The sequence below is a fragment of the Fukomys damarensis genome, unplaced genomic scaffold (assembly GCF_012274545.1).
Source record: "Fukomys damarensis isolate Sample0158 unplaced genomic scaffold, DMR_v1.0_HiC HiC_scaffold_19, whole genome shotgun sequence".
NCBI classification, from domain to species: domain Eukaryota; kingdom Metazoa; phylum Chordata; class Mammalia; order Rodentia; family Bathyergidae; genus Fukomys; species Fukomys damarensis.
This window is the reverse complement of record NW_022900931.1, coordinates 36,221,595-36,293,683: the sequence shown is the minus strand read 5'-3', so window position 1 is coordinate 36,293,683 and position 72,089 is coordinate 36,221,595.

Below are 72,089 nucleotides of genomic sequence, written 5' to 3'. Positions count from 1 at the left end.
TGCAGTTTTGAGAACCAAAATTTGCCTGAGTCCTCCCTGTAAAACTAATTACAATGGACGTACTATGGAATCATACCAGACTAGAATTTCAATAAAAAGTGCTTGTCATGACATTTTCTATAATGTCACTGTGACATCTTGCTTTATTTCTATAAATATTAAACAAACAAATAAGGGAAGCACTTTTTAGTGAAGAAAAGAAATAGTACCAGCTCTGTTTCTAAGGCTAAGAAATCAAATAACCTCTCTGTGATGGTATAAGAATGGCATTAAATGTAAATGACAAGTCTGATGTTAATAAATCATGATCATTAGTGATGATCAATACGAAAAAAGAATACTTTCTAAAGACCAGGGGTTGCCAGATCACTGCAGGCAACATAAAGTAAGTGTTTCTAATGACTCATGTGGGGAGGGAGAACTGAGAATTTGGGGAACCTATATTCTGAAATGCATAGCACATAGTACATTATTTCTGATGACAGAGTTGCTGTAGGTTAGGGCAGTTGCAAAGGACTTAGGGAAGGATAGAATGAGGTCCTTGCATTTGAAACTTACATGGAAATTCAGAAAGAAATGGAGAGGCCACTCAGGAAAAGTGCAAGGCTGACTGAGCAGAAAGTGAATACACCATAAGATCTAGCCATTTACTCAGTAATTACATAAATGCCAGCTCCCTTGCAGTAATGAGTTCAGCATACAAGAAAGGAGGACAGTGCTGAGCCATAAGTAGCCCACTCTAGTGGTGAAAAACATTCTATGTGTGGACACAGAAAATGCAAAATAATGTAGAAAACAGAGGTGCTGCTAGGGTGTGAGGGATTTGTAGAAGAAGGGAAGAGTCAGTAAGGTTATTTTAGGCAGTGGGAACCACACTGCACAGGTGTAGATGTGTAAGAGAGCATGATCTTCCTCATGAACTCAAGGTTAGTTCCACCATCCTAATGCACAGGGCAGGTAGGAAAGTGAGCTCATTCTGGCCACTGAGGAACTGGTGCATTGTGCTAAGCACACCTTTTTCAGACAGGGGACGATACACCTAGAGAGGTGTAGGAAGAGAATGTGGTTTGATCATCTGCCACTGCAGTCCCACTGGCAGCAAAATGCAAGGAAGAGGACCTAGTGGTGCTCTCTTCCTCGCAGTAGGAAACTAACAGAAGACTCTGATGGTCAGGTCCATGGAGGTCGCAGAAACAAAGGGACAGACTCAAGAGATGTGTGTAGAAGTTGGAACAGCAACAGACAGGCTTCTATGACTCATCTGACAAGACCTGTGGGCTGATTCTAGTAGGTCTGTTTGCTCCCTGGCTTCAACAAATGAAGACTGGTGACACCACCTAATGAAAAGTGAGCATAAAGCATGGGGAAAAACTGGTTAGAGAGGAAGGTGATGAGCTTGAGAAAGGTCAGGAGCGGGGACACTGAGCACCCACCAGCAGTGTCGAGTGGAGAGGGAAACATACTTGGAACTCGGGGCCGCCTTCTGGGCTGGTGACGTAGCTCACAGAGATAGGCCGTGGGGTGTGAGATGGAGACACAGCCATGGTGGCAGTCACTGGGGAACTGGAGGACAGGATTGCTGAAGACGGAACTGTCAGCATTCGAGGGTGGCACGCAGAAGCAATGTATGAGAAATGGACTGAAAATGCATTGCAAGAGTAGAAGGCAAGCCAGCAGAGAGCACTGGGTGCCAAGGGAAAAGTATTTCCAAGAGGAGACTTTGAGAAGCCAGGGCCTACAGATGAGGGATCCTACCAACCACCAGGCCTCACCCTCTCAGGGTGATTGTTAGGAAGCCCAGGCCAAGGAGAGATGCAGCAGTGGCCAACACTCACACAGCTCTACTGGAAACTGCAGTGGCCAAGAGGCAGAGAAGGGACCTGGATGCTGCTTTCACTTCCTCAGGCTGTGCCTCAGGTCTGGCCGGCCATGAGGTAGCCTCGAAAAGCAAGCCTGGGTATGCTGGGAAGATGTGTGTCTGGGGAACGGGGCCACCCAAAGGGCTACGAGGTAGCAGGGCATCGTCATCCAGGATAGTTGGGAATTTTTATGCAGCAGTTTTCAAATCAGTACCTTGATCAGAACAGGCACAGATTAAACAATTACAATAACAGCCCTCCTCAAGGAATTGTTTTATTGAATACAGTCCCTAATTATATCAAAGTAGTATCCAAGAAGTAAAAGTTTTGGTTAAAAAATAATTTATCTATTGGTTAGGTCCTACCAGAAGTTCCTAAGAAATTTGCAACCACCCCAAACCTTAGGCCTTACCCTGGTGTGGCCAGGTACCCTATCCTGGTCCCTGCCTACTTCTAACTCTGTTACAGTTGGTGAGCTGGGGGGTGGTGAACATCTGTAACCCCAGCATTCTGAGAGGCTGAGACAGGAGGATCGCAAGTTCAATCCTGGCCTACGCAGTTTTGGACTTAGGGAGACCCTGTATCAAAATTAAAAAAAAAAAATAATAGTTGTGGATATAGCTCAATGCAGAGCCCCTGGGTTCAATTTCAGTACAAACAAACAAAGATCAGCAGCCAGCGCTGTGTGCAGATCATCATTCTACACCGTGCTAGCCTCTCCTTGCTTTCCTGTTCACCACGCACCTGATGGGAATCTGGACACTGCTGGAAGAGGTCCTTGAGAATACCCACGGCATGGGGCCAGCCTTGCTGGGACCGCTCTACGGTATGGGTGCCCCAGCAACGTGTTCCCCGCTCTCCTTTCCCAGTTTTGTGGACAACAAGATAATGTTTTGTCTGGCAGGTGATGGCACTCTGATGGGTGGAAACTGGCCTGTATTACCCAAACCCCAAGCTCCTATGATCCCAGAAGTCTGATTAGCAAGTTTGTTGCAAGACTAGCATCAAACTAAGGAACACAGAAAAATGTCACCAACGGTGCTTGAAATTGATTTTAAGGCCACAGCAGGCTGAACTCCTGGCCCTAACTTTGAACCTCCTTGCCTCTCCCCTTCCGTCTCTGCTGTTGTCACGGCTGCACTCACTTGCACCCAGGCAGAATACTACAGCGGCACTGTTGCTGGGCAACGGCAGCTGGACCACTTTGTTTGGGGAGCATTTTGAGAGTGATTACTCTGGCAGGATCAAATTGAGGATATTTTTTTCCCTTTCCTTTCCTATGGCACCAATTCCTGGGTGTCATAAATATTCACCTGCGTTTTGTACGTACGAGGGGAAACATATTTAAATGAATTTGGGAGGGTAATTTGCTTGGGTGTATTACTACCATCTTTTATATTTGGTAGGCAGCATGAGACAAAGAGAAAAAAAAGGATTCTGTGACCATTATTGACACAGATGACAGTGTGATGCAGCCTTGTCTCCGCAGCCTGGAACAATGGGAGAAAAAAAGATGCAGCTGAGGCAAGGAATTTGGTAAACTGTCAGTAGACAGGAGAGAAACAGGGGCCCCAACCAAGTTACCAGGCACGGTTCCTCAGCACTTCCCTCTGCAGCTGAAGGTGCTCCTCTGGCCTCTGCAGTCCCTCCCGGAGAAGCACCCTTCCGATTCGCCTTGCTTAGTGATACCCACTCGCTGAAATACAGCACTTGGCTGAGCCCCAGAGAGCTGACTTTGAACGGTAATGGTAAGAAACATTTCCCTTCTAAAGGCATCTGGCAGCCTGGAAGGGATTGTAGTACACCAACTTCAGATGAGTCAGAGTTGGGGATGAATTGCAAATACTTCAAAACTCATCGGAGTCAATATTGCCTGGAATATTAATATGTACACACACCCACGCAACCCCCTGGAGATATGTTTATCTCACAATTCACAAATGGTAAAGAGACCTTTTCTGAGTTATTTTTCTGAAGGACTTTGAGAGCCAGCATGAAAATCGCTGTCCTTCCAAATGCTTTCCCATATGCCTTAAATGCCCCCTCACTAAAGTCCACTTTTCCGAGCCATATGTGTTCATGGTGTCTCAGTGACCACCTGCCTGCCTCACCGGGGAGACCTTTCCTTGAGCTGCTGTGTCCTCTCCTGGCAATGACTCAGTCAAGAGCCTCTGGTACCATATGGCAAAATCCAGGGCTCTGCCACCAGCCAAACATACCAGTTGTGCTGAGGGCACCGTCTTCACCCTCGGGACACATCGATAGATAGCAAATGTGTCCCTAGGCCTTCTGACAATATGGGCTGGGGGCTTTCAGTCCAAACTGCATTCAAGTAGGTCTCCAGGTACAGGCTTCATAAGCCCGGGGCCCCAGGCTAATCTCTTAGGCTCTGCCACATGTGAGGCAGCCTTTGGCATCGAGTTCAATGAAACTCTTCCTGGTGGCCTGTTTTAGTCAGGAATATGAGTCAGTAATGCAGTTTCATTTGGGGGAAGAAACCACCTAAATATCCAGGATTGGAACAGGAGTCAGAGGCAAACAGCCAGGAGTGTAGGGGTATAACGGGAAGGGGCCCTGAGGCAGTCTTAGTCCTCAGCTTTCATCCTCAGGGCAGTGGAACACTCAGGAGTCTCAGTGTGAACATGCAGGGCCTGGGAGTCCCACATCTGCGGGGCAGTCTCCTGTTTATTGACAACCAGTCATAGCAAGGTGCTCTCACAGGCCCTGCAGAAGGTCCACAGGGGTTCCGTGTAGACCTCTTCTTCACCGTGCCACACAGGGCTTATTTTGGACGCCGGTAGAGAAAGTTGGCTTCAGGCAGGCACACCTGCATGCAGCCAAAGGCCAAACAGCGGCGCCCCAGCTCTGGTGGCAGGGGTCACCTGAGCTCAGAGAGGCTGCCTGCCTCCACCGCAAGCATTCTGCTTGTTTGGCTTTTACTTCCCCTCTGTCTTTGCTTCCAAGTGTACATCCAAGAGCAGCCCCTTTCTTTCGCTATACCTCCAGGCGAGGACCATATGCCACAAATGCCACAGCCATATTCAGAGGCTGTCTGTCGTTCAGAGTCACTGAGCTGCCGCCAAGCTACCTTTCACACGGCAATTACTCACGAAATCAGAACGCTCGGCAAATTAGTGGGAGGCTGCTCTCGTTTCCCAATTAACTGCCCACCTGCTATTACAAGATTCAAGTTAGCCATATCAGTCTTTTCCCCTTCAGGAAAGAGGAAGAAAGGAGGAGGAGGAGGAGGAAAGAGGAGAAGGAGAAAAAGAGGAAGAAGAAGAGGAGGAGGAGGAGGAGGAGAAAGAAGAAGAGGAAGAAACCAACTTCTTTATGCAGAGAATAATTAACGTGTGAAATGGTCCACCAAAGGCAACAATGAGACACACATGCAACTGCAAGTAGATTCAAAGAAGAGCCAGACAAGGGAGAAAAAAAAAATTCCATGATACCAACATTACACAGACAGGTGGATGGCTTGGATGTACCATATGGCCTCCTTCTGCCTGGAAATGTACTGTGAGATTCTATTTTGCAAAAATCCTTTCAAGAACCAAGTCAATTTCTAAACAGTAAATTATGGCCAAGAAAATGCCTGTGATGTGTAGCTATGTCCAGTATTTCCACAGCAATTTTGCGTTTCTGACACGATCGTATACTTTTCAAGACCTAGATCCTACACTTGCTCTACAGTCAATGAGATGGCAGCAGGGAAGGTGGAAAACAGGAGAGAAAAGTTTAGTCTTGCTTGCTTTTCTGCAGAGAAATGGATGTGTGCTTTCCAAACTCCCAGCTGAGGGAAGCACCGGTGCCCCTGTGCAGCCTACAGAACAACCTGTGATTCGAATCCAGTGTATGGAGCTGAAAGACACACACAACGTGCCCTGGTTAATGGAAAACAGCGTCGTTTCTGGAAAACATTAAAGAATATTTCTTTTCCCCTCAGGAAGGCAGAGCATATGATTTGCATTCTCACATTGTGACAGGAATGCTGTGTGCATTGTATACAAAGGATCACAGCCTGAAATTCCGAGAGGCTGTGCGTGCTAGGGACCCACCACCGTGCTTCTGCAAGCCCAGTTTCATTGACACCCTGCTTGACAACACGGTTTTGACAGCATCCCTGCCCTAAAAGGCTTTCTCTTCAAATTTTCCAAAAGGAATTCTTGCTTTTAGGTTGGGAGACAAGAAATCTGCAGCCTCTCAGTATGATCTCGAGACACTTCATGATCTGTGACACTACCCTGGCCTGGGGACACCAGGAGGATCATTCTGATTGTGACAAAGTGGTATTCCTCCATCCGTTCTCCTCTGACCACCCCAAAGCTGCAGAGTGGTCACTCCCCTCAAATCCTCATGTTCCTTTCTGCAGGGCACCAGACAATTTCAAAGATGGTTGAGCCCTCTAAATTACTATGTGGTAACTGTATCATCCTTTTCTTTGACCTCTTAAAGGTACCACTAGATTCTACAGACACAAAAGTTAGCAGCACTCTGGTGATACCTGTCAGTAGCACTGATTCTTGTATCGATGCCTAAAGGTGCTTTCGCCACCATCACGCTTCTGAGTTGGCACCAGAGTCCGCATCGTGGTCAGCAGAAAGGCATCGGACTGGAGCTACCCACAATGCATTGCACCAGCAATGTGGAGGCACAAGAGGGCGCTTCCCCAGAGCTGTTTCATGCCTTATCGATAGCAACCTGAAGTAAGAAAGCACTCACCAGTCATACTGGCGCTGCGCTATCACATAAAGCAGATGGCTACAGGCCCGGGTGTGTTCCATAGGGGGATAGCTCTGTCCTTCGTCACTTAAATCTTTAATGTGGCTTCCTCTTCCTAGAACTGTTGTTTGAGCCCTGGAGTCTTGTGTAAATGAAATTAGCACAGTAGATATGATGAGGCCTCAGCGCTCATTTTCCTTAAGCAAAGCCTCAGCCCTGTTAACGATGCAGCGAGCAGGGGCTCTCAGAACACCACTCCTGTGGGGGGAGCCTGGGACCCTCTGTCATGGCCTTCAGAGGGGAGGACATCACTCTTCTCCAGTCCCTCGAATTTCAGTTGTATATAAAACAATATTAAACAACAAATGAAAAAGTTTACTAGGTGTTTATAGGCTCACACTAAGGCAAAACAAAATTCATGAATCTATAAAGTGGGATTATTTCGCTTTTTCTCTGTTCTCATCTTGTAGTACTTCCCTCCTGAGCTTGGAAAAACCGCATTGTCCTCAACAGAGGGAAAAGCAAGTAAAATCATACTAAAAATGGAAAAAATATAGAGGATAATCTGATAGTCTTTCCATTCTTTTGTCTACTCAGCTCTCCAAACTAATTTGGACTACGGCTACAAGACATCATGACAACCTGTTGGTCAGAAAAAAAAATTAGGCTATCAAACCCATTATTTTGGCTACATAAGGCTAAGCAATTGGTTTGACCCACTTTTCCCCACTAAAATGACTGATTCATAGATTTGCTGGGTTAGCTGGTATTTGGTAAACACACACACACTAAGCATTCACTCTGGAAGGAAGTCCTCCCTAGCCTTAATTTTAAAATATACTCTTTCCTTTTAATGGATCAAATACAAAATATCTGTAGGCACTGCTACATGTTTTCTCCATTTATTTAATCATGTATTCCATATGGCATGAGAAATACAAATGATGCTTATAACCTTTCAATGAAAATGATAGTCTTCCAAGCGCATAAAACACTAATGAGTTAAAATCTGGGTGAAATAAAATGCTTTTCAACTATTTCCCATCGTGGAAATGCTAACAGCACCACCCTTGTTTTATTTTATAGTTCAGTTACTGAGGCTACCCCAAGAAGACTGCAGTCGATATTTGTTAGAAAACCATCTTTCAGATCCTGAAAGCTGTTAAAAGGTGCTATGTCCAATCCTCCAAAAACTATCCTAAGGTATTACACAACCAGGTCTGGTTTGAAGTTAGAAATCTGTGAGTTTCAGAGGGAAACCAGCAACTCTATCAAAGTATCTATAGACTTTTCAACATTTCTCTGTGTCACTTTATGAAACAACTAGAGTCAACCAATACATCCCAGAAAGAATATCAATGCATTGCTTTTTTACATTCTTGTGAATTCTGGGCCATTAAAGATGTAATTAAAACACTTCCATGAAAAGAAAGCCCAAACTGAGGCAGCTTCAATCCTCAGTGGCCTGCCTCCTCGGAACCTATAATTACTCTGTTTTAGCTTTGCATTAAATAAAATTGCCTGTTATTTGGGAACCATACTGTTTGGTGTGTGTACAAAGAAGCACCTGTGTTAAACAATGCCCAGTTGTACAAAGTGGCTGCTCTTCCTCCACTATAAAAAGAGGACAGATCTGCCCACCCCCATATTGTCCCAGGATCGGATGATTCCAGCGATGGAAACACAGAAAGCTCACGTATCTTTACAAACTGTCTCAAGAAACAAGAATGGATTTCATTCTCTTGATATTCTACTTCACGGGCATAAAATCAAAGCTCTTAGGAGACAGAGATAGCTGAGAATAATACAAGTCAAACATTGCACTGGAGGGCGAAAAGTCCCCAAATATTGAGAATTCATAGTACAATTTACTCATCTCAAAGGAATAGCTTTATTTGTTGGATTACACCAAACAGTGGCTTCTCAAATTGTCCATCGTTTATGATTCACCCTGAGACAGGGGCCATTAGAGAAGGTAATACATCTGCCTCTGCCTGGTGACTGATGACGTGCAGAAGTTGTGGGAATGGATTTTTAATGGAAAGACCCCTCTGTGTGCATCCTGATACAGCTAAGGGGTAGGAGAAGAAAGACACTGTACTGAAATACAAGCATTTCCATGTATACTGTTTACTGTTAGCATCCTGATACAGCTAAGGGGTAGGAGAAGAAAGACACTGTACTGAAATACAAGCATTTCCATGTATACTGTTCCCTTGAAATATCCTAAGCCACAACCGGGGTACTTTCGTGGTGCTGTAGACTGATAGGTACTAGAGATGGGAAGCCCTCAAATGTGCGTTACATCCATGGGCTGGCACGTATCCATTATTGGTTGAATCTTTCATTTCTCAGCTACGCTGGGATGCCTAAGTGTGAAAAAGTCAGTATGCTGGAAATGAATTTTTAAATCAATTCATGTCATTGCACATTTGTTTGTTTTCCAAGTCAACAACGAATGCAACACTAAATACTTTGGGTTGCTCAGTTGTGCAGGTCTGTCTGCAGCCTGGCATGGCAAGAGTCGACTTTCTGGTGTTGAGGGAACTCATGGATTGAGTCACTGGCACATGCAGAATCACAACTCAGTGAAATGGACAAAACAAAAAATACACATGCCCTCCAGTCGCTTGCCCTTTTCACTGTGAAAAGCTAAGTACGTTTCCATGTGTACGTGGACAACCATCTCCACATAGCTCAGATAGACAATGAAACAGGAAGGAGGCAGGATGCAAAGACAGATATGCAGGCATGTCCAGGGCAGTGGCCTGGCCAAATGGGGACCCAATGCTTAATTCTGATTTTGAAGTGAGACTGTGGCTTGTACGTTCACAAACTGGAGAGAGCTGTAATACCTCTGAAAAAGCAGTCATGCTAAAGAAGGCTGACTGGATTAAGTATCAGAAATTGTGTTTCCAATTAGTTCCACAAATCCCATGGATATAGACTAGAGTTTAAAAAAAAAAACTAGAAATATGTAAATGTTAAAAGTCCATAACTTAACGAACACAAATCCCATCAGGATTCCTGCAGAGAATCTCTTCCTCACCCAACAGTGAAAGAAGAGCCAGTTGATCCTGATGAGGAGGTGCCAGTATTCCTTGGGCCCCAGAGTGGCACCTTGCTGGGCACCTCCTCTCCCTGCTCTAATGCCCTGGGGAGGACAACACCACAAGAAGCCTCTGCTAATGGCGCGAAGGCAGCAAAGTCCTTCTGCCACTCTCTCACCTGTTCATTCATTCAGATCCTTTTTTCTCAACTATAGATGTCCCCACAGTGCTACTGGTACTACAGATGGTGGCTGGAGGTTTAAATTCTACAGCTGTTCCCTGAAGAAAGTCAAAGAAGGTTACTGCCTGTGGATAGTTGCAGAGTGCAAGAGAAGAAATGCCTCCCACATTACACCAAAATACTCTGTCCTACATGGTTAAAGCCCTAAGGCTTGACCACGGACTCCATCTAAGTTCCAAAAGGAAGGCTGATGAGCAGCTGTCCACTGTGCTTCCTATGGATTGGATGCCACAGACTCCACTCTCAGATAATCTAACCACTGACAGGCTTCTCTGATGATATCTGTCTTCTGGGTCACTTGGCCTTGTTATGTTATGCTTAGACACTCTGACCTCGCCTGGGTCCAATCTTGGCCACAAACATTTAAATTTGATGGGAAAAGACTGCATGGGTGTCATGCTGGATCATCAGTACTTGTCTATTTTAGCATTCTACTTAACTTTAATTTATATCTTGTCTTTTAACCAACCAGCTAAGGTTTTCACCCAAGGACCAGACAACTTGTTAGTCAAAGGTCATTATTGTGTGAGACACTCTAGGGCTTTTTATTTGAACTTATATTCTTTGTTGTCCCAAGCTCTGCACCTTGAAGATACAGTGCCCTATGCAGAGGACAATGGGGCACCTACTATGAGTAGGTCCAGGACAGAGAGGGAGGTAGAGTAAGGCCTGGGTGGTATATTGGTTTTCTATGCTTTCACAAAAAATTGACAGGAATAGGTGACTTAAGACAATAGAATTTTACTGCCTCATAGTTTTGTCTAGAAGTCCGAAATTGATGTATCGGCATGGATGGTTCCTTCTGGAGGCTCTGAGAGAAAGCCCATGCTTCATTTCCAACTCCTGGTGGCTGCTGCAATCTTTGGCATCCCTTTGCCTGTGACTGTTTGGCACCAATCTCTGACTCTTGTCACACACGTGATTTCCCTCTGAATGAAGGTCCAGGTGTCTCTTCTCTCGCTCTTATGTGAACACCTGCCATATTGGATCAAAGGCCCACCCTACTCCAGTCTGACTTCATCTTGACTAATTACATCAGCAGTGACCTCATTTTTAAACAAAGTCACAAACACAGGTATGGCAGATTAGAAATCAAACATCTTTTGGGAGAACATAATTCAACCCACACTTTGTAGCAAGGCTGATTATCAGGAACAATCTCTGTGTACCAAAACTAGATGTAATTTTAATATTATTCTGTATCAGCACAGTGGGACTGAAGGAAGATGTGGATGAGATAGCAAGAGACAGCAAGAGAGGCAGACAGGGGTCGAAGGAGGACCTGGGACATCAGAGGGCAAGAGGCATGGGCTGCAAACGTGGCTTTAGTGAGATGATGGGAGGAGGAATTGAGTCAGTACCCCTCTGTATGTCAGCTATGCAATGAGACATTCCCTCCAGAGGGAATGAACCACCTCAAACCTAGGAGCTTATGTCACTTTCAACACACAGCATTTAAATGTCCTCCACGCTTAGGGAGATAATGTCACGAGCATGGAGCACACATTAAACTGGCACCTGACTGCATGTTTATGATACAGTCTCTTTAAAAGCACGGAAAATAAGAGCAGTAGTGACCCTCACTTGGGAAGAAGAGAGTTTGTGACTGCTCAGGAATACAGTGGGATGCGGGATGGTGTGATGTTATGATTTGGAGCTTAAGTGTCCCCATGAATGCTCATGTGCTCAAGTCTTTATCCCCAATACAGTAGAGGTGAGACTGCTAGGAGGTGATTGAATTTTGAGGCTCTGACTTGATCAATGGATTAGTCCATTGATGGGTTCATAGCACAATGGGTTATTGGGAGATAGAGAACATGTTGGGAGGTGGGGTCTAGCTGGAGAAATGGGTTATTGAAGGAATGTTCTGGAAGAGCATATTCATTTCCCTCTCCCTCTCCCTCTCTCTCTCTCTCTCTTGGCTGCCATGAGGTAACAGCTTTGCTCCATCCCACACTCCCTGCCATGATGTTTTGCCTTGCCACGGGTCCGAGCAAAGGGGCTGAGGGACCACAGACCAAACCCTCTGAAACCACAAGTCAAAATAAACGTTCCTTTCTTTAAGGTGATTTTCTTAGGTATCTTGCCAGAAGGACAGAAAACTGAACATCACACGTGAAGAGAGGGGTCGATCTCGGGAAATCCCTCCATCTGGTCCTGAGAGAGCAGCTACATGGCTGATGTTGGTTAAAGGGGACCCTGAGGCTCAGCTAATGGAGAGTGGCACTTCACCGGAAGACATAGGACACACAACTGGCAGCGAAGTCGGGGGCTGGAAGCAGATCTTCAGCAGGTCTGAGGCAGAAGGGCTCTGCAAGCGAATGTTTTATTCCCAAGGATTCCTGTCTCCTCTGTTATTCTCTAGACCACATTCTGCTCAGCATATGCTTTCCATCAATTTGTGTGGATGGAAACCACCTAAAAAAGACATTTTTAAATGTCAGGAAATTACCCAAGAAGAGAAGATCTCTAGAACTTGGTGCCAGCTCGAATTGTAGCATCCTCCTGGGGTACAATTGTTGGGGACAAGGGCGAGGGAGACATGCTTATTGGATGTGAAGAGCTAAACAGGGCCAAATAGTGAAATTAAGGGCCAGGACACACATACTTCCTCTGCAAATAGTTTCCAGGGGATTCATCCTGCTCTTCCCACCCTCTCCCTTCTTAGCCAGAGCTGGAATCTTCTGTTTCTATTAGTCTCTCACATAAAGTTCATTGCTTTTTTTTTTTTAATTGCGCTAAATTTGATTCAGGTAATAGAACTCTGCAGGCTGCTGACTTGTGAGAAAACTAAGACAACTGTTTCCATGTGTTAAAATGAACTCAGTTCGCCAGTTAACAATCTACCATGAACATTCTCCTCCACCGTGGGTAGATGGGTAAGTATGTTTGGCTGGAGTTGCTAAATCTCTGTCCGCAGGTGCATATTGATTTGCGGCAACCTGCCGAAAACTAATTGTGCACAAAACAGTTTGACAGCTCACCTTCAGCACAGACACTCTTTCCCTGAGTCAGTCACTTATCAAAAGGAAAAATAAGTCTTCGTTTTTCCTCCTATACCAACAGGGACCCCTCCTGTATTCTACTGATGAGACGCTGACAGATCCTGTCTGTGAGTGCTTGGTTAACTGAGCAGGGACTGAGCAGGCGCCATCACCGGTGAGGAGACTCAGAATCCAGTATCTGTGACAGCTGGAGGCTGTGGACCTTCTCCCCACCCAGGGAGGAGGAAGGCAGATGGGATGAAAAGCAGACCTATCCCAGCGAGCCCTGGCAGGGAAGCCTGACCATGTTCTCTGAATTCTCAACGTCCAACAGGAGGGGAAAGCAGAACAATAACTGTAAACTCAAGCAGAAGAGGGAACAATTTCAGCCTGACAAAAAGAGGAAAGTCTGTAATCAAGGGTTCGGCACACCCGAGAAGGGAGCCCCGGTGGTGGCAGCCGTGAGCTGCTTACCAGCATCTGCAACAGTCTCTGTGGAGGCTGCCTGTGCGCCTGGCTCTGGGATGCTCTGCCTTACCTTTTCACAGTGTACAAATATTGAGTAAGTAAATACAAAATCAATGGCGTATGTAACAATGCAATGAAGACGGTGGGATGAGGGTACGGTGTACAGGAGAGTGCTGGTCTGACATCCCTGGGTTCCATCCCCAGCAAGCCCCCAAAACAGTCAACAAAAGGTAATAAATAAGGAAAATATGTACTAGTTATGCAAGGTTTAAACATATCAAAAAAGTTGAAGATCCTCCTAGACAAATACTCCCCAGGATATTTAATTTCCCTTCAAAGAGGGAAATGCTGTCAGGAGGGGTAGCACACACCTATAATCCCAGCTACTCAGGAGGCTGAAGCAGGAGGGTTCTGATTAGCAACTATGAGAGACCTTGTCTCAAAATAAAAATAAAAAAGGGCTGGGGATGTAACTCAGTGGTAGAGCATCTTTGGGTCCAGTCTCCAGTATAGTTGAAACCACACACACACACACACACACACACTCATCACTACAATTATCTGGTGGGTAGATTTCAATTTCTATATGACATACACTCTTGTGAAAATAAACCAATCAGCCTAGGTAACTAGAGATCAAAAACGCCTGCCCCAGCAGCCTCTCCTTGCCTTCCCCTGCCATCACTGTTCTCCTGCTCACTGGCTATTCGGTAAGGCAGGTAAGGCAAGGAAAGCTGACTGGGGCTGGCGTCTTTGTTCTCTGGTTATCAAGGTTGATAGTTTTCCAGGCAGGTCATATTTTCTGGAAAAGAAAGTACTATACATATCATTCTGTATTTATCATTTATCATTCCAAAAATATCCACCTTGGCCATCTCTCTGTGTCAGTATATATGGAGATGTCATTTGTGAAGTACTCTGTGATATAATAATATAGATCTAAAGAGTTTATCCAGCTATTCCCTGATTGTAGATATTCAAGCTGTTTTCCAATGTTTCCTACTACAGATAGTACTGGAAGTATCACCTTACACCTGCATTGTCCCTAGAGGACCCACCTCCTGCCTGCCGGCCAATGCTCGATAGCCTCAGGGCAATCTTTGAGAACAAGGGAGACAACCTCATGGGTCTTGATGGTGTATCACGCAGGTACTGAAAGACCAAAGAAGGAGCAAATTCTCAAAGGGCGTACAGCGACCCTCTGATTCAGCGACCCTCTGATTCAGCGACACTGGGTAAGAGGACTCTACAGGATGTTTTCCAGAAAGATGGCCTCAAATGGGCACGTGTTTAGAAAATCCGCTCTCATTTTCATTTCCATGGACATATTCCCAAGAGGGAAGAAAATCGGCCTCAGGAGTCTGTCCTGCTTCAGTGGCAGGATGGTTAAAATCAGTGCAGGCATCTCTTTTCAGATTATTTTTCTCTGATACAACTCTGAGTGCTATGGGAAGTATTTGGTATTTTTAGGCCTTTTCCATGAATTCGCAATGACAGTGCAGGCCAGGCCAAATGCTGAACTCTGAGGATAGAGATAAAGGAGACCCCGGCTCTCCCTTCCAGGGTCCAGAGTCAGAATCCATTACCTTCCTGAAAAACCACGGAGAGATAAACTACGCCGCTGGTGCAGTCCAACTTCTTAAGGAGTAACAGGGCCTTCCACTGCAAGTTCTGATGCAATTGTAATTATTAAATATCTGGATTTCTTTTTACCATGGACATTGCCAACTGCTTCACCCCCCAGAGGCGCCGATGCCCCGGCTGGGGTAAATGTCCGCGCTGCCAGCCACACACAGATGCTGCACTAGCCATCTCAGAGCTGCAGTCTGAGGGCAGGGCAGCCTGGGAACTGACAGCTGCTGGGGCAGGGCTCCCGCAGCTCCGAGAAGAATGTAATCATTGAAAACGGAGAAGCTGCATTTACCCACAACTCAGTAGAAAGCAGATGGATGCACACAGTGACAGATGACCCCAGGTCGCCGCCCTCCTCTAAACTTTAAGCTAGCCCAGAGTGAGATAGCTTTCTCTTTCTTTCTTTAACTTTGAAAATCAAAAGAAAACCAATCATCTCTCATTGTAAAGCTAAATCACAGGCCCCCAACTCAGTAAATGAGCATATTGCTTAAATCTGTAGCTAGGTACTGACTGAAATTCACAGGTGGTACATATAGGTGGGCAGTACATAATGCAATTTATCTATATATGTTCCCATTTTATGAAAAATAGTACCCTGATCTTCTACAGAGGCTTTTCTCGTGTTACTGTGTAGTTTTTAATTGATTAATTTATTCAGCTAGGTGATATTCTTTCCCTCTCTCAGCCCTCACTCCCATCCCAATCAGAAGGGCACTTGAGGGGAGAGGGGTTTGCTAGGGTATCAGGGGCAGCTGCGAGCTGAATAAGAGGGACACAGCTGTCAGCATAGAGCCGACATAGCCAGCCAGCCACGCCATGGCCACCGTTGCTCCTCTGGCCACAGCAGCACAGTAGGCAGGCATGGGCTCTCCTCCAGGGTCCATAATGAATCTCGGGCAGGTGGAGGTAAAATACACCCTGCATGGATCCCAGTGCTGCCAAGCTCACAGGGCTTGTGTGTGCCAACTGGGACAATACCCATAATAAGTTGGAATTGCCCATTATGGTGGTTCACCCTTGCCAAGGAAGGCTGGCTACAAATCATCCTGGCACTGATGACTTTGAAAAACTCACTCAGGATCCAAACTTGAATTGTAAAAGTGCTCATGGTGTTTGACCCAGTTATTCTTCTCCTAAGATCTTATTCTAAGAAAGTGATCTATTTATCTATGTGTCTCTACAAAACACATGTGCAAACATAAAAGATACATAAATAGAGATTGTGCATGAGGATGATTTATACTAAATAAAAACTAGAACCCCTGAATGATATACAAAGGAATATTGTTAGCATTACTTTGGGACATCCAAAAGATAGTGATCCGTCAGTCTTCAAAAGTCATGCTTGTGATGTATAAACTATGGCAAATGCTCAAGATAAAAATGTTAAATGGAAAGAAGCGGCTATAAATTGTAGAGTTAATATGAACGTGTGTTTCACTGATACCCACCAAAAACCTTTAAAGGTGGTAAGATTACGAATGTGTCTCTGAAAATCTCTGTACCCTTCTCTATTTCCCATTTCCGCAATGAGCACACATTACAGGTAGAAAATAAATGTTCATTTTGAAATTTTTTAGTATTAGAGATTAAAAAATTGCTCTCATCACTAGCATCCCCTACAATTGTTTGCCCAACTCTTAATTGCATTCTTAGAATGGTGCGAACTTCAATTGTCTCTGACTTGCCTGTGCCTTTCATAACTCTATCTGAAGATACTGCCAGATCTGTGGAATTTAAATTTTCTGTTTTCTAATCCTTTCAAACTACCTTCAGAATATTTAGCAGTTTCAAATATCCCTGTACTTAGAAAAGCAGATTAACAATCTGGTTTCCCCAAAGTTCTGATGTTTACTGTAGCAACCTCAGTCGGGGCTACTTTTCAGATATTCCACTTACCCCACTAATTTATATTCCTCACAGAAATACCTGCTAAGCTCACAAGAGGACTATTTTAAAGCATGAAGAATTACGGTAATATAACAAAAGTGGGGGAAATGCATCTGTAGATTTCTACAAATGTACTGATGGACCACCAATTCTATTTACAACCATTAGATACTACTCTATTCAATAAAATAATGCATATTTTAAGACTTTCTCTTTCATATACAACAGTAATAGATTTTTTAATGAATAGGCAAATTCCAGGCCAACTCAGAAAGAAAAATATTTAAAAATTTTTGTAATTTCCAAAGTGAAAAGAAAAGTTTCCAAGTATGTTAACCAAATTGTTTTTTATTTCTTTTTCCCCTTTTTTCCTCCTCTTTCTCCTCCACCTTCTCTTCCTTCTTGTTTTTACCTCTCAAATTTCAGTGTTAAGTTCAATTATGTGCCTAGGAAATGACAGTCAGGAACAAAGCTGACCTGAACAAGATTGGGAAGAGCAAAATGTTCTTCATTTTTTCTGTGTTTTTTTTTCTCCCTGTCATTGACTTGACATTTGCATTAGTCAGCTTTCCCATCACTGAGACACAATATCCAACACCCACCACTTAAAGGAAGAACTTTTTAATTTAGCTCACGGTTTTAGGCGATTCAGTCCATGGTTGGCCGGCTCCAAAACATAAACCTCATGACCGAAGGACATGAACTGGGCAAAGCTGCTGAGTTCTTTATGGCCAGAAAGCAGAGCAGGGGGAGAGAAGCAGAGAACAGGCAAGGGACTACATATAACACCAAAGGCCATACCTCCACGACCCACTCACTCACCCAGGAGCCTGTCCTACCAATCTGTTAGGTTTTCTTAATCCAATAAAGTTGATATATCAGGATTAACAGTCACAAAATCCCTGGGCTGGTCATGTGGCTTTCTAACATCATCAATCAGGTCCTATCAAAACTTTGTTTTATGACTGAGTGGTATTCCATTTTATAGAAAAACCGCATCTTCTTTATCCAGTTTCCAACTGATGGGCAATTAGATTCATTCATAGGAAAATGGGTTCATATTGAGGATATACTCCTAAGTGAAATAAATAAGTCACACATGTGTAAATACCGAATAGTTTCTCTGGTATGAAAAACTATAATAGTACATAAGATCCTAATGAGATAATTGACAATGTGAAATAGGAAGAAAAGGGCTAAAGGTGTAGGGGAAGTGGGAAGGGTAGGGGAAAGGTAATAAGGGAAAAGAAAAAAATATGACAAAATGAAAAAATGGAAATAAAGTGTTTATAAATGGGAGGGGAGGAGGGGGTGAAGGGAGAGCAGGGACAAGGGGAAAAAAATGAGAACCAAGACCTGTCATGTAAAAGTACAAGATCCCAATAATGAATGTAATTATACTGTATACCTAAAATGTACCAATAAACTCAATAAAAGAAAAAAAACTCTGCTTTCAGGGAAGAAAAAAAAAGCAAACAAAACTGTGAAATAAATTCCAATAGGTACAATTGAGGAAAGATGAGTTTAAGAATCAAGAATTGACTCATAGATAAGAATTCTAGGAGGAGTTGAACAGTAAGGACTGTGGGTGGCGGGGGGGGGAGTTATCCTAAACTTGAGGCATGACACGGCCCCAATAGGATCTGAGGATCCTCCAGCTCCAGCACTGTGGGAGACTGAGAGGCTCGGGCTTCCATGGCTTGGAACCCTCACTCGGTTCTCTTGGAACTTCAGACAAACGAAATTATTTGAGCTTCGGTTTCCTCATCTCTAAAATGGGAAGATTAAGTAGGATCCGGACATCAGAGAGACTAGTACATATTTAAACATCAAAATGGCTAGTGTCATGATGTTAATTATAATTGTGTTTACATTTGCAGCAACAAAAGTAAGAAGGAGGAGTTTTTGACTGATAGGAAAAGTGAATTCCAAGCCCAAAGTCTATATTTTGAAGGTTATGAGAAATACTTTTGTAGCTACAAATAATCCTTTCTTGCTACAAAGACTGTGTCTACTAATAAAAATTCTGAATGCATGCATATTGAGGATATACTCAAGTGAAATAAATAAGTCACACATATGTAAATACCAAATAGTTTCTCTGCTGTGAAAAACTGTAATTGTAAATAAGATCCTAATGGTATAATTGACAATGTGAAATAGGAAGAAAAGGGCTAAAGGTACAGGGGAAGTGGGAAGGGTAGGGGAAAGGAAATCAGAGAAAAGGAAAAAATGAGAAAATGAAACAGATGGAAATAAAGTATTTGTAAATAGGGAAGGGAGGATGGGGTAAAGGAAGGGCAGGGGTGAGGGGAAAAAATGAGAACCACGAAGATCTGTCATGTAAAGGTACAAGGTCCCAACGATGAATGTAACTGTACTGTACAACTAAAATGTACCAATAAACCCAATGAGAAAAAAAAAATCCTGCATGCCCACTACCTTTACAGGGAAAGGTGTAAAGAACAGCAATTCCCCAAAATAAAAGATACAAAAATTAAAAACAGTAGAATCTGGCCAAAATATGGTGCTGTGAATTTCAATTCCAGATTACTCAGGGTCTCCCACTGTTAACTAACCTTTGAGCAGGTTGTGCCATCACCTAATTTTTGCATAGCCATTTTTAAACAATCCACAGGAAATGACCTTGTCCTTCTCTGAGGACCATCAGCCTTGTCTTTATACTTGATGATATATAATAGTTATTGTTAACCACTAGGTGGTTATTTCCAGGGACAATTACCTGTGTCTGGTAGGAGTTGGGGGAAAGTTTCCCTTTAAATAACTGTTAATGTCCCTCCAGAGTTTTTCTTGTTTGCTGGTTTGAGATTAAGCCCTCCAGAGAAACTTGAAACCAACCCAAATTGCCAAGTTACTCTTTTTACTTCACTCCTTACTACACTAAATTCTCTACCTCTAGGTTTTTTTCTGTCTGCTGTGTTTTTGAACATGCAACACTTGACTTTGAACTGAGCATGCTCAGGAGAGTGGCTCCCTCTACATGGGATAATGGATCTTTCTCATATGACTGTATGTCTCTTAGTAATGTCCCCTTGCTTCCATTGTTCAGGGAGAACAATGCTGTAGGAGTCATCCTCAATGCAGTCCTTCCTTGCTGCAAGTAATAAACCTTTCTTCACTTTTCATCTGCTGGTTGTGCTTCTTGGTGTTTCTTTCATGAAGGGACGAAGTCATTGCTCCTTGTCACATTTAGGGCCATGCAGTCATGCGGGTGGAGTCTCTGCACTTCATCCTTGACCTCACCACCCCTCAAAGCTGGGACCTCATTGCCTCATCCCATGGTCAAGGATTCGAACCACGTTTGGTCTGCTGAGATTGTTCATATCTAGAGAGGGCTTGGTGCTCAGCAGGAGTAATGAAGAGAAGGAGAGAATAAAGAAAGGAGGAAAAGAGATGCCAGTAACCAACTTAAATATGAAATGCATCTACACTTTCCCATTGTTAGAGTCTAAAAACATCAGGGTTCCTGACAGCCTTGAATTTTATTTACACCAACTGATACCAAAAAATGGAATTATTTCATTCCATTGCTTCCTTTACTCAAAACCTTGATGTAAAGAACTTTTTGCCATGAATGCTCAACAAAAGAAAGAAATGGAAACCACGAATGCCCAACATAAGAAAGAAATGGAATCCATGGAACAGATTTAAACTGATATCCAGAGATTAAAAACTCTATTAAAAGTATAAATAGCAGACTAACCCAATCTAAAAACAGAATATCAGATATAGAAGATAGGATGGTGGTCAGTGACCTTGAAAAGATAGATCTCTTAAAAATAGTAAGGAACCATGAGAAATTAATCCAACAACTCCTAGATGATGCAAAGAAGAATAATATAGGATTTATAGGAGTCCATGGAAAAGCAGGAGAAAGTACAAATGACATAAAAAAAAAACTCATCTCAGAATTCATGATAGAAAATTTCCCAGAGCAAAAGAACTTGACATATAGATAAGTGAGGCATATAGGACTCCAACTAGTTATAATAAAATAAAATCTACACCTAGACATGTAATAATCAAGATTCCAGAAACCCAAAAGCAGTACAAAATACTACATGCAGTTAAAGAAAATAAACAAATCACATGCAAAGGAAGCCCATCAGATTCACAACTGACTTCTCAACACAAACCCTCAAGTCAAGGAGAGCCTGGAGTGCAGTATTTCAAGCTTTAAAAGAAAACAACCTGCAACCTAGGCTGATGTGTCCTGCAAAACTATCTTTCAAAATTGATGGAGAAGTAAGATATTTTTTCATGACAAAGAACACCTTAGGAACTTCATGAATACCAAACCAGCACTCCAAACAATTTTTTTAAATATCCTAGAAAAGACAATGAAGGTCACAACACCATGAGGTACGACAGAACAAATGCAATAGGCAAGAATTTAAAGGGAGAGGGAGAAAAAATTTTTAAAAACAGCCAGCAACAGGAAAATAATATGACAATGATAAGTCAGTACATATCAGTTATAACCATCAATGTCAATGGCATCAATTCACTGATCAAAGGAAACAGACTGGCAGAATGGGTTAAGAAGCAAAATCCAGCAATATGCTGTACACAAGAAACACATCTACTTGAAAAAGATACTCATAGACTGAAGGTAATGAGGCCGTGCTCTTAAGTGACTTTAATAAATTACACATGTGTAAAAATGGAATAGTTTCTCTGGTGTGAAAAAGTAAAAGTAAGGATTAAAATGTATAAAATGTAAAACGTATAATGTATTGTGTAATAGAAAGAAAAGTCTGCAAGAGTAGAGGAAGTAGGAGGGGTAGGGGAATGGTAAAAAGAGAAAAGAAAAAATCTGTGAAAAGGAAAAACATGGAAATCATGTCTTTGTAAATGGAAGGGTGGAGGGGTTGAGGGGAAGGCTGGGGAATGGGGAAAAATAAGAACCAAGATAAGTCTTGTAAAGGTACAAGATCCCAATGATGAATGGAACTGTACTATATACCTAAAATGGCCCGATAAACTTAATAAATATTTTTAAAAAGAATCTTTTTTCTCTACTTTCACACTCAGTGGAGAACGCTTCTGTAGCCAGATGTATGGATATTTTCCCCGTACACCAAGCAGTTTTCCAGGGAACATCAGCGGGGTGTCCTACAATTCAATTTAATTCTGGCACTATCCACGGGTTAATTAATGGATCAGTACCACAAGAATGGGCCCACTTCAGGTGTCATTGGGATACCCACACCCTCCCTTGTTGGATTCAGTATTTTTCAGGGAGAGCTGACTAGCAGAACTCAGGGAAACGCTTTATCTACAGTTACAAAGCATATGATTGAAAGATAGAGTGAATGTTTAAAATTTTTAAAAATTATTATAGTTAAAAGACACATTGCCTTAATCCTCATCAAAATACTCCCCCTCACCTCTACCTTTCTTATCCATCCTTCTTGCCACTTTCTGAAGCAGTTCTGGAAGTCCTCTTTCATAAGCGTCTTTTATTTGAGTGTCTCGGTTGCCTTGATGTCCTGAATTGATTCAAAACATTTACCTTTTGTGGTCATTTTGATTTTAGGGAAGAGCCAGATCTGGTGAGTGCTGTGGATGAGGACATATCAGAATGCTTTCATGAATCTGCCTTTCCATTAGATAGCAGGCATCACTCACTGTGCTTTTTATTATGTCTCATAAAGACATCCACGGCTGCTTCAGACACTGCCAAGAATAATGGGGTAAGCAGGTTCGAAGAGAAGGTGATTAATGTTACTTTTACTGCAATGATTATTTAAAAATCTAAATACACACTGTCCTTTCTGATCAGCCCTTGCACTGAAACATGACAAGAGGCATCCTAAAGGACACGGAGAACCACCAAGGGAGAGATGGAGAGGACACGTTACCGAGGATGTGGGACTTCAGTGCCCTCTCTGGGAAGCCGCTGACGTGGCTCATCCCTGTGTCCAGCAGAGCAGCTGCTCATTCAGTCTTATTCAGAGTCTGTGTAGATCCTGACCTCCAGCCCGCTAACCCCCTCCCAGATATGGGCGAAAGTTCCTACTTTTAAATCACTGGTGTTTCTGGTGAGCCGCCAGCCTGAGTCTACCCAGGGGCCCCTCCAAAGTCACCCCATTAGCATAAGCTGAGATGGGATCACAAGCGGTTTATCTTGGATAACAAAATGCATTTCTGTCACTCTGAAATTACAAGGGTTTTAGGGACACTGAAAGGAGGATCAGGGAAAAGGGCCAAATGTGGTTCACATTCTGTCACACTTCCCTAGCAAAGGAAAGAAGTCTAAGTCCAGAGAGGTCTATCTTTCCTGGTCTTCACTTTTTAAATTATTTTCTTAACACGGATGGATGGTACTTGTTAGAGGGGATCCAGGGTGGTGTTTCCATGCACCCATACAGCGTGCTCTGATCAAATCCAACCTCCACTCCCACCTCCTACACAAACCCCACCTCACCCCACTCCCTTCCCAATCTCTAGTAATCACTGTTCTACTTTCAGGTCAACTTATTTTTAGCTTTCATCAGTGAGAAAGAACATAGAGTACTTGCCTTCATGAGTCTGGCTTATTTCACTCAACATAATGCCCTCCGCCCCATCCATTTTGCTATAAATGGTAGGGTTTCGTTTATCTTTAGGATTAAATAATACTCCACTGTGTGTATATATATATTACATTTTCTGTATCCATTCATCCTTTGATGGGCACCTAGGTTTAGCCCCTATTTCAGCTATCATGAGTAGAACAGCAATAAACAGAGGTTCCCAGGTATCTCATGCCCTGACTTCATTTTCACAGGACATATGTGTAGTGGTGGGACGTCTGGATCCTATGTTGGTTCTGTGTTCAGGTCTTTCAGGCCCTCTCCATTCTCCTCTCTGAAAGCTGTACCAATTTACACACCTGCTGGCAGCGAGTAGGAATTCCTTTTCTCCATTTTCTCGCCAGCAGCAGTTACTTTTGTGTACGAACATGGGCATTCTAACTGGACTCAGGTGCTGTCCCTCCTTGCGCTGGGTGCCTGGGAGTGCCTCTGTCAGCCCATCCTCTCCCGAGTCCATGCCGAGCTTCTGCATCCGAACCCTTCGCCCTGGGTCATCCAGCGTCTGCGGTGACTCAGCACCTGCACTGAGCATGTGCACGAAGCACTTGCCGTTTCTAGCGTTTCGCTGAAAAGAAGTATTTGCAAGCCTATTTTTATTTTATTAACACGTATATTTTCTTCAGTAAGAAAAGGTTATTTACAGATGCTAAATATCACCCCCCAACCTTCTGGGTTTGGAATTCACTTTCCCTGTCAGGAAAGTGAGATAAAGAACATTCCTCCCCTGTGAGGGGTGCAGATAAACTGGCCACTTTGTAGAGTGCTTTTAGCACTTCCAGTCCTTAGCATCTTTGTCTCACCAGAACAAAAAGGGGACAGTCTGACTTTCTGTTCTTCACCTTTTGTCATTATCATGGTTTCCTCCTATAGGATCCAAGGATACCCACGTGCATGGAGTGTCAGGAAGAAATCAAAAGAGATTGCAGCTGAAAAAATAATCTTAAATTGATGCAAAAAAAAAAAGGCAAATCAAAAGGAATCAAAAAGCCATGCATGTTACCATTAAATTAGACTTTTAAATATGGTATTGATATCAGAGGAGTTTTAGTGCAATTGTCTCCTGAAATTTGGCAGGGAAATCATTAATCATTTGATGTTAAATTTATACAGCTTGTTGAATAAATGAGAGGCACTAAGGGCCACATGGCAGTGAACTGAAATGGGGAAAAAAGAGAGTAGAGAGAAAGGAGCAAGAAGGCGAAATTTCTTCTTTGTGAAAACAGCATTCCAGTAGAAATGGTTATTTCAAGCCTTATTCTTTGGATTTTTGCCTACCTAAATGGCAAGTTGTTTTAAGAGTTTGAAAAACCTCTCCAGGCATAAAGATAGAAACTTACTGTACTATCAAGCAGCTTTTAATAGACGGGCACTCGGCACATAGGAGCGTTGCATAACTTCAGGATGATGCATGCACTCAGCTGTCAGGTTACCACTGTCATCGCTGGCAGCAGAAAGCACAGCCCAGGTACAAAATAGAATCCAGAGGAACCCAAGAAAGAGGGACCTAGCTATACCAGAGAAAAACATTCATGGAGCACATTATGATTTTTACAAATCCTTTATTAAACAGCCTTCTTCTGTGATTAAAATTGCCAAGTGTGTTGACCTTTGATACCAAAACTCTCACCCAGTTAACCTGGCCATACTTTGCCCAGCATTCAACTACTCCGATTCTCTATCAAAAATTTTATTGGGCATCTATGCGTTTGGTGTCAAAGCTAGAGAGAGCACAGAAATGCATGATATGTGGTCATTGCCACCAAAGACCATGACTTCACCAACTGAATGGTTGTTCCTCCTCCCAGGTATCCTAAATCAACTCTCCCTCCAGCCAAGGATCATTGCATCATTTTCTCAGGAATTTGAGACTGTTACAGCCATCACAATGAGGATTAAGCCATTACCACCTTCCTTGAAAATCAGCACTTCCTTTATGTAGCCACCACCTACCCTAATAAATGTTTTTCCTTTCTGGATCTCCAAGCCAGGTTTCCATTTGCATATTCATTGCTTCCATGGGGAAGGTCTCAAACGTCTCCAGACGTATAGATCCACCAATAATTTGCTTTGCAAAAGTTCCAACACCATCAAATTCCCCTCCCAGAAGGTCTTCACTGCCCATAAAATTCAAATCCAGATTCCCCATGGGCCCTCAGGTGTAGGATTCCCCATCAAGGTGCTATTGTGAAATTAAGATATGCAGCAAAATAATTCAGTTTGTGGAATTCCCAGCCAGTTGCGAAGGAACGTGTTAAGTGAGAATCGCATTTGAACTGGCCTTACCTGCAGCATTTGGGGCTGCATTAATTTTTGTGAGTGGCAGCCCACCTTTGTGCATATAAATTGGGTAATTACACTAGTCAATTGGAATTTTTGCCTTCCCAATCAGCACCTGTAAATAACAGGAGGACAGGGAGAAGAGGCCAATTGAAACTTTGGCCCTTCAGTCTTTGAAAGCAGCACTTTCTAGCCGACTGGAATTCTGGGAGTTTTGAAGACCCCTAATAGGAAACAAGTGGAGGGAGAGCACCTAGCCATTTTGTTATCATTATTTCCTATTTAAAGATAATAATGTGGTATAAGAAAGTTGAAACACGGAAATTATATATTGGGTCGTTTCATTTCAACTTCCAGCAGGGTAACAATTGTCTCAAAATTACCATACTTGCATTGCGCATAATTTGTTAGAAGTTGATGGCCTGAAAGCTCACATCTCCCCTGAGACAGGAGAAGAACTGGTCGTAGGGTGAACCATGTCCTCTATCATTCCAGAAAGCACAAGGGTGGCAAGTGGAATTTGTTCAAGATTAACTTGATCCAATGAGCTATAGTTTGTAAAATGCTGCCCACTATCTATAGAAATGTCTGAGCGTAGAGCTGCAGTAAATCACTTGGTCTCCCAAGTCTTCATTTCTGGGAGGAGAGGGCCTGAAAGTGAAATTAACCCTGTGGGGATACCTGCAAGGTGCCTTGCACCTATCTGCACTATCGCCTCTAATCTTAGCAGCACGATCTTAAGTGGCCCCTACCTACAGGCTCATGTGTTAAAGGTCTGGAGCATCCCCAGGGTGGCTTTATTTGGAGGTAGTGAACCAATCAGAGATGTCACAGGATCTGAGAAACCACTTCCTTGAAGATGTTTCTCTTACTGATTCTAACACAGTGACTCTCCACATTATTCTCTCCTCTATATTAAGGCAGCATAGACATTTGCTAAAATATAAATTAAATCTGGGAGCTTAACAGGCTTACCCATTTGTGCTCTCCAAGACCTCTGCACTGTGCTATTACACACACACACACACAATCCATGACAACTAAATTTCATTTATCAGATTATTCCTAGCACAGTGCAGAGTCCTAAGGCAAGGCAGCCATCAGACTGATGGGAAAATGAGATCGGAAGAGTTGCAGAATCCAGGGCTGTGCTCATGGGAACCTTTGAGCTCCCGAGAATAGGAAGGGACAGCTTGGTCGGGCTGGTGGCTCATGCACTCTGAGAGGCCGAGGCAGGAGGCTCGCAAGTAGAACCCAGATTGGGCAACTTTGGGACTCAGGAAGACCCTATTTTAAAAATAAAAATAGAAATAAACGTAAAGCGCTGGGATGCAGCTCAGGGTGAAGGCCATGGATTTGATTCCTCAGTACCCCACCCCCCAAAAAAGATGAAGGAGTCAGACCAGAGCCAATGTCTTGAGGGGAGAGAGAAACCTGTACCATCCTCAGCTGCTCTGAGTAAGCCCCGCTCACCAACCCTGTGACTTCACAGTCTTGGCATTTAGAAGCCATCTCTTATACAGTGCATTCTTCCCAAGGAGACTATGTGGTGAAATGGAAACACAGACACATTCTTGGTGGCTTGTGATCCAGTTGTGCAAGAAATTTGACTTGAAGGTTCCCTCAGCTCTCGAAAAGCATCTTCTAACATGTGCGTGGGACTGGGGCTGTGTGTGTTTATGCAAACATCAACCTTCTGACTTAGCCACTGCTTATCAGTAAATCTCATCGATGACATTAAAGAGCAAAATTTGACTATGATAAGGGACACTTGACCAACTGCTTGTTGGAATTGTCAGCACTGTGTATTAACTGTAAATGAGCAGTGGTTTGTGGCCTTTGAAGTTATGTATTTTTCAATAGCAACTTCTATTCTGGTTCTGTCCAACACACTCTCCCACAGACCATAGGCCAGAGAGGTACTCCAGAGGTCCAGAAAGTTACCAAAAGAGGTGGCATAAATATAAATGAGTACTCAAGTGAGACACTAATAACCACAATGACCAGAGTGTCAGCAGCAAACTCCACCAAGAATATTCTATGTTGTACACCTATTGTTTCCTTTAATCCTCCCAACAACCATAGGAAATGGGTTTAATGGTCTCCCCATTTCATGGGTGTAGAAACCCAGGTACAGAAAGACTCCCTCAGTTGTCCACAGTCACACAATGAGTCAGAGGTGGAGCCAAGATTCAGACCCAGGCAACTGGCTGCATGCCCTAGGCCTCCTCGTGAGAGAAGAAACAATGGCACCAGGGCTCGGTCATGCCTGAGGTCCCCCACATCCCCTCTTCCCCAGGTTCACATCAACCGCAGTGGAGGTGGGGACGAAGGTATAAAATTAGAAGGCAATGCAAATGGCCTCATGTCTGCACCATGACATGCAAAAAAAAAAAAAGGGGGGTGCAGAAACTTCTGGAAGATATGGTTTTTCACTTTTCTTCTAATTGTTTGGCATTTTACAACAAAGGGCCCTTAAATTGTAAAACCCTATTTTCCCCAAGTAGCCTAAATAAATAGCAAAAAGACACACAATTAAAGCTAAAATGAATGAAAAGTTGTTGAGCCTCTTCTCTAAAAATTAAACTGCAATGCATGCAAAATTCTTGTTACCAGGTGACTACTTTGTAGTAGTCAAAGGGAGATCTCCTTCCCCCCAGAAGTTGAGGACCGGAAATTCCAGCCATCTTGGAAGAGCATTTCTCTTGTTTTAAGGATTTATTTTCTGATAAAAATAAGTTTATTGTTTCTTAAGGAAGTGGTATTAGGCTTAATACTACTTTTGTCTGTGACAGGCTCTGAGTTGGGCTGGCCCTCTTCCGGTGCCCATCGACCATGTAGAGCTGTAGATCCGGCAGGAACTGGGAGGATGCAAGGAAGCCACTCAGGGAGAGAGGCCTAAATACCTGAAAACTAATTTAAAATAGTGAAAATACCATCTCCTTTGTAATCATGGAGGACTGTTCTCTGAAAAGGTTGGAGGATAATGAGCTTGTCTTTGAATACGTGTATGTTCAAATTTACGTTCAAAAGATGACCATAACATTTAGTTACTGTCTCACTGCTAAATTGAATCCAATTTTGACAATAACCATTATGGGCATCGTGGCCTTTCCGTCAACCATTAACATTGCCCCAGGCTCCTCTGTCCTAAAAGACACCATTTTGGGGGCCGCATCCTGGCACAGAGCCATCTTTTCTCTCTTCAAGCCCCCCATTCACATGAAGCTCTGGCAATAGATTCTGCCTTTTTCTTCTCTGGCCTCTGCATTGAAGGCATCTGTCCCATGGCAAGCTTTTTTTTTTAACTGACTCTCAAATGACCTTTAAGTCACCTTATGTGATGTGATCCTGAGGTTCTACATGTGACTTTTGACTCTTACAACGCTAAGTGAGCTTTTAAACATTTTAAAGGAGAAACACCACGTGTGTGGGGGGGTGTTCCCTGTGCATGCATGTTGACAGCAGAAAACAGCTTCAGCCATCATCCGGGAACAATGTATTCCCAGGCCCCCAGCAGCCTCGGGGTATGTTTCCTATTAGGGATCTATTTCACTCTAAGAGGTGATCTTTATGGCCCCTGAAAGAGGTTCTCTTCCTGTTTAATGCATGTCAGAAGCTCCCTGAGATTGCACCGAGCAGGTGGTCTTCCAATATAGGTTTCAATGCTCATTATTCACATAGGAAATAAGATCAAGTCCAAGAAAATTCAGTTTTCATGATAGCTGAGAAGGAGTCGAGTTGTCACTCATGTTTGACCGTGGGCGATTCACTTAACCTGGGTCTTCACCCCCAGATAATAGGGGGAAATGCCTCTTTCCGCCTTTCACTCTCATTAGAGCATTCTGTGGGCAATTACACGATGCTTTTGGAGTTCTCCTATATACTTGCTTGGAAATGTCAGAATTATTGGTATTAGCGTGACTTGACACTTCCCAATGGCCCTGCCTGAGATGGGCATTCTCTGGCTGACGTGCAAATAATAATGCACTCAGTTTGTTGCAGCTGCACCAGCTCAGTCCATTGATAAATAGAAACCCAGAAGGCATGTTCAGGCTGGCCTCGAGCAGACCACAGATCCCACCCTGGTTTTTATTGGACACTGCTTCGCTGAAATGTGTCACCAAGTGCCAACTTCTTACAAACCCTCTCATCCAGGGCTCAACCCTGAGCACAGGCCATCACAGTACGGAGTATGAAGGTCACACGGGTCAGGCTACGCTATGAAAGAAACAGCAAGCCTGTGTGCTGGACCCGGTAGCCATACAAATCCAAGCACCGCAGCTCCCCTCTGGGTAGTCATCTATCCTACATCTCTGTGCTTCGCTCACCAGGAGGCCCCACAGGCCACTTCAGTTTAGCACAATGAGCTCATCCCCCTCTTCTGCTGCCCCCCACCACAGGTACACGGTTGGAGGCAATTATTGGCAATTTCACTTTCTTCAGCAAATTGTCTCAATTTGGTTGTTTCATCCTTCCTGCTGCAGCCAAGCTGCTGCCTACTGACTCTGATATGTCTCTCACAGAATCTCATTTTCATCCTTGTCACTGGAGTCCAAATGCCAACATACTGATTATTCTTGCTGTGACAAATACAGTAGTTCCTCAGCAATCTCTCAGGGCTCAGGCTCTTGCGAAAACAGCTCCGTCCCGCTCCCAGCTTCTTGGTGACATTGTGTGTTAAGATCACCACCGCCTTCCAGCCCTTCTTAAGCTCACCCTGGACGTTTTTCACATCAGGTCTGAAATGGCATCTTTGCTAGGCTCTGCTTCACCTGTCTCCTGCCTGTCTGTATGTCTCTGGCAGGACCAAGGTCAGCGGGGCAGATCTTTCTGGCCCTGTGGGCAGCCACCAAGCTTAATTTTAGCACTCTATGAATTACAGTAAGTCCTGCTAATCAGATCAAAGCAGTCGTTCCTACATGCTGGCCAGCTGGACTTGGGCTGACTCTTCGTGGCATAGCAAACAACCTCAGAAATTTTTGGTGGGTCAGCTGAGGAGCACTGCTCAAGGAACATCACAAGACAAGTCCACGCATTAAGACCTTCTGACTCTGGCAGGATCATTTAGCATGAAGGTGGAGCTGCTCTCCTGGCGGCCACACCAAGCCAGGTTGAAGGGTAGAATGCTGCAGAAACGCCGGTCTAGGAGTAGTCACCTATGCAAAAAGGACACGCATGCAATGACACAGTAGGGCTGCAAAAGTGCCTTGGACAGTGCCACATTTAGGACATCCTAAAGCACATCCACTTAGGTATAGGTGGCCTTCATTGTATTAACGTGTTTGGCATATGTTTGATAAAGAAAATGAAGCCCAGTATCTGCAAAGCCCCGAATGCCTGGTCAGCCCTGATGTCTCTATAAGAATTTCTTTCTCAGGCTTTTGAACTGAAGAATAGTCAACTAAAATCTCCCCAAGCATTATAACCCTTCTTTTTTCTGCCTTCAATATGCCCACTAAACCCTTTTGTAAGAAAATGATTTCTGATGTATAACATTTCTTTATTGGCCTACTTTGCTGTTAAGAAATAGTTGAGAAGAACTCCTGCATCCCTTCCTGGTAGTGTTGGGAAGAGTGATATGTACACAGTCGATTCCTGTCTGTGCTCTTGGAGTGTCTCTGATATCCCAAGAATTTAAATGTTAGGCATGTTGACAGGAGGGCTGACATTTCCCATCTGAAGTCTGGAAAGAGATCAGTCCTGGGAAATAGACAGGCTGATCTTGAAATAAAGTTCAGTGCACTGTGATTAAGAGCAACTTTCAGAGGCCAACTCCGATCAGATGACAGAGGTGACAGCAAGGTCCATTCTGGGCAGTTAGAACATCAGAGAAGCTGGTTTTTGCTCTCTCTCTCTCCTCAACTTTTGCTTGCTTCTTGTGAAACTTCAAAGAAAGGAGATCACTTATCTGCTTTCCTTCTACCCTATCCTCTATGTGTTATATTTATTCCCTTCCTATATGTTAATATTATGGTAGAAATATCTTACCGATCCAAATTAGTTAACACTCAATGATGGCAATAACAAATGAAGGAATGCCCAAGAACTGTAATATTCCAAAAGTCAAGGGTCTCCTGGCAATTTTACACAGTGCCTGGCACATAGTAGGTGCTACTAAGTATGTGTTTAGGAAATGGAAGAGCAAGGTGGTGATGAAATCTGTTTTCTAAACTTGGGTAAAGCATTAAATGAGGTAACTATTGCTGGCACACAGAAAGTATTCAGTAGCTTCTTCTTTCTTACCCTCTACAGACCGACTATAGAAATATCTCTCTGTTCCAGGCTTAGGATCAGCTTTCACAGATAGCAGGTCAAGAACGCTCAGTTTAATTATTTCACCAACCCACCAAAAATTTCTAGGTCAGTGAATAAGTCCCACAGTGCCCTGAGGCAAGCCTGAACTCAGATTGCAAAATCAGACAGCTTGCAATGGTCTTGGTAAGTATCTCCCAAAGGAAAGTGTGCATCTGAAGAAGTCTCACTCCCTAGATAGTGAGTGATCAAAGCCAACCTTGACTCAGTGCCCCTGACCTTGAATGCCCTTGGTGGTCCCACTGCCTCATGTTCCAGACACATATCTGAAGACTGAAGCACCAGTGCTTGTTTTACTGAGTCAGCAATGAAAATGGCCCAAGAGGCATATTGGGCAAGTCCGGACTTCACTATATTAACTTTAAGTGTAAGACAAGATCTCCTTGAGGTGATTTGAGTATCAACCTTCCTAAATCCATGACAACAAATGTCAGATCTCTTCAATTCTTACCATCCTTGGAAACCTCTGAACAATTTTTAGAAATATTCACCTATTGACTTAAAAATAAGACAAGTTTTTGAAGGGCCTGCTGCATTCTTCCAGTGAGAAGCTTTCTCATTAACCAGGACTGAATTTGTTTTCTCTCATGCATGAAGATGGCAAGGCCAAAGAAAACCATGGTTGAACCTGTCATGAAAAGGTACAAGAGCCCAATGAAGAATGTAACTGTACTGTATACCTAAAATGTACCAATAAACTCAATGAGAAAAAAAAAAAAAAGAAAACCACAGTCAGGCAAATTTTCCACATTTAATTCCTTAAAATAGTTCCTGCCCATCACTCTGTTCTTAAATAATAAGGCAGCCCAAACATAAGTTTATTTAAGTAAATGTATTTAAGTAAATGTTTGGCAATTCATTAAAAATAAACAAGGAAGATCAGAACTTTCTAATGTAAACTTGGGGTCATTATTTGTCTAAAGAATTAAAGGAAAAAAATTAAAAAGGGAAAAAAGAATTAAAGGAAGATGAAACTATTAATGTAACTATTTGAGTTTTTAAGTGAAAATTGCATTAGTGGAATATACATGTAATCTATATTTACATGTTGATGTGTATGTAAATAATTCGTTGTATGTATCAAAGTAGACATTCTTCATAATTGAAACTTTCTTATCAAATCCAAATGTCACTATAAACTACATGTACTAGTCCTCCATAAGCATCTATTCTGAGACCAACTACTGCCTTGCAAGTCAATTCTGGCATTTAACTCAGGACACAGTCGAAGGGCACAGGACACAAGACTGCCTACTTTAGAATGATAAGAGTGTTGTCCCTGGGAACTTCTGTCCAATTTGCTACAAATCCAGGGGGTTTCCACAACCTCCTAATTCACTGGGGCATGAATGATTATAGTTATATGATAAAAGATGCAAATGAGAGCAGGCCGAATGGACAAATGCACGGGACAAAGTTCATCTCCCATCTCAGCGGAATGCGGGTGTGTCACCTTTCTGTAGCATCCATGTGTTCACCAAACAGCTTTACTGACTTTCTGCATCCAGAGTTTTTGCTGGGACTTCATTACATAGCTCGATAGAGAACTCAGTCTCTCTTCTTTCCCCAGAATTCAGGCTGCCCTAAAACTCAGCTGACAGAATTGTCTTGCTGGCCCCCAGCACAGATTCTGCACTGTCTTCTGGGCATAACTCAGCAATAGTTCAAGGGCTTCAGAATAACAAAGATTCTCCCTATCACTGGGAACTTCCATGGGTGTAAGAAGCTCCATGTGAGGAACTCTGGATAAAATCCTTTATTATACAAGAGCACCCAATACCCCAAAATGAAATTCTATACACGACCATCTTATCTTGGCCTAGGCATATACTATTTCTTGTCATCTGGCTTAAAACAAGAGACTTCTATAGTTAAAAGGATGCAATGACCTACATATCTTGCAAGGTGTCCTTCAAAATCATTGATTCCCTTTAGCTATATCTTTAAAATTTGTTTTATCTAATTAAAAGCCATAAAAAGCAACATCTGAGGAGAATCCTGCAAGCTGCCACCATGGCCAAGTGACCCAAGTCACCAATACAGCAGAGAGAACATCACGGGCCTCCCTACGTGCTGTGGGAAAAGGACACTCCTAACACAGATCTATTCATTAGGAAACATCACTCAAACACAGGAGGGGTGTTCTACACGGCACTTTATACTCTTCAAAAATAACAAAATCATAAAAAAGGTGGACTGAGCAACTAAATGGAATTCATTATGAATCTAGGACACAGAAAAAAAGCCCTTTAAAGGACATTACTTGGCCTATTGATGTAATTTGTATATGGATTATTGATGAACAGATATACTATATTCTTCCAATCATATATTTCCTGGTTTTGATCATGATACTGTGTACAGAGGTACACAAATGTAAGACGATATTTTTGTTTTTATAAAATGCACTGCTACGTGCTTAGGGTCACATGGTGTATGAGATTAAAACACGAGAGAAAAAAAATAAGGCACACTGGACAAAACGTAAGAAGTGAACCATATTTATAACTCTTGTTAAGTTCGTTTGTTTGCTTGCTTGCTTGTATTTTAGGTACTGGGGATTGAAGCCAAGACTGTCACACTGAGCTACACCCCCACTTTTTTTGAGACAGGTTTCCCCTAAGTTCTAACTTTACCTGTTTCTCTGGCTGGGCTTAAAGTTGTTATCCTCTTGCCTCAGCCTCTCAGGCTGCTGGAATTAGAGACATGAGCCACCAATCCTGGCTAAGTTTTAAGTTCCTTTATCAAAATAAAAGGCTTTAAAAAGCCATCCATAAAGATAGAGGAAATGTGCAATAATGTGAAGAAAACACACGACTGGTGTAGAAGAAACACAGAGATGCTGTGATTTTCATTCTCTCCTCCTGTGCTAAAGTTGGACACCTTGATAAAGGGATGCTATTGTTTATTGTTATCATTCTTACGATTTCTTGAAATTTTTTTCTTGAGCCGGTTTTCTCTCCTCTTGCTGAATGGGGAAACTTTTTCTTTTCACGATAAGCCCGAGCAGGGCTGTGCACTGACAGAAAGATGGCACTGAACAAGGCACATCTCTGCAGTGAGCTCTGCTTTTCAGGGCAGGTAGACTTTCTTCTCACATTTACCAGTTCACATGTGAGAAGGAAATGAAAAACTGAAAGCAACAGAAACCACTCTACAAGCACGAAGTCTGGTCCCACTGACTTTGAGATGGAGACATTGGGAAGGAGAGAGAAGATAGAAACCACTCCTGGGCATCTGCTCCTCTCTGCCCCACAGGCAGGGGTGCACAACTGGGCTTGCGAACCTGGCTCTGCGCACCTGGGTCTGCGCACCTGTGACACCCACTTGCTCCCTGCCCTACACCAAAGATTCCTCTCAGAGTCTTATGAGACAATGTGAAATAGAAAGGACATTTCCTAATCATTCCCTCTTCTTTTGTTCTTCTGATCTTTCTTCTCCATCCTCTAGTCCTGGCAGGGGTGAATTTCTGTATCATTATTCTGTCCATGTCCATTAGGAAAGAACCAGAATTTTGCTTTGAACTCCGGTGACCCTGAATGAGCTGTTTCAGACTGGCTGAGAATTAAGCAAAGATAAGCAAATCCTGGTACAGGCAAGAATGAAATTTGGTTAATAATCTTTTGATGGAATTGACAGAAAAAAAAAAACTCTTGACTGGTTTGGTTCCAGAAATTTCCACATTCTGAGAGTAAACACCAGCTGCCATCTTCCCTACACACCAAGCCAGAGACACTGGAAATGGACCAAGAAGTTAGAGATGGTCAGAATAATTCTTGATGTACACCTTTTAATGCAATAAAACCTGGATCCCTAGGAAAATGTTGCCCCAAATGTATCATTTAGGCTGGCACTAAGTACATTCCTATAATTTATACTTTACAAATTTATCTTAATCATCACTCCTTCTTTCTTTAGAAACTAAAGAAAAGCAATAAATGTCTGCCCCATATCAAAAGGGCCCTGATTCATCCATTTCTAAAAATGTGAGGTTTCCTATATTTTTCAATAGCAGATGAAACTTTTAGAAATCATGGCTCCCCTATATGATTTTTCAATTCCCACTGAGATAGCTCTGACCAGTTGGAATATATTATTTCAAAAATATGAAAGATTTGGCACCTTTGTTTTTTCAAGTTGGAAGAAATTGGGCTCCTCCTTGGTTTTGGTGCTGTCATGAAACAAAAGAAGTAATTTTATCATACTGCAAAAGATTTCTGTCTGTCTGGAAAGCATTCTTCTCTCCTTTGGACAAAAACATTTGGCATTATTAGAAAAAAATGCTGTGACTGACTATTTCTTGGCCAGAATTTGTATTGGATGTTGGTCCAATGGTTGTAAACAAAAAATAGCTTGATTTAATTTAATGGGTGTGTGTGTGTGTGTGTGTGTGTGTATATGTGTGTGTGTGTGTGTACTTATATATGCACACACATATGTGTATATACATAAATGTGTATATGTATTTATGTGTACACACAAATAGAATGTTCATGTCATTTGAAATATTTTGGGCTTTGCATGTACATGATTATATACTCTCCAATTATATGCTTTGAGCAATTAAAAATGACAATGTCTCACCACAAATACTTACAGAACTCCAGTTCAAGGCACTTGGAAATTATTCATTTATGGCCACCAAACAAAGACCTCTAAAGTTAATATTAGTAGTGTGAGTGTGTTTATTTGCAGTTAGATGGCCAACAACATCAAACGGAGATATACGTTTGCTTTAGTTTCAAGGCGTGGCAGATTCAGTTAGAGCACAGGCAAAGGTTCCAGTGATGAAGCCAGCTCGTGGCAGGCCTGTGTATGTTCCTTTCCTCAGAGATGTCACACCTGTACCCCTGACCCTCCAGCTTGTGACTGGCTTGTGGACGCAAAGCCTGTCCTCACTTTCCCTTCTCCACTGAAAGCCAAATTGAAAGGGGAGATGACAGCGGTTAAGCCTGCTAATCCAGTCTAGAGGCCCTGCAAGCGATGAAAGAAAACATTAAGCAAAAAATAGTTTCCTTAGGTGAATGAGGGGATCCACCAAAATATATCAGTTCCACAAACCAGTATCTCCTGCTCCAGGATTTTGTCTCATGTAAGGGACGTCCATGTCATCATCAGGCGCAGGACTCTCCCGCCTCAAAGACCTAGTTTGGGACATGTGATTCCCACCAGCTCCTAGGTCCTTCCCTCTCACACTTTTAATGAAGCCATAAGTCTCTAACTTTCTTATCATTCTAGACATTGTCTTTTGATCTATTTTGGCTGTCTTCTGCCTCTGGATTAAATGTCTTACCTGCCCTTTTTGTTTTTCTCACCTCTTAGCTTAATCTTTTCATGACCCTGTAGTACTTGACACTTCTCCCCCGACTCCCTTTCAACTCTCGAATTTTTCCTTGCCTTTTTAAAAACTTAGTTTCAGCTCTAATTATTTTCATGTCCATGTTGTTCTGTGATATCTACTTTTCATCTGCTCTGACCTTTAACCCTATAACTACATTGAATTATATAAAACTGTATTAAAAACCATGGTGCATTTGAGATTCAAACTGGATAAAAATTGATGCATTAAAGAATTGCTCTCTACTGTTTGTTCTTCCCAATGAGCTGGTTTCAATGAAGCTTTCATCTCCCATTTTCCTTGACTTGATCAATTCATTGTGAGTCCACTGAGACAAAGGAGATCAGATGCACAACAGAGAAACAAATCTTACGTTATTAGAACTCCTTAAAAACCACATTTATGGTTTTCTTTTTTTAATTACAGAATAATAAAAATTTTGACTATAATCACTTAAGCAGAAGACTAGTGACAAAATAAAAAAACAACTTATGTAATTAGACAAATTGGCAGTTGCTATTCCTATTAAAATAACTCCTTGGGCACCAATTTTAAGCATATTATACGGGACAGCAAAATGGAAGAGACTTCGCTTTTCCTCACTCCAGCTGAGAGCATCAGGAAGACTTTCCTGTTAGTGGTACTTCTTGTAAGTCATTGCCAAAGGCAGAAACTTTGGAGGAGGTTGTCGTAGTAAATCAGTGTGCTTGTCATGGGCTAAAGAATGGCAGAAGATATAAGAAAATCTGAGGCTGATCACTTGGTTACAAATGACTCCCAGATGTTCACATGTGTTTCTCAATAAAACATGAGACACAATGCCAGGCTGCCTGGCAAGAGGTCAAGCACCTGCCCAAAAACAATGGGAATCAAAGCAAACGGCAGCAACCCCTGAAACTTCCTTCCTAAAAGCTTACAACAGCTCCTTCTAGATTCTTTTCTCACACGAAGCACACATTCCTCGACCTACAATTTCTTGCTCAGCACACAGACAATTTACAGCCATGAGGCCACGATCGAGGAGGGCCTGCTGCCCGTAACCTCCTCTATACAGGCTCCAGAACACTCCCTTCCAGGCAGATTCCAATTTTCCTGGCTTCAGCTTGCAAACTACAAGCAGCTGCCCACCGCTCTTCAAGAGAGTCAGGCAAATGTCCACAGTGTGACAAATGGCATTGAAATGGCCCCTCCAGCTCCCTTACTGGTTCCAGGTAAAGATCTACCCTGCAGTTGGATTATTTCTTAAAAATAGGCCAAGCAAATTCCTAGGAGGCCCCTGAGACGAGCTGTGGTGGAGGAGGGTATAGGTCACACACAGGCAAGAAGTTGATTTCTCGGGTCAAGAAGCAAATACCCAATCACCTTCCAGGATGGCACATTTCACTGAGATGTCAGTGGTAATGTATGGATTAGTCAGGGGGATTTTTAGGCTTTTGAAGATATGCAGAAAAGAAAATGGATTATGAAAGCCATGAGGATTAATCAAACATCCCAAACCTCTTACTTTACTGAGGAGTTGAAAAGATGGTTGTGACGTGGTACAAGATGCCCTGTATTTAGGCCATGTGAATATGTAATTTTAACATACAGACGAAAATGAGGAATTCCCTTAAAAAAAATTAGGGTGGGCTGGGAATATAGCTCAGTGGTTCTGCCACCTGCCTCGAAAGCACGAGGTCCTGAGTTCAATCCCCGGTACCAGTTCAATCCCCTGGTGCTGGGGATGCAGTTCAGAGTTAGAGAACTGGCCTGGAACATGCAAGGCCCTGGCTCCAATCCCTAGCATCAAACAATAAAAAACACAAGTTAGCCTTAGGAAAATATCAATGTCGATAAACTAACCAGAGAAAAAGATGACACTTAGGCATTACTGTTTCATTTTTTCTTCTCAAATAATAGGAAATGCTTTTTCATTCATATGCATATATTTTGCTTGTGCTTCAGGACAGTTTAAATTCCTACAAGTAGTTGGTATAGAGACCAGACTTTGGACCTATGTTTATTCTTAAAAGTTTTGTGTTGGTGAAGTATGAGTTAACATCATTTAAACTGATTTAAAAGGTGTAATTAAAATAGACTATTGAGGCTAAACATTTTTAGTGTCTATTGCTTTGGCAATTTAATTTCATGACAAAAAAAAAAAAAAGCCAGCGACAACGAAGCTCTCTCACATGAACACCTGTTCAAAGAATAGCCTTATGGAAAAGATCAGATCTGAAGTCAAATGAATACAAGTCCAAACTATACCATAAGATGGTGCACCATTATTCTTGTTCTGTCTATAAAGAAGTGATGAATATTTATACAGTACAATCATGAAAGAGAATATAGAGAAACGTGATCATTTTAAAATTCCACTCTCAATTCATCACAATGATTTTTATAAAAGCAGTTTGTGGTAAAAATAATAAACACATAAAAACCATTCAAATTAAGATATTCACATTTTCAGAGAGATGTAAATAAATTTATTCACATTTTCACAGGGTGCACAAAGCATTATACAAGTGCACATAAGGAAATTAAACTAGCAACTGATAATGCGTTATAGATTTGTTTCTCTCAAATAATTTTTATTTACTATCTTTCTTACATGCAATTAGAGGGCAGGCTTACTTTTAAATTACCCTTTTTTTCTACTCTTCTTGCATAACATAAGGCTATAAATTACTTAAGACCCATTACTTTTAAGACATCAGGTAAGATCTCACCTTCTCCTTAGGCTCAATGATTAGGTCAACATACTTCAAACATTTCTAAAAATACCATCAAAACTGTTTGGGCCAGGTCCATGAATAAAGATTAGTACTGATTTCAAGACAGAAATTCTTTTCTCCTATAAAGCACGCAAGCAAAATAACCATTCTGTGGCATATATGATTCTTTCTTCTGTTCCTAATTATTAGGAGATTCCTGGGTTGGATCTAATGTTCAGTTCGTGCACATCACATAAAATGCAAAAGCACTGACCAGCATTTTCAGGGATCTTACCAACTGCTATCTAGTAGTACTGGGAAATACGCTCTCAGAGTGTTTCCACCCTTAAGAAGACTCCCACGGTGGTTTGCAGAATCCACATCCCAATTTTACAGAACAGGAAGTTTGATAAGACTTTTGTATTCAAGAAATAAAGAGTAAAACAGACTTTTCCTGTGATTAGCACAATGGAAGCACACGAGAACTTTATTTTTTTTATTTATTGGTTTTTTTTAACAAAAATTTTGTGCGCTTTAATCCCCTTATAGAAACCATGAAAATGATACAAATTTCGGTTAGGCCTTATAAATACTGACATTGACAGAGTGTCTGGCCAAAGGGGTTCAACCTACATTTGCAAGATTCTCATGATCTACAGCTGTGGCCCCAGACGATGAGGAAGCTGAACTACACTTTCACAGGAATATGCTAACCAGAAGAAAGGCAGCTTGATGGCTACAGGCAGTGGCTTCTCAGATAAGCAGTGTCCTTCCTTGTTGCCTGGAAAGAAACAAACCCAGCTAGAGAAGAGACTGGCTCCTGCAAAGTGGAAAAAACTAACAGGGGAAACCCAGAATGAGCCATCAGAAATGTCCTGTCTGGGCCACGGTCTCCACTCCTGGCTTGACCATGTATCTTTTTCCTAGCTACTAGGAACTAACCCTAGTGGGGGAGCTAAGCAAGGCTCAAGCCTTGACAGCTCTCAAACGTTTGAGTAGTGGCCTTTGTGACTCGAATTGTCACCATACCTCACAGAGTTAATAACAATAAGAACTATCAGGGCCACAGACTTTATGTGCTGTCTTGCTTAAACTTCACAATCACTCTACTCTACAGAAACTATTCTCGAATGTTCTGAATTAAGGTTTAGAGAGGCAAGGACTCTGTTGAAGGTCAAACAAGTTGCTGGCACACGTGGGATCTGACACCAAATCCAATGCTTGCTTCATTCCCCACTTAGTGGGGAAGGTTGAGATGCTATGGCAGAGATGCTGGACAAATTTTTAAGTAATGCTCAGCCAGTTTCCATATTGTTTTACCAAGCTCAAGTATACGTGACCTAGACCAGATCCTCTGATAAAAATAACTTCGCAAATCACAGTAGAGTAGCATGGAAGTTTATGTTGTTCAGTCGACTGCAAACTTGGGATTTCTTTCCTGTTTGGGGTGAATGTGGCATGTGGGGAATTGCTGCCTTCCATTTCCTCCAGCCTGTGTAGGGTATGACTAGGAAAGCCATTTATGGCTTGTTCCCATACATACTGTGCATGAGAGACTTCCCAAGAGGTGTGATCATTGTTTCTTTCCGGTTCCTTATGGCTAGTGCATTGCGTGAGCTTTGGTTCCTTTGATTTTTTGATGTTGTCTAATAATTCCACCATAACCTTCATCTTCTGTAGAGTATTTGCTGAGTCTGTAGTGCTTTTCAGAGTTGCTTCCCTGCATTTGTTAATCCATTCAATGAATATTTACTAGGTTCTGACTAAGTACCAGTGTCATTTTAAACACCAGGGACAAAACCAATGGTCATAGTGTAAGGTGAGCCTGTGCCAAAGGGTTCGTCTCGGTTTTTCCTGTGTTGGGCAGCCCTGTTCTTACTCATAACCCAGAGTGATCGGTCCACACTCATCATAGGCATGGATGTGGGTTAGATGTTGATAAAAGGTTAATGGTTCTTTCCAAAGCTGTGAAGTATTACAGAAGTAATAGCTTCCCTGCTGCAAAGAGGTCCACTGTCTCTAAAAGTGTGGTTTCTTCTAAACAACTGTACTTACTTGATTAAAGAAGTTTTCTAAACTTGGTAAATTGCCTTTGGTCCTGGATATTATTCCCACGGACTTGATAACATCTCTTCACTTGGTGGTGGGAAGCGGTGGTGGGGGCTGGTCTTTAGATTCAGAAGCGCTTGCATGCACTTAGTGGAGGATTTTCTCTGAACAACGAAAACAGGTGATCTGCTTGGTTTCCTTTCACGCTCTTGAGCAAGATAAATGATTCTCTGGGGCCCAGTGACTCACATGTGTGGGAGACTCTCCTTTGTAGTTGTTTCTTGCTTCCAACATCTTCTCCTAAATGATGTTTAGCTCACTGTTCCATCTCTGATTCGAAATTCCTTGTTAATGAAGTGAACAAACCCATGCCTCTTGAACAGTATGATCCTCTTGACTTCTTCAATATTGAAATTAAATCTTGGCCAAGATCTCTGAGATGAAAGTCTGCTTTAATTCTGATCACACATGAAATTCTTTTCTTGGCCATTTGCTAATCAAATTACTCCCATTTTTAAAAAATTTGACTCAAGGCAGAAAGAAATGATATAGTGGATATACGAGTTTGATAAGAAGGATTTAAACTAGATAAGTGGTTCTGAAATTTCAACCTTTTTTCCCATGGAGGAAATCTTTCTTTCAATAATATTGGAAATTATTATGTAAGATACATAGCAGAAATGTTTGTTTTTGCAGAGGTTATTTCTGCTTAACTCCTTCTTTGTTTCCTCTGCCTATATTAATACCCCATTGCATGGGGCAAATAGCCACCAGCAGACACCTGCAAATAGACTTTGAAGGTGACAAAATTAGATTATCCCCCTTTACAATCCCTTCTAGCTCCAAAGCTAACATCCTGCTTCCTAGGTCACCCACAGTCTTATTATGGACATGCCTTTCCAATCTTGATATTGCATGATATTTAGAACATTGGTTTTTGTGCCGATCATCATTCCAACTCCCTTCCCAGTGTTATACTTTCTTGACATCGCGGAAGATGTCTTGTCCCTTCACCTTCCCCAGAAAGATTGCATCTTTCACAGAACCGAGCACAGAATAAGCTACCATGTCCATTCCCAGGTTTGGACGTACTTGGCTCTCTGCAACTGAAATGCTTATAAAGTCTATGAGAATAAGAACCATGTGTATCTTCCTGGATTTTCAAGTCTCCATGGCATAGAATAGGTGCTGGATGAATGTCACTGAATGAAAAAAAATAATTAATTCATATCAATTTACTAAAACTGTTAGTTTCATCTAGTTGTTTTGCTAATTAGTGTCACTTTGTGCTTCAATATTTTCATCTACAAGATGGTACCTACCACAGTGAGGTATTGGAGAAATTAAATGTGAAAGGTGTGTAATATTCAGCATAAAGTAGGATTTTAGGAAATGTTTGTCAGTAAGTAAAGAAAATTGCCTTTTTATACCGGCTAAGCATTTGAATTTACAGAATTAATCTTTCGTTTTATTATCTTCATGAGGCAGAGTTGTTTTGTTGTTTAGTTTCCACCTAGAACCAAAAGAATTGGAATAATATAGAGTAATAAATTTGCTTTTGCATAGCCTTAAGTATTGTAAAAGTTTCTGTTGGGATGACTTTTATTCACTGAGCTTTGCAGAGATTATAAAATAAAATATTTTACAATGGAAATAGCCATTTCGGTTCAATTCACCAATAACTCAGAAGCAGCTGCAGGCAATCTTCTTCTTATGTTCCAAAAAAAAAATTGGCTTCAAAAGAAGAAAGGAAATATTAACTCCAAAGGATAATGTTTTGGAAAGTTCCAATAGAGTGAAATGTGGGGTCAAGAGAGAAATTTGTTATAAACCTAAGTATAGCTTGCACCAAAATGAAGAGCATGGCGCATATTGTGGAGTCCAGTTTAATTTACTCCATAATTGTACCAGAGAGCAAACTAGATACAAACAAAAAGAACATCGACGCCTTTTAAAATGAGTAGCTGCAAAGAGAATATTGACAAAGGGTATTTGTCAGCAAAAAGATAGAAGAGGGACTTACATACATCTAGTTCTTCCCTCTATTCCTTTCCAAGGTATTCATTTAAAAGGAATTCACTATTCTCTCTTGTAGTTTACTTGTCAGATGGTACAATTATAGTTATTTTGCAGAGTCAATTTTCTGTTACATAATCACACAGACTTGTGTCTAATACAACAGAAAATTGCCTGGATGGAATAACTTTCAGGTGCTGGTCTGACTCTAGGGATTTTGTGTTTGCTTTTGGGGCACAAAGTTTTATTTTTGTTCAAGTTTCTCCCAGAAGTCTTAGTCCCTACACCCCTCAGGAGAAACACTGTACGTTGCTGTTGAGAAAGTGGGCATTCGAGGCAGCAAAACCTGGTGGTGGATCCCAGCTTCCACTCTCAGCTGCCATGTACCTGTCGGTATGTCCCACACTGGGAACATGACCTGTGGATGAGACCAAGCCGAGTTCTTAGTTGCCATGGTGAGGGAAAACACCACCACAGATTTCCAATAGGGTCTTGGGAGCGAGGCAAGGTCAGATCTTATTAAGAATTCGAAGTTTGATATCAGGCAGTTTTCTCAAAGCAGGGGCAGCATTAGGGTGGAATAAGTTGCTCAATAGCACAGTCCAAAGAGCCAGAGAATTTTAGGACTCACGCTGTCTATTGATGATTTTCATTGGCAAGTGAATGGATCCACTGATAAATTCCTATACTGAACAATCCAAACACTGCCCAGCAAGAGACTCCGTGGAGAAGTAAAGCAGACAAAGGAAGGCGGTGGAGTGGACGTGTTGGAGGGGACAGGAAGGTCCGGTTGCCTCTTCTCAGTGCATAGGCCCAGTGGGGGAGTAAATGCCAAGCGGACCCTTGTTCTTGCAAGAATTAAGTGAATCAACAAAGAGGCTGGCATAGAATATAATAACTACCCTGGGAAGAACGTGCAGCCCATGAAGAGACTTGATGACATCTAAGCTTGCCCACAGACCCCCAAATTTCCCTCCTTGCCATCCAATGAACAAGCAGCTTCTCCCTTCTCCTTATCTACAGTTGCCCCCATTCTAACCAGTAGGGGACAGATTTGCATTTAGCTCCTTCCTCTTTGACAGTCAGTGAAACTCAATGAAAGCTCTTTCTGCAAACCCTGCTCCATGACAGTTGCTTCTCTGAACATGGGCAGTGAGCCCTTGCTTGATATCACTACTGTCCCGGGAGACTCCGGCCCAAAAACGTGAGTGTGCCTTTGTCGAACTCTCCAAAACTTCCATAACTCCCCACAGTGAAGAGCTGCTGCCTAGGAAGTAACAGTGTGTTTTATGCCCCAGTGCTCCCCAAGCTCATCACTGCAACCCTCTTGCAGCTGTCCCCACAAATTCTGGACATGACAAGATGTGATTTTAAAATGCAGTTAATGTTTAAATTGTTTTTTAAAAAATTATTAAAACAAAAGACACATTGCTCTTAATTAGCACGCTTTCCTTCTAACACACTTATCCCATTGATCTTGACCATTTCTGAAGCACTTCTGGATGTGCTCTTTTGCCAGTATCTTTAGTTGTGCTGTTGTGGTCGCCTCAGTGTCTGGAATTGATTCAAGACATTCACCTTTCGGGTCATTTTGACTTTGAGGAAGAGCTGCATGTGTGTGATGCCAGATCCAGTGAGTAAGGTGGATGAGAACATACTGCAATGTTTTTACTTAACAGAAATTGACCTAAATGGCTTACCAACGGGGCACCATCAAAATATATAATGAAAGATTAAATTAAATTTTTTTCATAGTAAAACATCACATTGCCATTAACCTCCCTCAGAATACTCTTTTCAAAAACACTTAGCCTATTATGCTTGGCAATGCATCTCTTACTGTAACAAGATTTGTTAAAAATTTTGAATATTCATCCTATTTTTCTATCACCCTTATACATCATGACCTTTTTCATTCCTAATCTAGCCTCTGCTTTAAAAGATCCACATGAAAACATACCTCAGACCTTAGTATGTTACAGCCTTGCCCTTTTCCCTACAGTAACTACCTCCTCTCCCTGACTGACACTCTCCCTTATTTCAGTAAGCAAAAAACGTGGCTTTGTCTTTTCAGCAGGCTGTGAGAATTATTTATTGCGAATCAGCATTGGAAAGCCCACAAAACTGTGATTGTCATTTCTAAAATCCAGTGCACAACACTGGGAAGCTTGAAGAAATTTATTTAGGATCAGTTTATAAACCACCCGCAAAACCATTCGCACACGTATAACATTCCCAGAGCTCAAACTGCATGCCCAACCAAAAGTCTACTGATAAGTTCAAAGATTTTCTTGTCAAGTTTTTCTTGGGTTTTGTTTTCTGACCTCCACATTATTTTTGTATGGATCTTCTTGTTTCTTACTATGGACAGTCTTGCTTTGTTCCTTCCTTAAATGTTTCATGCTCAGTCTGGGGGAGGGGGGTAAATCAAAGATCAATGAGGCCTGGCCATTTGCCATTAAGGAAATTGCAATCGCACACTAGAAGGTGAGTAAATATATCCACTTCACGATAAACTTCTTGAAAATGGGAGTCCTGTCCCCAGAAGGTTCTATGCCTTGGGTCCAAGCACGTGCCATGAAATCAAGAAGGAGCTGTTGATAAACTGGGCCCCCTCAGTCCAAAATGCCCCCCTTTTCACCAACAGGAGGTAGAGCTCAGAAGACAGTTTCCAAGGACACCGTCCAGCTGTATCTGCTTGACATTTCAACAATGTAGTCAAATCCAATCTAGGATCAAATCAGTACAGACGTATTTAATTGGGAAACAATGCCTAAGCCTTCTAGCGGTGTGGCTTTGGGATACATGCCTTCAAGACTTGCTTTCCTTTCTGCAGCCTCTGAGATAGTGGTGGGGGGTGGGGTGGGGGTGTCATTAACATTAGTCTGGCTAAGATTATCCTGCTCAGAAACAGACCTAACTATGGATCTTGGGAATTTCAGTAGGAGTAGAATTGATGCCCATTAGACTCATTTGCAAATGATTTCCTGTCACAGCCCATGGCCCCCTGAAAATCACATTTTGGACTCACTGTGGTGTAAAAATAATGGAGTTGGTCTCCTCATAGAATCTCAAGTGTCTGGGGAAGAAAAGCATCACTGTGTCTAGCACACCTCGGCACTATCTGGTCTCTGCTCCTTTTTACCTACCTATTTCTCATACTTCCTCTTTTCTTTTCTTTATGAGTCCCCTTGGTACTATTCCAGCTCCTAATAGTCTCCCTTCTGGTGTTTTCCTAACAAAGCATCCTTTATGTCACTGTCAAATACTTACACTGGACTCTGCCATGTCATCTTTTCTTACTTTGTGTTTTTTGGACAAATATGAAGAGGCTGTTTGAATTTTTTTTCAGTTGTCTTATCTTAAAACAGCAATTAAGACACCAACCAGAACTCTCTTGTGCTTGGTGGAAACAAACCTAGCCCATCATACTCAGCCTTCCCTATAATTGAATTATTCGAAGCTTGATGTCATTTTCATTCCATGCAGTACAATCCCTTAATAGCAATTTCACCCTTTCTCAGGCCTGATAACCAATCCTCGTGCCAAGTCTCCAAGGTACCTGAGATCGAATCTTACAAGCGCATAATTTCATTTTCTTTATCTGTATCATATCACTTCTTGCCACATAACTGCTCTTAACATTGTTTGCATTGTGTTTATTATGTCTGCGAATGAAGTTCATAAAACTTTTGCCACGTAAAATACCTGGAAGATTCTAACATCCTTTCACATAGAACAGTTTTGGTGACGCTGGCTTTAATTATTTTTCAAATAATTAATTTGAATATTTTTATTTTCAATCAGCTTCATTCTTATGATCAGTTTTGCTAGTTGCTGTGTGCAGTCCTGCTAAATCTGAGTCTATCAACCACTATGTTCTTTACATAGTTTTTGTACTCACCCTTTCTACGCACCTTCAAATCTTCAAAGTCAGGATCTGCTTTCTTTGTGGCAGCCAATTTTAATTATGATGGTAAGCAAAAATAAGTGTAATTGTACCATTCCTCTGATGGAGCCACCACTCAGTGGCTCTAGAACCAGGCTACATTCTTGGTCGTGCACTGAAATAACACCCTTCTTATAGGCAAGAACAGATTCTGGGCTATCATTTTAACTCAAACTAAAAGGCAGAAAAATGTCCGACATTTGCGACTGTCACTGCATCGAAGAACATTTCACTTCTTTGTCACCCATTTCCAGGAAATCAAGATGCACACATCTTGCTAACGGCTTGCTGTTCCACTTCTGCTGGGCACTCACATCCCTGGGCAGGGGACAAGGGCAGGGTCCTCTCATTAGATGTGAGCCACCTTCATTATCTGCGGCCAGATTAGTATTCGGAGGAGCAGCCAGCTGAGCTTGGGAAAATTACTTAACGAACCCTGGGGTAGCCACAAGTGCTTTATGAATTCAGTTCAGCCAACGTGTTATGATCTGAGTCGGTGAGGAAAGAGCTACAGTCAGTCTGCCAGCTAATTGTTCGGTAGCAGAATTGCTATCTAACAGGGCATCCAGTGCCTTGCAAAATCAAAGCACAGAAATCCAGCTCTATTTAGGATGCAATGGGAGAATCTTGTACCTTTCCACCAGGCCACTCAACTTCCAGTAGCTTTCAGACATTACACATTGGCCTTCATCGTATCTAGGGAATAAAATGTGTTTCAAATCTTTTCAAGGATTATCTCCTATGACAAAGAATTTTTATGTGATTTCCGGTAGAATAGTAATAGTCTAACAGAGGAGGAGGAGGAGGAGGAGGAGGAGGAGGAGGAGGAGGAGGAGGAGGAGGAGGAGGAGGAGGAGGAGGAGGAGGAGGAGGAGGAGGAGGAGGAGGAGGAGGAGGAGGAGGAGGAGGAGGAGGAGGAGGAGGAGGAGGAGGAGGAGGAGGAGGAGGAGGAGGAGGAGGAGGAGGAGGAGGAGGAGGAGGAGGAGGAGGAGGAGGAGGAGGAGGAGGAGGAGGAGGAGGAGGAGGAGGAGGAGGAGGAGGAGGAGGAGGAGGAGGAGGAGGAGGAGGAGGAGGAGGAGGAGGAGGAGGAGGAGGAGGAGGAGGAGGAGGAGGAGGAGGAGGAGGAGGAGGAGGAGGAGGAGGAGGAGGAGGAGGAGGAGGAGGAGGAGGAGGAGGAGGAGAAGAAGAAGAAGAAGTTTCTCACCACTTTCTGAAATCCAGTGTCAAATGTGCTGAGTCTCCAACATCCCTACACTGTGCTGATAAAGATAGCTTCATTGATCCCACATGAGGGCAATGCCCCCACCCAGAGCTTTGGTAGTGTCTTGGAATGGAAAAGGCAAGCTCAGATTCTACTGCGATTTTGGTGTTTCGATAGTCAGGGAGGCAACATTTCCTCTACCCTCCTAGTTTTAGTATCTTCGGGATTGCAAGTCAAATTATGGATAGATAGGAGACTCTTGGCACCGAAAAAATGGGGTTTGAGGGATTGCATAGTAGTAGAGCATACAGTTAGCATGTAAGAGGGCCTGGATTTAGTTGCTGGCACTACAAGTTAAAGAGAAGCAAGGAAGAGGGGAAGGGAGGGGAGGGAGGGAGAAAGAGAACTTGTATTCAAACATGTATCCTGAAATTCACAGATAATCGTGATTCAAAAAGCTGCTTTGGATCTGGAGTCTGTATACCATCTAAGTAGGGGGAAAGGGGGAAAAGAGAGGGCACTCAAAAGGAAAACGTGCCCCTCGGGAAAGACACATGGGCCCTTAGCTCGGATAGCTTCACAACAATGTGTGCATGATTTCTTGTTCCTATGCCAACTTCTTGTCTCTGGTGACAGGATTCGATCTTCCCAGGTTGTGAAACTCCCAAGGAAAGGGATTTATGGCAGTTGGGTTCCTGTAGATAGATACAGTTCAGAAAACGAGTCTTCACTGAGGTATATTATGGATGCTTTCGGGACTAGGTTGAATCTTTCAATAAGAGTGAGCAGAGGGGATGCCGGAGTAGATTGAGTAAGGACTGTGCCAAAATAGTTTATCATTAAGAGGAAAGTTAGGGGAGGAATTTTAGGGAAATCGTTCAAGCTGTCTCGGTAGGAAAACTGATGGGTCCTGCCAAAGATCCCTGCGGGGACCGAGTCGGGGACTTGCTCGGGTGAGTGTGCCCCGTGACTATGAAGTCACACTGATGAGTACAGCGGTGCAGGACCCTGCACTTGACGTGGGCAGCGGACTGTGCAGCATCAGAGCTCTCCATTCTCACTAGTCAGCGCGCTCGGGTCTCCATCTTTCTTCGGTGTACGTGTCGGCCAGTACATCCTTTCTATCTGCCAGCCTGTGTGGCATAGACCTTTCAATCGCTATTAATTGTTTCTGATAATAATTTCCTTCACACTTTGAAAAGGTTGACCTTTCGTCCCTTCATTCTGACTTGGAAATAGTCTGACATCCAGATCACTTGAGCTACTTTTTCTACATCATCACTTCATCGTTTTATTGAGACTCGAAACACAAAATATAAAAACATCTTAACATGCGACATTTCCTTGACGTGTCAAGTGTAAAGCCAATGTCAAATGCCGCAGGCCACATAGCGTGCCTGAGAGGATAAAGTAATGTAGGTAAGGCACCTGCTTTCCTGCTAGACCCACTACCTCCACCCTGAGTCCCAGCAGGGGACACCTGTGCCTGCTCCCCTTTTGGCTTCCTGTGGTGTGGCCAGCTCTTGGCCATCGAGGTCATTAGTGAGCTCCCCACAGCCTTGCCTGTGAGACGCCCTGTCCCACGGGAGCCGAGTGTAAAGCTGTCTGGCCCCGCCAGAGGTCAGCCCAAGGTCAGTCTTCCAGGCTTCCTGATGCTGATGCTTAAAGGGATGGACTTCCTGAGCACTGAATGAGGTTGCCAAGGGCACTTAAAAGCCCCTCCTGCCTATCAGGTGCCCCGGTAAGAGTTTGGTGATTTCCACTTCATATCCCAGTCTCCCCGTCATCACTGCTTCACAAGAACCTGATGAGACGAGTGACTGGGAAGGAGCAGGACGAGCAAGCTGGGCTGGGTGGCTCGCAGGGGCACGGGCCAAGCCTGGACAGTGGGGAGTTTGACTCAAGCCATGAAGTCCGAGCTCCCCTCACTTCCTGTCCCCTCCCTGGTCCCACCAGTCTCCTGCTACCTGCTGTTCCCAAAACAGTCAATGACATGGAGCCAGACCTAGGTCTGCCCTCCTCAGGGTGACATGCATGACCCCCATCGAAAGCAACATTAGCTTGTTCCCAACTTCAACTGCTGCAGCATTTGCTCTAGGATAACAGTTATTAATAGGGTAGAGAGCCGTATAAGAACAGATAAGGACAAGTGCTCTCAAAGACCTGAGCAAGCAAGACTGCTGCATATAGCTGGGCATGCTGTGCACTGAACAGCATCAATGGCAGAGGCGCCCTCTAGAGTTGTGCAGAGGCTCTGTCCCAAGCAACCTTTGGGTGGTCCCTCAAATTGCATGACAGATTCCTCCCTACGGGACCAGCCTTGGGCCACCATAGAAAGGGCTGGTACTTTTGTTAGTAGAGATGCTAGATACACACAGACTCATCTCCATACCCTCTGTTCCTCTGAAATGTAACCGATGTCTTTTAGGAATCAAAATCTTCTGTATGCAAGCTTGGTGTGATGGTGCACACTTGTAAACCCAGCACCCGGGAAGCAGGAGCAGGAGGGTCACCATGAGTTTGAGGCCCACCTGGGCTGCAGAGTGAGTCCAAGGACAGCCGGAGTAACACAGCAAGATCCTGGCTCAAAAAGCCCAAAATGAGAGAAAATAAAATAAAAACCTTTTGTATACAATGTTAATGTGAAGGGGAAGAAACTTTTTCCCCAGTCTTATATTATCACTATGTAGCTGTGAATCACTTAATGGTAGGGATATATTCTGAGAAACGTGTTCTCCAAGATATAAAATTATTTGATAGTTTATGATTGTGCATTGTCAGGCAATTGCATTGCTGTGTGACTGACAGCTTTGCCAACCCCAAGCTTGGTGGTGTGGTGTGGCACATCTAGGTGACATGATACAGCCACCGAGAATACGGGCCAATCACTGATCGAAGCACTACTATGTGTGCCCAGCTGTTCCTTATGTGGTTGTTTCAAATCAATGCATTTTAAGAAGCATGAATTAGGGGAGAGGTACAGGGCAGAGGCCTCTTTGATCAGGAGAGGTTATGGGCCATTTTGGAAATAATGTTATCTTTCATTAAAACACTTTGGCAATATAATCTGAAGACAGCAAGGCTAGCAACCTTCTGAAGGAAAGAAGTGATTTTTCAGGCAGGTGGTACACACTCCTTTAGGAAATACAGAGAAAGGGGAAGTACTCTACCTACTGCTTTTCTTTTTTCTTTTCTTTCTTTTTTTTTTTTTTTTTTTCTTAGTACTGAGGATCGAACTCCAGCCCTTGTGATTACGAGGCTGGTGGTGGAAACACTGAGCCAAATCCCTGGCCCCCACCACTTTTCTTAACAAAGTGGAGTAACCCTTATATAGTGGTGCATGCCTGTAATCCCAGTACTATGGGGAGGATGAGGCAGGAGGTTCACAAGGTGGAGCCCAGCCTGGGCAACTTAACAACTTAGTGATACCCTGCCTCAAAATAAAAAAGAAAAAGGCTGAGGATGGAGCTCATTATGAAGGCCCTGGGTTGAATTACCAGGTGAGAGTAACAGAGAGAGAGAGAGAGAGAGAGAGAGAGAAAACTGCAAAAGAATCACTCTGCAAGCTACTATATGTAAATTCACCTCCAAAAGGACTAAAGCTCACATTTGCAAACATGTTAAAATTCTATTAAAATAGTAGTTAATAATAATCAAGAAATCAGACTTGCAATCAGACGTATCCAGTTTTATAGCTTTGACTATCTTTTTTTTCCAGTGCCAGGATTATAAAATGTGATTTATCAGTAGTTATTGTCTCATAGGAAAATGCCACAAAAAAATAAATACTATAAAAAGCTAGTCCCAGAAAGCTCTCTGGATGTCATCCACTATTATTGTAATGTTTATAAACTATCTTTTGTTTTGTTTTTGTTTTTTGTTTGTTTGGTTTTTTTGAGACAGGGTCTCACTATGTAGTTGAGACTGACCTGGAACTCACTATGCAGCCCAGGCTGGTCTCAAACTCACAGCAATCCTCCTGCCTCAGCCTCCCGAATGCTGGGATTACAGGCATGCACCACCACGCCCGATTTAAACTATCTTTTGATTTCACAAGTTACACAAAATTTGCCTTAAAGAATTTTTAATTTCATTCTTAAAGAACTTTAAATCCCCTGCTTAAAAAAGTCAGAGATCCTGAATGTGCATGTGTATGTTTAAGTGAACTACAGGTGACATTTGCCCACATCTATGGTGAGGAAAATGTCTCCAGTGGCTTAGCTGACTCCCAAACTAGTGAAAAGAGGCAAGGAAGAGTCCCTGTGCCTCTGGAAACCCCTTAAAATCTCAATGCAAGACAGCTAATTTCCCTGAAAGAGAAATTACTGGGAAACCTATAACAGAAGAGCAATCAGGACTGCAAAACCAACAGGGCACAGCTCTGTTCATGCTCCATGTGGCTGCATGTGCAGCATAACTCCAGACTGTTCTCCAAGCCCAGATACAAGGGAGACGTGAAGCCAGCTCAGGCTCTGTCTGACTCCACATGCCCACTCATATTCAGAGAAAGCCAAAAATCTAGGTGCAGTGGCAGAATATAGATAAAATATCCATTTTTAAATTGAATATTTTACATTTTCATTTGGATGTTGGACAGCATGTATTTCTTTATTTATGCATGCCTTACCTACTTCCCCAAAGGGTTCAAAATGGCAATATCACAAAGACAGCCTTAGGTTATAATTTGCTGTAAAAATCTACCAGCATAATGTGCTACAAAAATATTGTTTGAGGAAGAGGAACTATGGGCTTATGTAAACATAACACCATTAATTTAAGTAGTAAATGAAAATAACAAACAATATATTAGACATAAGATAGACTCCTCAATTGCATCCTAAAGTATCAGTATGAAAAGCATAATCATTTTAACAAGATGAGAACCTTCTTTATTATAATAAAATTAATCTCCAAAATCCATTTGCATTTATCTGCATGTGTGATAGCAACACGATTTCAGAAACAAGCTTCCTAACGCTGAAGGTATTATCACACCATTCTGGTCAGATTTACCCAGAACAAAAATTTTTGGGGTCTTTAAATGAGAAAAAAGAGCATATCTTATGTCCCACCAGCACTTAGGCTTAATTCCCTCACATCATTCATAAAACACAACTATAAAAGGAAATCACCAAATTATAAATATCAACTAAAATAGTAATCGCTGTAGTCACCTGAGCAATTATCATATGCCAGATACTTTAGGTACATGAGTTATAAAAGTATTAGAGAAAGAAGAGGGTGAACCTCCTAATTTGGGTTGAGTATTTACCATAATTAGATAAGCCTAATAATGGATTGAAAGTAAGGGGTGGGCTCAATAACAAGTTATACAAATATTAAGTTCTAGTCTGTGCAGTACTTTGAAAAATGTGTTTTTGTCAAGTTGAAATAAGAGTGTTTTATGGTTCAGATCTATAATGTTCCCTAAAAGTCTTCTGTTAGAAGGTGGGATCTAGTCAGAAAAGGTGAGTGACTCGGGTTGTGACCTGGAAGAGGTATTCTTATCACTGGATTCTCCCTTCTCTCTGTTTCCTGGATACACGATGAGCAGCTTTCCTTCTCCAGAGCCTCCACCAAGCCAACTGACCATGCACTGAAACCACTGAAATTGTGAACCAAAATAAACCTCTCCTCCTTCAATTTACAGATGCTGAATGCTTTGTCCCAGTGACAACAAAGCTGACTAATACAGAAAATTGATTCCAGGAGTCTGGTAGTTGCTGTGCCTACAACAGAGCATGTAGTTTGGATGCTTTTGGGACTGATTTACGGGAGGAGTTCAGAAAGCTTTGGAGAAAGGCTACAGAAGACCTAGAATGCTGTAAATAGAGCTTGATGAATGACTTGGATTGGAGCTCAGAAGATTAGAATGATAGGAATGCAGACAATAAAGGCCAAACTCAAAAAGTTTCAGTTGGGAACAAGGGTTCCATTAGCACCTGAATTAGAGACCATGTGTGTAAAACTCTAGCAAAACGTTTGGCTACATTTAACCCATGTTCTAAGTCTGAGATTAAGGATACTGGTCTCATTAACCTGATGAAGGAAATTTTAAGGCAGCCCAAGATTCTGGCTGTGGCATGGATACTGCTGGCTTCTTTTAGCCAGATTTGTAGCAAGAATATGAAGCAAAGAACAGAGATGAATGATATGACAAATTTTCAGCTTCACCAGAAAGGAAGTACCAGAAAAGCTGGAGCCAGAGAGAGAGGATGGTTGTTGAAAAGATTAGCATGTTTCAAAAAATCAAATACTTTGCATCAGAAAAATAGGAAATATGGCTCAAAGGCATTTCAGGACTTGGTCAGGTCCCAGCATTCATAGGCTCAAGAATATAAAATGATAAACTAAAGACTTTGATTTGAGAAGAGAGCCTCAGAGCATCTTGCTTTTTCAGGGATACCTAGGGAAGTATTTCCCAAATTCAGCCATCCAAGCACTCAGAGGCCTCTATCTGTGCCAGGAGCAGATCTTGATGTGATGCTCATGGTGCTGGTGTTTAAGTTATGCAAAATGTAAAAGCTGTGGGTTCACGGAGGCTTCCAGCCAGATTTCCTAAGAAAACCTAGAAAAGCAAGGTGTGTGCCCTGGAAGGGTAGTAAGGGAAGGTGGAGACCTTAGTAAGTTGGAAACATGGGATATCAAATTTAATATTTGCTCTGCTAGGTTTGGGTCTTGCTTTGGTTTTATTTCTGTCTATTCCCATATCCCTCCAATTGAAGTAGAAATATTTACTCTTTACATTGTATGTTAGAATTACAGTTACATTTTGAATTGTGAGTAAATTACTTCCACAAATGTTCTGCAAGATGAGTAAACATTTCTAATAAATTTAACTTGATAAATGAGTGATGTCTTGCAATTCAAGTAGTACACCAAACATCACATAATATCTCCACCCCCCCCTCTCTCATACACACACACACACACACACACACACACACACACAAACACACACACACACAGGATTATGGGTAATCATCTATCTCACAATAGCAAGAGGTAATGGAGATCTCACCTGCAGAAAAGGAGAAAAAGGCAGAGGATTCTCTCACTTCAAATGAGATTAGAGAGATGCACAAAATGTGAGAAAGTATAAAATTTTACAGAAAATACTACTCAGATAAGGCTGTAGCTGTGCAAGGAATGAATCTCTTTAACAATAATGCAATACATTTCCACAAAAATCCTCAAAAGGATGCAAAAGCAAGTGTCATAGGTTAGGTTCCTTGTTAAAGTTGCATGAAAAGAAAAAAGACTCCATTGAGCCAGTAGACGGCACTGATTCCATTAATGAATGAGAAAGTTGTCCTGCACAGCAACCCTTTTCTCTCATCTCCCTCACACCAGCATGAAGGTTTGCAAAGCTGAGTGCTAGTTGATTTGTTTATTTTTCTTTATATTTTGTATTTTCTTTGTTATTTGGTATTATATTAAAGTACTGTAGTCATTTTTACATGAATATGTTTAGGTTATAAAATGAATCACCTGAGTTTTCATTATTTACTGTGGGGAAATTCACATCGATACACAAGTGCTTTGGATTATAAGTATGTTTCTGAAATTATGCTCCCAGACCAAGGTTTTACTGTGTTTAACTTTCTTTACTTCTAGAGAGGCTCACAGCTAAGAGTTTGTCTTGAGTCTCAGAAGAGACTTTGAACTTGGACTTTTTGGCAATGCAGAAACATGTAAGACTTTGGTGACTCTTACGATGGACTAATCAGATAGAAAAGAACCTTTTGGAGGTTAGGGGAATATTATGAGTTAGATCTAGAATGTCACCCCAAAATCTCCTGTGTTTAGAGGTAGGGCCTGGTAGAAAGAGACAGGCCACTGGGGCCATGACCTGCAAAGCTATATTCCTGTTGCTGGCACTTCTTTTCTTTCTCTATTTCCTGGCCACCGTGAGGTATTCTCGTCCTCCACCTCGCCGTTTTAATGGAAACCATGCTGTTTCTACATAGCAGCCAGCCAACCATGGACTGAACCTCCTGAAGCTGTTAATCAAAATAAACTTCTCCTCCTCAAGTTGTGGGTGTTCAATATTTTGTCCCAGTGATGGGAAATTTGACTAATTCAGCATGTTCACACTAGTGCACTCACTACAGTCCCAGCATACTGTCCAGGCTCACACATTTACAACTGCCTTTCTTCAACACTTCTCACTGCACACCAGGCACAAGTCAACCTTCTTTGTCCCTCATGACAAACCTCTGAGGAAGACATAAGTGTGTTTGTCTGGAAATTGGGGAAACTGAGGCACAGAGTGCTTGCACATCACAAATGGGTTGATTAGGGTCCCATCTGCTTGACCCAAAAGCTTATACTTGTCATTAACACCACCATGTTCCCACCATTTCTTAATATCTTATTTAATATTTTACATGTATTTTTTCTTCATTGTAGCTTCTTGTCCCAAATAGTATGAAAGAGTATGTAACTAAGTAAAACTCAGCATCAGATTTTATTATCCCCATTGCTTTTCCTGGGAATAAAACCAAAACACTGAAATTATGAGTGTGCTGTTCAAATTCTCTGACATGCTACCCTTCCTACAGGTATGGCCATGCCAAAAAAGATGCAAACTCCCAGAGACAATACTCAATTGACATGTGGGACTTCAGAGTCCACTATGATGCCTACCATTGGTTCCCAGGATGGACCACATTTTGCTTCCCAAAGAGATTTTAAGTTAAATTAAGCACATGGGTCATGCCTTACGCTGTAGCTCTCCCCACAGATACTAACACATGTGGCGTAGCTCTGTGCTTTGATATCATAAGTGCATGCTGCTGTGTAATACATGGTTGGTATATATAGACTAGACCAACCACAGCTGGATTATATCAATATTGTGAGAATCCCATACCCAGTCTGCCTCTCCACCCCAAACCAGTTCAGTGCCTCATGTAAAGGTGAGTGGCAGCAAATGTAAGCCATGTCACAGATACTTGAATTCAATCTTTACTGTACGTCAGAAGTCCACTGCCATGATCAAACCCATTTGTTTTAATAGTCACATGGAACTGCTCCAGCACCAGATCACCTCTTCCTGTAATCTCTCCAAATCCCACCACATTAATATAGTCAATCATCCAGCACCACATTAATGGTCCACTAATACTGAGTGTGAGCATACGAGATGAATGTATATGAGCATATAGAGACCAAAGGGTACAGTGCAGGGATCATGGCATCCAGTGGGGGAAGATCAGGAGAACACCAGCCACAGGGAACCAGGTGCTTCTGAGGAACATGGGGAGTGCCTTCCTGAAAAGTCACTGTGCCTCACCCTACCCCCACCCCCGCTCCCTAACCTGCATCCACCCTACCTCATACCTCCTTTGCTTCCTATCTTGTGTGCTGCTAATGAAGTCCAGGGACTTAAGAGTTGCCCCATGTAGAGGGCAATCTCCATTCCACCTGCTGCTCAGTGCAGCAGTGACAGAACAGAACCCACTGAACACAAATCCCAAAAGTGTTCATAGCTTGAAAAACACTTCTCAGAAGATGTGTCCTTCTTACGTCCTTCTTTTGGGTCCATCTTCCTTTCAAAGGTAGCTCCTCCACTGAGCTTTGGGGCTCCCTGCTGCCCTCGGGTATTAGTAATCTTCCATCCCGAGCCAGAAGTCCATCTTTTAGCATCCTTGCTTCATTAAAGAAATTCGAATGTTGGGTTAATTCATGTTTTTCAGGGCTTTCTGGCGAGCGGCTCTCGAGATCAGCCCTTCATCTCCAAAAGATGGCTAATATGAGTGAGGGAGTCAGATGGAGTGACTCTGAGGGATTTCGGTGGCTCTCAGGGCTTTCATCATCTGACTCCTGCTGATCAACTCGGTCTCCTTTCTTACCCCTTCCCTTTCCAAGAGCTAAAAGTACTTCTGACTACTAGGAATACCGTGGTTCTTCACAGCCTCACAGCTTCATGAAGAGTTTTTCATCCAAATTATTCCAGATTTCCCTTCCTCCTTCACTCTCACATCCCCCAGATCACCGAATCCTGCTATTCTCACCTCTTCCGTGGCTCATCCATATGTCACTTCTTATCCAATAGCATCAGAATATAAGATCTTCTAGGGCCGGGAATTTAGCTCAGCAGTTCGGTGGCCTGCCTTGCAAGAAGCTCAAGGACCCGAGTTCAATCCTCGGTGCCAAAAAAAAAAAAAAAAAAAAAAAAAAAAAAAAAAAAGTATAAGATCTTCTCAAGCTCATATGGACATTCTCTAGGGGGCGCCACATGCTAGCCACTGCTATGGTTTCAAGGTGTTCGCCCCGAAAAACACAAGTAGGAAACTTAAATCCTAATGCAACAGTGTTGAAGGTGAGGTTAATGAGACATCAGGCCATTGCGGTGGAGCAAGGAGATTCATGTCATTTTGGAAGTGAATTTATTAGCACAGGAGTGGATTCATCACCAAGGGAGGAGTCTTCCCTTCCCTTCCCTTCCCCCTTTTCTCTCATCCCATCCCTTTTTCCCTCCCTAGTCTGCCTTCTGCAATGTGATAATGCAGTAGGAAGGTCCTCCCCAGCCCTTGATCTTAGACTTCTAGCTTCTAGAATTATGATTCATAAATTATTATGAGTCAGTCTCAGGTATTCTGCTATAGCACCACAAAACAGACTAAGATATAAAAGAAGTCTTAATAAATTTAAAAAGATTAAATTATTTTATCTTTTCTGTTCACAGTGGTATGAAACTAGAAATAAATAACAGGAAGAAAACTAGAATGTTCACAAATATGTGGAAATTTAATAACAGACTCTTTAACAACCAATAGGTAAAGAAGTGAAATGTAAAAAATATATCAAGACAAACCGGGCATGGTGGCGCATGCCTGTAATCCCAGCACTTGGGAGGCTGAGGCAGGAGGATCGCTGTGAGTTCGAGACCAGCCTGGGCTGCATAGTGAGTTCCAGGTCAGTCTCAACTACATAGTGAGACCCTGTCTCAAAAAAGAAAAGAAAACAAAACAAACAATATGTATTGACACAAACTAATGGAAACCCATCCCAAATCTCACAGGTTACACCAAAAGAAATTCTAAGACAGAAGTTTATAACCATGCACACCTACATTTACAAAGAACATGTCAGATAAACAATCTAACATTCTATCTCAAGGAACTAGAAAAGGAACAAACTAAGCCCAAAGTCAGTAGAAGGAAGGAAATCACAAAGATCAGAGGGGCAATAAATAGCAGAACAATAGAAAGATCAACAAAACTAAGAGTCAGATTTCTTAAAAGATAAGCAAAACTGATAAGTCCTTAAACTAAGAAAAAAACCAGTTCCCTCATCTAAATAGAATCAGAAATAAAAGAGAAGACATTGCAAATGATGCCACAGTGCTACAAAGAACCGTTAAGAGGTGACATGAAAAATGGCTTGGCAACAAATAAATAACCTAGTAGGTGGGGACACATTTCTAGAAACACAAACCCTACGATGACTGAACCCTAAAGAAACAGAAAACCTGAACAGATCAATAAGAAGAAAGGAAATTGAACGGGTTATAATAGCTTTTTAAAAAAAAAAAAAAACTCTCATAAAGAAAAAGCCCAGAAACTGGTAGTTTTGTGGATGAATCCTACCAAATATTTCAAAAGTAATTCATGCCCTCTCTCTTACATAAAAAAATAAAGAGGAAGAGAAAGTAAAATAGTGATTACCAGAAGCTGAGAGTGGGGAAGAGAGTACAAAGGTGTAGGGCAAAGGGGACAGACTTTCAGCTAGATGGGAGGCATAAACTCGGGAGATCTGCTGTACCATGTGGTCACCGGAAGAACACATTGGAAATTCCAAAGAAAATCTTAAATGCTTTCACCAGAAAAAACATAGTATGAGAAGTGGTGGATATGTTATATTGATGTAATCATTTCACAACATACATATATCAAAGTATCATGTCATGCTGAATAAAAATGAAAATTAATCACCCCCCCAACTATAACACTTCTCTGCCAGGCTACAATCTACTTGCCCTCTAAATTTTCACTTTGAGCATCCCCTCTTTTGGGAACATCCTCTAGTTTCCTTCTTTCAAAATCTAACTCCTCTTGGGGCCTCTTGTTGGTCCGCCCTTATTCCACAAGGAATATCTTTAGCGTGGTTTTATTGCTCATTTGGCAGGCTCCCTGGGGGGGCGGGTAGAGATGACCTTATCAGTCCGTGTTTGCAGCCCATAGTGTTCACACTCATCTCGGGGAGCAGGCGCACTCACAGAACTCATCGTTCTGCTTTTTATTCCCCTCCCTCTGGTATGGCGCCTCCCTTCACCCCCACATCGCCTTCCCATTCGCAGGACTCGGGTCTCCCTTCTTTCTTATGTGCAAACTTCCTGCGGTGTCTGAAACACCAGGAGCACTGGGTGCGTGAGGCAGAGAGCAGCAGAAAGGAGGGAATGGAGTGGAGGCGAGGCGTCCCTCCCGGTCACCGTCCGCTGCTACCACTTCTGGACTCTCAGCTTCTGTGCTCCCTGAAGGACGAAAAGCTGAGGTTTACCTTGAGTTGCTCCACCACCCCCAGCGTCTCCCTGATCTCCGCTGCAGCTCTTTTGGAATCCCAAGCTGCTTAACTCAGAGGAGACGAGTCGGGGGAGGGAGGCAGCCCATGCATGAAGGAGAAACCTGGGGCACAGCTCCGCTCTTCAGTAGGGCAGATGGAGTCTCGGAGCCACCACCCCCGCCGCCAGCTGCCTCTACTTCCCTGAGCCCTGGCGATTTCCTCTGGCTGCTGATTAATTCCCGCATTCAGGCAGAGTCCTCGACCTCTACTTCCTCATCCAGCAAACAGTTATTCCAACTTCTCTCTTTTACCCTGTTCTCCTTTGGAGACTTTGCCCCCATAAGATAGCATTGCCCATTTTTTCATTTGCTGGATCCCTTTATTTCAAGATCATTCCCCCACTTTCCTCACACAAGCTCTGTATATGAGACCCTATATGTCTGCACCGTGCTTTTAAGGTCTTTAAAACACCTATCTCCTCCTTAGACGCAATGCCCCGGGTTGTTAGCGCCATCTTTTAAATGTTCCTGCCCCACTATTCCCCTTTTAATGAAGACAGTTGTGTATCAGGCTCTAGGAGACCACTTCTTCATTCAACCTATTCCTTGGGGAGCTGTTTCAATTGCCTCCTCCTCACCCTACTGTAGAGGTTGGCTTTTCGCCCTAGGATTACAGGGATGGCCAGACGCTCGGCACCTGACACTGCACAGATGTGAGTGACAGACAGCGGGCCGCCAGTCACAGGGAACCCGCCCCTAAAGGAGGAGAGAGCAGCTACGTGTGCGATTGGGAAGAGGCAGGCCCAGCAGTGTGACAGGGGGCTCTGGATATAGGGGGTGGGATGACCTCTGGCCTGGGCGCAGAGGTGAAGGGCTGTTTGCCTAATTCCTCACATCAGCAAGGACCTGCACCCACCACTCAGAGCTAAGCAGGCGCCGTGCACGGCCACATGACAGGGAGGTCTGTCCAGCTAGGGCACCTGTCCCAGGGACGGACTGAGGACGCCACACGGAGGCCCTGCTGGTTTTCCCCAGAGGCCAAGGCATGCATGATACTGAGCCCTACGTTTCTGCCTTACACAGCAGGACCCTGGGACCTAAAGAGAATAGGCAATTCTCTTTGTTTACACCCAAGAGAACACAGCTAAAGTGCGAGGAGAAGAAAAAGGAAACCATGATTTATAATAGACGGGGGACAGAGAATACCTCTGGCCTGAAGAACGGAACCCGGGCTTGTGACGACAGGGGCTCCAACTCCTGAGAGCACCCAGGGCCCGCTGCAGTCGGGACCTGTTTGTTCTCCCTGGCGCACATGGAGTTGGCAGTGTGCTGGCCACTCCCTGTGAGAGTGGCAGGACACGGTGGCGGCGGCCCGACACCCACCCCGGCCTCACTCCACAAGGACTGTGACAGCACCGCATGGGCAGCTGCTCTGTCCCCCAAGCAGTGGGGCAGTAACAACCTCGACACCGGGTTTCTGTGAGAACATCCCCAGGTGCCTCTGGGGAAGCATATTTAACCCAAGTGGCAAGTTCAGTACGTATTTCATCCTCTACATTTGTATGTCTTCCCTCAAAATAGCCTAGGATTTATTCTTCAGGTATTTTTACTCCCTGGAACACACGAGGTCTTGAATAATGACAGTGATTGTTCGCTCAGCTGTTCTTCCTTCTTTATCTCACCCTTGATTGGTCGGTTTCACCTTTGCAGCACGAATATGTAATTGCCAGCCACGGGGCTACCATGTAAACGAGAAGGGAGCCGCTGGTTCCACTTAGCTGAGCTGAGTTGTGCTCTTCTGAATGGCAATATGCACTTACTTTGCATTCAGGGAATACAGACTGCTTTAAAGGCATTTGTCTTTCTCCCTGCATTTTTCCTGAAATCTTGAAAGGACAATGAGATACCGCCACTAGGCTGTGGGAAAACGATAGATTATCCTGCACAGCACACGCCACTTCCTTCCTCCCATGTGATCCCCTTCTAAAGAACAGCTAGTTTTTCATTGTTGTCTGTGGACGTGCTCTAAAGTGCTGCCCTGAAGTTACATTGATGGCCCTCTCGCAGCTGAAAGCTTACAGTAACCACTATTCTTACGGGCCATATCCTGCCATTGATTTTTACAGACAACTCCCCATGGGTTTCAATAGGGACTTTTCCCTTGGATCGATGTCAGGATGCAGCCAGTGACATTACGCACAGATAAAAGACCCTTGAGTTAACCGTCAACAGAACTAAAATTTTGCTATGAGCCCATTTAAGAAAAATTAGCTTTCAAAGGTCTACAGAAAAGAAAGCCTTTCCAAATGCTTTTCCCTCTCTCACTTTATGGTCGCTGTAAATAAGATTTCTCATTCCCAAATCAGCATTTTCTTAAATTTGTCTCTTTGCTTTTCATGTTGATGCAAATCGCATTCTCATTAGCACCTCGAACAGATTTCACTTTTTTTTTAAAATCGTGATCTCTGCCATGAAACTATGTAAGGAAAGGGAGCGAAGAAGGGTACATACACAACTCTAGGACAAGGTATGAGGGGAGAAAATTGGATAAAGGAAAAGGGAGAGAGTATTTCAATTCTGAGAAATTAGATTCTTCTTAAGAAAGAGGTATCTCAATTTGTGTGTGTGTGTGTGTGCTGTGTTGTGTGTTTGAGAGGGAAGTTCTGGAGGTGTTGCCCAGGCTCCAGTGATTCTACTGCCCCAACCTCCTCAGTAGTTGAACCTCCTGAGTAGTTGTGCCCAGCTCAGGTTTAATACTATATGATGCTATGTGTTTATTGGCCCAAGGCATATATTAATTACTATTATGTGCATTTTAAAATGAAAGTAGGATATTACCTGGTGGCAGAATGAGCCACTAGTAAGGTAATCTTACCTTCCAGGGCTCATGGGAAATCCCAGTTTGTACCTGAGGTCTCTTAGCAATTGCTGAGACTGCTTGCTTACACTCTCAGAAGAAATTCTACTTAGCTGATGAGTTCCTGGCCACACCATTAGCAATGCCCATATCAAAGTCTGTGTTAGATATGGCCAGTTAATGACAAGTTGGACGGAGAGGTGTGAGGACTTTGATGTTCTGGTCCAGGGCTCAGAACCATGAGGGACGGGTCTGGAAATCCAAGGCTGGGCTGCTGGCAGTGCTTGACAGCAAGACACCTGAAACCACCAGGAATAATAGTGGGGCTTGCTGCAGACCCCCCAGGATCTTGGGTTGCTTCCATTCTTTTTTCTTTCAGTTTTCTCTCATTTCCCTTCCCCCTTCCATCCTAGAGTTGCCAGTTGTTGGCCGTGACTTCAGGTAGCTGTTCTGCTGTACACACACACACACACACACACACACACACACACACCTCCAAGAGCACCCATCGATCCCTCCTGATAGTTGCAAAGCCATCCAATGTGCCTGCTGGTCAGTCAACAAATGCATTGAGCAATCTCAACCATCTGCTTGAGTGAGGCGAAGTGCTGAGTGTACACAGTGGTGAGACGTGCGGAGGAACTCTAATCATTTCTAGCTTTGAGTTTTCACATGAGCTCTCCGTGCAGAACTAGAGTCCCATGACTGTGATTCAAATGTGCTAACAAACTTGTGAGTGCAGCCACATTAAATCACCTTGCAGGCTTCATCACTCACTGCATAGCCAATAACTGCAATATTTTTCTAAATAGGAGAGGATCATTCAGGGTTGATTCATGTACATTTGAACTTGACATTCATCACACTCAAACATGTTTAATGAGTTGTCATTAAAATTTGATATAAGTAGACCTCACCAATTTTTTTTTTTTTTGAAAGGTAATGGTGTGGGTCAAAGGAAACCTAGTGGAGTAGCTTTGTTCTTTGGACATAAAAGTATCTGATCAGCAGATTAAAGAGAACTGTGGCTGGCCTGGTGGTGCATACTTGTGTCTTAGTCCCTTTCGCGTGGCTGCGATGAAATGCCTGATGCCTGAGATTTAAAGGAGGAGAGGTTTGTTTTGGCTTAGGGTTTTAGAGGTTTCAGTCAGTAGTTGATTGGCTCCAAGGCAGGAAGGCGTGGTAGGAGGGCTTGAGCAGAAGAAAGCTGTTCTCATCATGGCAACTAGGAAGCAGAGAGTGAGGGAGAATCCAGGGAGGGAGGTGGGCTCTTCTTGATCCTACTCCAGTGACCACCTCCTATCTGTCACTACCTCCTAACAACTGCTTGGGTGTAGCTGTCCTAAACTCTGATCACCTTGCAAAACTCCTGCTTCTGAAAGCAGGAGGCATTGGGAGAACATTCTACATCTAAACCATAACAATGTGTGATCTCAGCTACTCGGGAGACTGAGGCAAGAAGACTGCAAATTCAAGGCAAACCCGGACAATTTAGTGAGACCCTTTCTCAAAACAAAAGAGAAAAGGGCTAAGGATGGACCTCATAGGCACTGTACTTGCCTCACATGTGAAAGGTCCTAGATTTGGTCTCCAGTTCTACAAAGGAAGAAAGGATTTAATCAGCCTGTTTAGGGATGTTTAAATTTTGTGTTGTTTCTTTATTGTGCCCCATTTTCATAAACCCAAGTACCAGATCTCAGGTTCTTGTTCGTCGTGATAGTCTGGATGGGAAAACTTAGACTGAAGAAATAGTTGTGAAATGGTGCACTCAGCCAGTGCATCCCAGTTAGCAAAGACTCGTTTATACAGCTCTTGAAGCTACTTCATAGGCAAGGGAATCGCGGAGCTCTTCCGTCTCATTATAGTCACCATCTCTGCCCACCGGGTCCCTCTCCCACTGCGCCTAGCAATTACGAGGGAGCCTGGCTCTGGCCATTCACATCCGGTGTGGCATTTAGATTTAGCCTTCTTTGTAAACAGCATGATTCACAGAAATCCATGCGAATAAAGGAAGGAAGAGGCCAGAGCAGTGTGAAGCTCTAATTAATGAGAAGCTAACCCAAGGATGTACAGACTGCCAATTTCTTCCTGGCTGCAGGGGAGGCAGTGGCTGAAGGGTCTTCCCTGGCTCGAGAGCAATAAAGCAATAGTCACGCATAAGTTTGGTACATCTAGAAGAAATGTATTAAAAATGGTTGCTTGCTTGCTTCTTAAGGGTTACTCTCTAGGAGAAAAGTGAAGAACATAATTTATTTCCCACAATTCTTTCTGTGCCAGATAAAAATCATTACACAAGGTTAGGAGCCCAGAGGGTGGGAATTGCTTTCCTAGCAGAAAAGCTTTCTTCAGCCACCAGGCTGGTGTCTGAGTGGGCAGCTGCCTTCCCACCTCCCAAATACGAAGGTTCTGCTCTTCTCTGTCTCTTGAAAGCTTTTCCAACATATCCAGACACCATCCACAGCTCATCTTCGGGCCAGCAGTGGAGGACTAAGGACAGAAATCAAGCAGTTTGCTGCAGGTGTGTACCTGCGTGCCTAAGAGGTTTCTTAGAAGAAGAGGCATGGTGGAAGTAGCTGCTTTCTGCCCATAGAGTTGTTTGTATTCAAACTTAGCTTTTTTACATGTAAGAATATATAAGCACACACAGTCACTAAAAAGAATTAGAAAAAGCCAGCAGTGGTTGTGTCCGTGGTGGCTGGTTGTGTTATTTATAGCGTGGAGAGTCATTCGTGCTGTCTAGCATGTTTCTAGATTTCCCTCAGAGCACACTGTAGGACCATGATTCCTCACCCTCCTGCAGTTGGATGTGGTCACTTGTGACTGGTCCTGCTCCTGTCCTGAGCAAGGAAGGGAGTGGGAGCCATCAGAGCCGGGGCAACTTGCCCTCCTCTTCCTCCTTCCACTGCAATGACCAGAGTGACTTAGCCGATGATTGTTCTATCAGATGGCCCTACGGGGAGGACAGTGAAGGAAATTAAATGGAAAGTGGTTGGGTAAGAAATATACCTTGACTTTTAAAATCTCAGAGATATAAGCCACTCATGGTATTGTGTACTTGTCGTGCCTGCTACCCAGGAGACTGAAGCAGGAGTATTGTTTGATCCCACGAGTTCAGAGCCAGCCTGAGCAACATAGAAAGATCCCATCTGAACAAGAAAAGAAAGGAGAAAAGAGGGAAGGAGAGGGAAGGAGAGGCAAGGGGAGGGGGAAAAAGCACCTCACAGACTCCTAAGAAATTCCTGTGTTTCTGCAGCCTATTTTGCACTAGAGACTCATAAACCACCACTTTATAGAAGTCCTGTTCTTTGAGCACCACCGATGGAACAAACTGTTGACCAACATGAGAACCAGCTTAGACTTTTGCTTGGACCCCTCCCTGCCTAGTGCTTTGCTCAGCTGCCTGGAGCTTTTGACACCAGACCTGAGCTGTGCAGGTCTAAAAGACAGATGGTCCCTCCAACAGCCCTCACCTTATGATTTGGAAACCAGCTCTCATTCCTTTATCCCTACCTGAATGTGCTCCCTCCTAAATTCAAACAAGATATCCAGCTCAGCAGACAATGACAGAGGTATGGGGCAGCCCATCCATTTGGGAACCCACACGGTTATCCACTTCTCCACCTGACTCTTCTGCCCCATTTCTGGAAAATACTCATTCTCCACTCCAACCCTTGGGCTGGGCCTTCTCTGGATGCATGCGAGGCCTTGGGAAATACAAACAGACCAGGGAGGGACATGAATCAGCTCAGGAATCATGAGCAGCCAGCTCAGAAGCCTCGTTGTCCCCTAGCACACAGATAATAAGGATGAAGAAGTTTCTGCAAATCCCCATTAATTAACCTACAGTTTAAAAGAAGAGAGACTTAACAAGCGATATCAGAACCACTCTCTCTCCCACAGCCTGGAAGAACTGAAACTTCAGGAAAAAGGACGGTGCCACTGAGCCACTCAAGTACAGGGTTTATGTGAGAATGGGGAAGAGTGTGCTTCTCACCATTCTGTCCAGTAACATTCAGAGTGGTGCCATCGTTTGCGTGCAAAAGCAAATCATTTTGATTAAACCCAGAAATTCAAAAGATTGAGGAAAATGTTTCTTCCATTTCAAAAACATGGGCCTCCAAAGACACCAGCACGCACTCAAGATGACTGGGCTCCCTTTCCAACATAAAGAACTGAGCTGTTCCCCTGGAGAGTGGGTTTGCACTGTGGGGTGCTCTGCAGGCATTTCCGGGCATGGGTCCCTTCCTGTGCCTCTCGAACACTCACGGCACCTGTCTCCTGTCCACACGGGGCCCACCTGAGGCCCCCGTCACCTGTGCACTCCTGAAGGCAGCGGCTGCTGCTGCTGAATCCGTTGCCAGCAAGCATCTGGCCTGGCCCAGAGCCGATGACAGATACCAAACAGGAAGACTTTCGAGCTTCCAGACACTTCCCCTGGCTAGGACAGGTGTCAGGGAGACAGGAGTCCCACACAATACAAGAGGAGCTTTCCTCACTGTGAGGAACCCTTCCCCATCGGGAAGGGGGAGCCCTAGCTCTTGGGGTTCTTGCAGAGAGTCAGGGGAATGGCCCATCTGAGAAGTATCTTAAAGATCTATAATTATGTCCTGGATCTTCATTCCTTTATCTCAAAGCTTCGAACTCTACACGAAAAGTACACAAACAATTGCTTCTCTATTTGGCAGGTTAGACTCTCAAATTCACACACACATACACCCCGCCCATCAGACTTTTGATAAAGCAAACTCCTTACTATAACTGATTAGCACCCCACCCCGCAGTCTGAGCTGTAGGGCCCAGCTCTCTGGACCCACTGCCCCATCCGGGCTCCTCCCACTTGCTCATGTCTTTCTCCCTCTTCTTCTATCTTCAGCAGCTGTATTCACACTATTTCCCCCAACCCTGAGCACTCCCTGCAGGGCTATCACTTGTTTATTCCTGCACTCATCTTCCTTGTGTATTGTCTGTGTCTCCTACCGGAATGAAAACTCGGTAAGGGCCAGGACTTGATCTGAGTGCTCAGACTCCACAGACCCATGTGTGTGTTTGCCCGTGCACGTGTGTGTGCGTGTGTGTGTCTTGTGTGTGTGTGTGTTCCAGCATCCCTGGGGTTCACAGGTCATTGCCCTGTCAGAGGCACAGGGCAATCTGTGTCTCCTACCGGAATGAAAACTAGGTAAGGGCCAGGACTTGATCTGAGTGCTCAGACTCCACAGACCCATGTGTGTGTTTGCCCGCGCATGTGTGTGTGCGTGTGTGTGTCGTGTGTGTGTGTGTTCCAGCATCCCTGGGGTTCACAGGTCATTGCCCTGTCAGAGGCACAGGGCCTGGATATTGCACTCTTCCTCCTAGGCTCCGTCTCTAACACCAGGATATTGAGCAGCAGGGGTTCCACGTCACTTCCTCTTTATCAGAGAAAGCCCTGTTTGGATCTGCATTCGTTTTCTAAGGCTGCGATAATAAGTACCTTGACCTGGAGGTTAAACCAACAGAAATTCATTGGCTCCCACTTCCAAAGTCCAGAAGCCCAAGGTGAACATGCGGACACAGGCGCGGTCCCTCCATCCTTGCCACTTTCAGCTTCCAGTGGTTTTCCCACAATTCTTCACGGTCCCCTATCCTTGCCTCTGTCTCCAGTGAATTCTCCCAAGACTCTGTCTCTTCTCCTCTCCTCACAAGCACCAGTCACTGGGCGAAGGCCCAGTCTTCTCAGCATGATCTCATCCTAACTTCATTAACTCCGCAATTTCCAAATCAGGTCACGTTCATAGGTACTGAGGTTAGGACTCCAAGAAATATTTTCTAGGGAAAACAATTCAAGTTATAGCAAATGTGGATTAAATTAGTCAGAAGAAGCACATGGGAGCTCCTTAAAGAATAAACCAGCTCTCTTGGCTTGGCCTTGAATCCAGGCAACACTGTGCCCCAGAGACGCAGCAGTGAACCCTTTCCCCTGGCCCTGTGGTTGCTCTTTTCAACCCAGCACATGGAATTTTGGAAGCAGAAAGAGCCTCTAAAATATTCATTATGTGTCAGGGAAGCGGGTAGTAAAACAAAGTATGTATTTAGATGAGTGGTATAAATATTAGTGTGGACAAAGAACCACCCTAGTGTTTTTAAGAAAGGTGGGATTTTAGAAAAGAGATGGGTCCAAATATTTAACAGAGCAAGCAAATTATAGTCAGCAATAAAAATATACTTACTGAGTGCACAAGTGTCTGAAGCAGCAATATGAGAAATGACCCCAGAAACCCAGACAGCAAGTGGCTGTTATCATCTTTTATACACACACACACACACACACACACACACACACACAATAGTAATTACATTCCAGCAATGCCAAACCACCAGATGATAGTGTATAAGTTCAGTAAACAGATACTAGCCAAATGTCCAACAAGTGTGCTTTTTTTTTCCTCCTTACAGAAGTGACAGTTTGATCTGGTGTCATACAGACCATGAGAAGTTTGGTGGTAACCATGACCTCTCGGTGGTCCACAGGGAGATGAGACCCATCTCCATCAGCGCTGCTAGGCTGAAGGGCTACCTTGATCTTCTGAGGATAGCAGAGGCTTATGGTTTCCCTTTTCTGCCTGGACTGCCATAGGTGTCACAGAACGATCCCAAGCAGGCCACCCCATCACCAGAATCATAGATCTGGTGAAAAGAGGGCATTCAGTCAGTGATCACTAAATGCACATGCTTCTTCTTGAGCAAGCTCGCCATTTGTTTGAGGACTCAAGAGAAATTCCTGAGGACAGACATCATCTCTGTCTCTAAGATTTACATAACTGTAAGATCTTAAGAAGATGAATACATTTCTTTTGTCTCAGCAGTACATTTTCCCCAAAAAAACAGGACTTCCTTGTAAGGTAACAAGTGCCTAATTTTTGAAAATAGACAAGCAGCAGTGAACTAGGATTTTATAAAGTAAATTCCGGCTAAATTATGGGAGATCATCTCTCATGTTCTTCCCAACTCTAAAAACTGTGTGACTTTGAAGATTTATTTCAGTCCCCAAAGACTTCAAATATACAGATATCTCATGTTCCTTGAAAGAGAGATCAGAAAGAGAAAATATTATAAAGGATAGAGGCGGAGTTTAATCACAGACACAGTACACAAAGCAAGCAATTCCAAAGGAAAGGTCCCAGGAAACAGAATAATAGCCTCACTCTCAGAGGCTGATCCACCCAGAGGGGACCCGGGTCCTAGAGCAATTGCAAAGAGGCTATCAGGGAAATCGAGGCAGCTCCCCTAAAAGAGCCTCAAGGAGCACTCCCATCAAGAGTGTCTTTTGTAGCACTGCTTCTAAAATTAGGGAACAGAGTCCTTCGATGAGCTAGAAAGAAACACTGGAATAGACTCAAAAGCCTTTTCAGATTCCACCTGTTTTTCCTCAGAGCCTCCTTAGGCTGGGAACCAGCTGAT